The sequence below is a fragment of the Eubalaena glacialis genome, chromosome 5, assembly GCF_028564815.1.
Source record: "Eubalaena glacialis isolate mEubGla1 chromosome 5, mEubGla1.1.hap2.+ XY, whole genome shotgun sequence".
Lineage (NCBI taxonomy): Eukaryota > Metazoa > Chordata > Mammalia > Artiodactyla > Balaenidae > Eubalaena > Eubalaena glacialis.
In genome coordinates this window covers 88,628,782-88,700,870 of record NC_083720.1, presented here as the reverse complement: position 1 = coordinate 88,700,870, position 72,089 = coordinate 88,628,782, and the positions used below count along the sequence as shown (strand labels likewise).

Here is a 72,089-nt window from a genome sequence, read left to right as displayed (position 1 = left end):
TTCAGATGGGTTTGAGTACAAGATGTTGTTTTTAAAAATATATTGATGTAACTAAATGTTACTCAAGAGCATTTGAAACAACTAATCTTGGGTTTGGTCCATGATTCATTAGAAGCTACTTTTTTTCTATGAGAACAATTATCATTTACTGGATATAGTTAAATAGAACTAACCATGATAAATACATATGGGGTTCTGGTTTCAGTCTCCACTTATTCCAAGTTACTGGTAATAACCCTTAACTAGTAGCTCTGAGAGAATAGTTCACTAAATTTCTAGATTCTCTATTCTATCATTCCTACTAACTTATTTCATCTAGTTTGTGCTGAAATGTCTTTCTTGCTTTAGACCCTTAACTAATACATTTTTACTTAACTTGTACATTTCTTTTTTCTTTCTTCAACCCCATTTTTCATTGTACCTCCTTTCTTGCCTCCCTGCCCCACCCGCCCCAAGTAAACAATGTTAAAAATCTGGTATATATCTCTCTATACAAATTAAACAGGATTGTCTCCTTGGCAATTGTTAGAATTTTTTAATATTTGGGTCTATATATAACAATCAGATCAAATATTAGAAGATGAACACAGTTGGGGCAAAAAATGCTGCCTTGTGCTTCTCCAGAGTGTGATGTACCAAATTTCTCACCTCATTGGGACACACTTTGTAGAAACAATAAAACAGGAAATATCCTGATACTTTCAATTTAGTATTACAAATCAGGTCACAATGAGCTAGGAGTAAGGGCCCCCAAATACTTCACCCATTTATTTTCTATAGAAAGCAAATATGTATCTAGTTTTATTTTGACAAAGCACTAAGTTAAGGTTTGGGACATTTCATAATGACCTTATAGCAGAAAAGGACTGTCTCCATACTTGGACTTTAGGAAACAGAGAAGAAACTAGGATGTCTTCAGTAGAAATCACTCTGTTCTGTCTTGGAGCTACTCTGATCTAAATGTATCCAAAACCCTTGTTACACAAAGTGTGGTACTGGGACCAATAGCATCAGCATCACCTGGGAGCTTGTTGGAAATGCAGAATCTTGGGACCAACCCCAGATTCACTAAGTTTAAGTTTACATAATAGGCAATTGATACATACATTAAAATATAAGAAGTACTAAACAAAACAACTTAAACTAAACTAAACAGCTACAAGGTAGTCTCCCAAGTATTCAAAATGGAGAGACAGGTACAGCAAGAAGTATCTTTGAGTGTTTAAATATGAATGAGCATGCCCTCTACCCTGGGTGTGCAATAGATTTCCCATTCCTCTCCTGCAGAAACACTTTAGTGCCTTGGGCAAGTCACAACTCACAGAGCAGCATTTTCCTAACTGAGTTCCAGGAATACTGTGCTCCTCAAAATGTTAGGTATTTTGGAAATAAATGTTTCTGAGCTCAAATAAGTTTGGGAGACACTGCTATCTAGGCAGTTCAGGCCGCTTAAGAAAGGAAGAAATTGGGGAATTGGGAATTCCCCAGGAGAACTGCGGAATGCACAGAAAATGAATGGCTTTTTTGTCATTTAGCAGCTGAAATTTAAATATAAGTTTTTCTCTAGGACTTCTTAGTTCTTTTTTTCCACCCTGACAAGTAACAGTAATATGTGTGACATACCCTGCTGGATCTAACCAGACTTATAAGCAATTCCTAATGCACTCCTTGTAACTCCACTCAAAAAAAAAAAAAAAAAGGAAGAAAGAAAATACAAATGAGTGAGAGGAATGTTATGCTAGAATTATCTGCTCTAAATTGTGTAAGAAGTAAATCATTTCAAAACTCTGATGCTTTAACTATTATTTGTAACAAGTTGTTTGCTATTGTTGTTGTTACTAACAATAACACACCGCTGTATTCCAATACCTAGATGAGAATTGCTTTCAAGGAAATGGCACTGAAACTTGAACTGAATGGGTTGAGTCCTTTTCTGTCTCTGTGAGTTCAAGTCCACCCTCACTGTCAATTACTCTTTGAAAGTTTGGTAATTTTGTTATTGCAATAAGTTAAGAATCATTAAAAGATAAACAATTTTAACAGCTTTATTGAAATGTAACTATGTATCATAAAGTTCACCTGTTTAAGTGTACAGTTCAGTGGTTTCTAGTATATTTACAGATTCGTACATCACCAAACCTAATTTCAGAACATTTTCATCATCCCAATAGATACATTTAATTTTAAAAATTAATTTCAAATACACATTTTTAAAAGAGCATTTTGACAATAAACTTTCACATGCTTATCATGTCAAGAATATGTCTTTGTAATTTGCAGAAAGATGGCAAAATAATGTTGGCGCCCATAAAGGTTAAATACCATCTTTAGTTTAAAAAAAATTTTTAAAGAAAAGAGGAAGAAAATCTCTTTAGTTTTTGAAAAAAACTAAACAAAAAAATTTAGTTTTTGAAAACTAAATCTATATAGGAAAAATATACTATTTGGAGGAAAACAGACAAAAATATACTATTTGGAGGAAGCAAATCTTCAACTAAATAGTTATTTCTTGCTCTGAAACTAGTATGGGCTCAATGGTTCTGTCAAGAGCTAGCTACACTTTCTAGAACTCAGGTGGAAAACTAACATAGAAGAGCAGTGCCCTCTAGAACAGCGGTCCCCAACCTTTTTTGCACCAGGGACCGGTTTCGTGGAAGACAATTTTTCCATCAACAGTGTGGAGGGGAGGGGAAGGTTCAGGCGGTAATGCGAGCAATGGGGAGCGATGGGGCGCAGCAGATGAAGCTTCGCTTGCCCACTGCTCACCTCCTGCTGTGTGGCCCAGTTCCCAACAGGCCTCAGACTGGTACTGGTCCTCAGCCGAGGGGTTGGGGACCCCTGTTCTAGAGTACATGCTAAGCTCTCCCTAACATTAATCAGCAAGGAGATAGGTAACCTCTGTCAGGACTCTCTCTGTTACAGTTGTTGTTATTGAAACACCAGGTACATGTTTTTTGACAGTGGTAGAGTCAAGAGAGCGTTGCTCCCATGACTTTGTGGACTTGGTGATTCCTAGAGAAATATTCTTAAAATATCAGCATTGTCAAGTTCCAGAAGTATTTCATCTGTTCTGTAGTTTTCAGATCACCTACACAGGTTCACCTTTGCAGACAGTGCCACCGTGTACCATAGTGCCACTGTGCCTATTTGCACATGGAAAAGGCTCCATAATCTCAGTTACAGAATCAGAATCCACCTTTAGGCAGCTGTATAGTTCCAGCAAAGTTGGTTTTCCTTATAAAAGCAAGTGTATATTAAGTTTAGCAGAGCAGTAACCAGAATAGGCCTTTAAGTCTTTAACTGACTCTATGTCAGTTAGGAGTCTTCAAATATCCTCTATTAATAATTATGCAAGGCTAACCCTTTTATTGAATTTGGAGGTATATACTGAGTAAACGAAACCTGGCAAGCTTTACTGATCTATGTCCAGCAGCATTCCTCAAACCCTCCTCAGCAGTACATTCCATTCTCTTAACCAGACCATCTGCTTGAGGAAAATGAGCATGAGTGGGACAATTCAGATACACCATCTCCTGCCTTAGTCTAAAATAAGATAAATATCAAAGAAAGATCAGAAACAAGTATCTGGAAATGCTTACTTTAAAACAATGGGTGCAAGGCTGTATTAGGGCTATGATTTGAAAAGGAAGAACTTTGATTTTCTTTGGATAAGTCTTCCACAGTCAAGAATTTCTTCCCCTGAAAAGGCCTATGAAATCAGCCTGACTCACGAACAAAGACTCTTGTTTTTGGTATATGTCACATTCCTTTACAGTCTTTTCAATATCAGAATTAATTCCTGCTTCTAGTAAATGCCTTTCTTGGAACAGTTCTTGAATATGTTGAATATAGAGAAACCAGAGTGATGGGACCAGTCTTCTTAAAATAAATACATTATTCATGAGAAGGAAGGAGAGAAGGAAGGGAAAATCCCCACCCGCCTGGAGCTTCTAAATCAATGGGGGGAGACAGACAACTAACTAAATAAGTAATATGGTGTATCAGAAGGCTCTAAGTGCTCTGCAAAATAATAAAGCAGGAAAAGAGGGTAGAGAGTACTAGGGAAGGAGGAGCAATTTTAAGTAGGGAAGCCTCACTGAGAAGGTGTCAATTTAGCAAAGACTTGAAGGAAGGAAGGGAGGGAGGGAGCCCTGGGGAAACCTAAGAAAAGTGTTCCAAGGAGAGGGAACAGCAAGCACAAAACCCCTGAGACAGAGAGTGCCAGGATGTTTGGAGCACAACACGGAGGTAGAAAGAAGTAAGAGATAAGGTCAAAAATATAAAGAAACATGGAATCACATTAGAAATACATGGAAGTAGCATCACCATGCAGCACCAAGAAATTGAGACAAAATATTACAAGATAAATATCCAGGGTTATCTTGGATGTCTGATAAACATTTCAGCATCAGCATTCTTAATCTTGAAGATGTAAGAAAGTATTAAAATATACAAAAACAATATTGCCCACACAAGAAAAGCACATAGCATTCAGCATGAAGCCCTTATTGGGGTGATAAATGTGCCACCTTGGTGGTATAGCTTGTGCCAAGACCATTTTGTTTAATTAGATGCTCCAATTCCTTACTCTTTATGGGGTGAGGGGGCCAGGTCTGTACTACAAAAGGAACACACCAGCAAAATAGCAAATAAGAACAAAAGCTCAGCCTATAGCTCTGAACTGGTTGGGAAAATCTATCTGCGATGAAACCTTTGACCTTGGTCTCATTATATCATGCCATAAGTACACAAAATAATCAGCTACTGAAGGACAATTCCGACTCCATTAAACCATCAATCAACTGTTTAAATAACCATACACCCAAGCACCCAGCATGAGTAGTCATTTATGTTGTTTCATTCATCTGACTATTCGTGCCTCTTTAAAGTGTAGACTAGCTAGGACTTCCCTGGCAGTCCAGTGGTTAAGACTCCATGCTTCCACTGCAGGCGGTGCGGGTTCGATCCCTGGTTGGGGAACTAAGATCCCATATGCCATGCGGCGCAGCCAAAAAAAAAAAATCTAAATAAATAAAGTGTAGGCTAGTTAAAGAAGTACGGACAAAATTTTGTATTTCTTTCTTTTCTATTTGTAAGCCACAATAAAAGTTCATTTTCCCTGGGTCATGGTTCATTGCATTTTTAGTCTCATATGTAAAAATTATTTCACTTTGGACAATGGTGTAATTATATGTGTTTAGTAAATATTAATTGATGTCTGCCTAAATTATATACACATACTGATTTTCATAATGCCAAATGCTTTCACTTATTACTAGATACCTAAGGTTGTAATAATGGGAAGTTCTTTATGAAATCAAATTCATGTGTGTCTGCGTATCTGCCTAGACATTTACATTGTATTTTTTTTTAATCCAAATTTAGTGAAATGAGTTGGTTTCACACTCTCTTTTTCAGAGCTTTAAATTACTCTCTCTCAGATAATGGCTTCAGAAAGGATACCTCCAGTCCCAAGATCTTTTCTTAGGTTAGACGTACCTTTCCAGCTAACTGCTGGGAAATATCATACAAGTACTGCTAGTTACTAAAATTAAATATTATTAAAATACCTGAAAAAACTCAAATTGTCTATTCATATAACTAGTATAACTAATTCCTAAGTTACTCAGGCTGAGCCTTCATTCTCATCTTGGGCTGCTTCTCTTGCCTCTGGCACTGAATTCTCTATCAGGGACTGATCCTAGTTTTCCATCTTCCATGTTTCCCTCCATCCCTCCCTTTCCATCCCACAGTCTCTACAAGGCCCTAGGCCCATCCTATCCCATTCACGGACTAATGAGTTAGTCTCCCCAGTAAGACCTCCTGCCTCCCAACTCCCTCCCATTGTGGCCCAATCAGGCCACCAGATTAGCCTTTCTACAACACTACTGTTTTTCTGTAACTACTCATTTCAAAAACCTCAGTGATGTCCTAAAGCAAGCAAAGACTCCAAATCCATCACACTTAGTGTCTTCTATAATCTTGACTGATCTTAGTTTTCCAGATTATTTTCCATTTACTAATCTATAAGTACAATACAGGGCCAATTACTATTCCCCAAGCATACTTTGCACTTTCTATCTCTTTTGTTCTTGTTTCTTCATCTACTCAGAAGTCCTGCCCATCCTGCAAAGCATAGCTCACATGCCACATCTTCCATGAAGACTGGAAACAATTTATCTTTCCTTTAACCAAAAGTTACTTCTCTGACCTCTCAATTTCTATAGCATTTGGAGTGCTTATGTGCCACTTTTGACCTATCACTCTAAAGTTATTTAAGGAATTTTATTTATTTTTACATGTCTGGCAAAACAACAGGCATGTAAAACCAATAAATATTTCTGAATAAAGGAATTAATGACTATATAAGAAGAGTAGAAAACTAATATTAAATTTCTTCTACTACAAAAAGGACTTCAGTAGAGGCAGCTGTGGACATGTTCCTTTCCTTTGGTCTAAGGTATATATGTGATAACACCCAGGTGTCAGTTGGAAGAAACTGGAGCTCATGAAAAACATTACAACTAAAGATATAAATTAGAAGTCATCTCTGAAAAAGAATGTGTATAAAGTAAGCTTGAAAAAAGTGGAGATAGAGTAGAATAGGTAAATAGGTAAAATTGAATATTTTAAATGAAATACACTTTCTTCTCTTGATAGTATAAATTAAATATGAACAGAGGGTAATAAATAAGATTAAATTGATTAATGAAAACAATTTCTTCTTACTCCAAAGGTGCCTTGTGCTTCTTTAGCACTTTATAGTTTATATAGCATGCATATTATCTGCTTTAATTCTCACAAAATACTGTGCAGTGGGTATTGTTATCACCATGGTACAGCTGGGGCAACTGAGACTCCACCATGTTAGAAGGACTCATTCAAGATCACTCAACAGTTACTGGAATAACAATCTTCAGTTCTTGAGATCTTTCTAGTATACTTCAGTTGTCCCTATAATAATGCCTTATATTCTGAAAAACTTTTTCAGAATTTTACAAATAATTGTCACATATTTTTTATTTTGTTCTCTTTGGATAGGGAAGGTATTGTTTTATCAATTTTTAAAATAAGACAGCTGGAGTTTGAAAAAATTATGATTTACATGAGACCTCATAGCTTAGATTTGACAGAGAGAGAACCTGAATCCACATCTCCTAACTCCAGTTCTCTTTCTACATCTCCTTAGAAGTCTTTTACAATGCAGGAATTAAACACTATGCTCAGAAATTTAAAGTCAATGAAAGGAATCTTTTATATCTCAGGTCTTTCATTTCAAAAACATGACTGGTATTAGAATGAAGGAAATCTCAAAAAGAAGAAATAATTTTTAATTTCCTTACTTATTGCAGAAATATAAAGTGAACATTATTAACAAAGAATGTATTACAAAACTGGAACTATTTTTCAATGTAGCTGGGTCCAAGTAAATTAAAACTTGATATACTATGCTGAAGTATAATCTATAATTTTTCCCTTCTCCAATAATTGTTTAATGCAGCCCAAGATCTATCCTCAAACACTAGAACTCAGTGAATTTTTTTAATCAAGTAACAATTGCTGTAAAACATCTTAAAATATATTTCAATGATATAATAATAATAAACTGGAGAAAGAATGTCCATGGGAGTTCTGGGCTTTTGAACATGAGCTGCCCATTTTCCTTGCTTGGCCCTGAAATAAACCTTTTTTTGCTCCAAAAAAAAAGAATGTCCATGAACTTCCAGTATATGAAAATGATTCCTTCAAGTTTAGAACCAATTAGACAAAGTATGAATAGAGCATTATAAGGAAGGAATTAATTTTTCCCCCAGCAATAAGGATGGATTTGTCTTATTATGGCCACACTCTCTCATGGGGTTGATTCTGTGGCCTGGATCTGTTAAAAAGAGCCTGAGTTCCAGGATACAGCCTGAGTCCTAAGAAAGGAAGAACTTAACTAGCCTGTGAAGCTATTGAGCCCACACTCTTGGCTTCATTGGCAGCAGGTTCTCCTGAACCATCATCAACCCCCCAACTCAACTACTACATACATGCAAACATAGGCACATGCTTACATAATACCTATTAGTCATTTGTCCATATCAATTTGCAAACTTTATGAGAAAAAAATGAATCCTAGATTGGCTTTTCCCACTAGCAGCAGATTCCAAAGCTTTGACACATCATTTCATGTCTGTTGTACACAGCTGTGCAGTTTGTGCAATGCACAGAAATGCTGGTTCAGGGAGAGACTGGAAGCCTAGATGGTGGCTATGCTCCCTGCCAAGCTGTCTACCCCAGAGTAGAGCTGCATGCAGACCAAGGAACACCACTGTCTCTGTTTCCCAGAGAAGTTGCCTTTTCCTAATTCTCACAGAAGCATTGTATAGGCTTGCTCAGGTCCCTTACCACTTGCCCAGTCTCTGTATCCTCAACTGGTATAAAGTGCTGTATATCCTCAAGGAATATAAGCTTATTTAAATGTTACCCAAGATAAAGTTAAGTTAGAAGGTAAACCATTGAATTAAAAGAAAGTAATGTAGTGCATTCCAAAGGTACACGCACATAAAATGTTGTGGATTTGTGATTCAAGGATAGGAATCTTATCTTCCATATGAACCCAGAGTTTTCAGAATGCATCATGTTTTAATAAAACAAACATATTCAAGAAGTCTTAAAACTATGGCACTTACTCTACCATCATCCAGTTGTGCAATCCTGAATAATCCTGTGTCTCTCTTTTCTTTCGGAGCACACCTAAGGTTATCAAGAACAACCAAAAAAAAAAAAAAAAAAAAAGTTAAGAAAGAAATAAATAAAAGTGTTGGACTAGATCAGTGATTTGCTGGAAATAGGAAGGGGTCCTTTTCCCACAACTCAAAATCAAACAGAGAAGCTACTCCATTTTTATCTGTTTTAATCATTAAGCTTCCAAGCCTTTCAAGACCTTGTTTGAACAAAGTATTTCTCAACTTAAAAAATTAAATCATTGAATTGGATAGTCTCTATTGCCTGCCTCATGACACCATCCAAAGTTAATGAAAGGGACTAAAGCAGAGTAAGTTCCTCTACTTTGGAACCATTTCTCATATTCTTCATAACTCCAACATAAAATGTAAATAAACACACTCAAATATATGTGTTTGTATATCCTGTAATACAAGGGCTATAGAAATATTTTTGAACTTTCCATTTCTTAGTATCAACAATAAGGTAGTAAGTGTGACAGAAATTAATAACAACAACGTGATGATTAACAGAAAACTTCCTCCCATTTGAAGTGGCCATTTGTAGTTTGAGCTTGACAGACCTGTATTTGCATTCCAGCTCTCTTACTAGCTGAGTAAGCTTCTGTTTCTTACCTGTAAACAAGGGTTTTTAATAGGGATTAAATTAAATGATGTAGAAAAGTTCAGCCAGTACATGGTAAGCACTCAATAGATGGCAGAGATCATTCTCTGATCTATATTTTTGTCAGTATTTAAAATAAGAATGCACAGCATACAATCTTACATAAAGTCCCTCCAAACTATAGTAAAATTATTTTTTAAAACCCTCTTTGCAGAGTCATTCATAAATTTTTCCATAGTAATGCCTGATGTGGACTCTGTAATGGGTATTACGTAGGAATGGGGCATATCCTGGCAGACAAGATGCATCGCTACCTTTCATGAGTTACAGCCTAGATATGGATGCAGGCTCATGAGGGGATAAGGGACTGTAACAGAGAAATTCATTGAGCATTATGAGATCAGATGAGGAGAAAAAGGTAACTACCTGGAGGGAAATGAAAGACGTTTAAATTATTTTAAGGATAAAATGAGAATTAACCAGGTATGACATTTTCCACACAAAAGACATCACATACAGAAGGGGCTGTGACATTTGATCTGGCTGGGGTCAAGTGGGCAGGTGAGGATGTGGCAGACGATGAAGCTGCAGGGGTGATATGATTGGCCTTAAATGCCATGGAAGATTTGAATGCCATCTGAGGATTTTGATGAGCTATAGAAAAATTTCAAATGAGGTATTGGAAGGGGAGGATGTCAGACCCTAAGATCTACATTTTAAAAAATCCCTTTAAGGATTTTAAAGTGTTGATTGGAAAGAGGCAAAAATCTTGAATTCATTGGAAAGAGGCAAAAATCTTGAATTTGATCTGGATTTCTCTTTTTCCCACATCTCATAAGTGAATCATCAGCAAATCCTCTAGGGTCTAAATTCAAAATATATCCACACTCTGACTACTTCTTACCACCTCCACTGCTACCACCCTTGTCTAAACTACCATCGTCTCTCACTTCGATTATTTAATGACCTCCTAAGTGGTCCCCCACACCATCCAGGCCCACTATTCCCCGCAAAGTACCCAGAGTGATCCTACTGAAGAAATAGATCTGAGGTCAGTCTTTGCTCAAAACCCTCAAAGACTTTGTCTCACTGAGAATAAAGACCAAAGTCCTTACTTTCAAAGCCTTAAGTGATCTTCCCCAAACCATTGACTCCCTGATCATTATCTTTCTGACTTTATTTTCCTCCAGTATCCGCCACCCTTAACTTTCTCACTCCACTCCAGTTCAGCTGCCTCTCTTGCTCGTCCTCAAATTTACCACATGAGCTCCTTGCTCAGGGCCTTCAAATTGCTGTTTATCCGCCTAGATAATTCTCCCCCTGGTATCTTCATGGCTTGCTCACTTACCTCCTTCTGATCTTTACTCAAATGTCAACTCCTCAGCAAAGCCTTTCCTGGTCACTCTATCTAAATTTTCAGCACCCCGTACTTATACTTCTTCCTACTCCTTTGCTTTTTTTTCCTTTATTTTATTTATTTATCTTACTCATTTCTCTCCCCCCATTATTAGGAGTGCTATGATTGTTTCTTTTCATTGTATTCCCAGAAATTAAATTTTGCCTAGAACATTGCAGGCACTCACCAAATGTCTCTTGATAATGGAAGAAGGGAGAACATTTAAGAGGTATTTCACATAATACAAAATAATAGCAGCCAGAATAAAGAAAGAGATAGAGGTGATGGAGAGAAAGATTTAGGCAGTAGGTATAAGCACCAATGACCTCTCGAATGTGGGAACTTACCAAGAGGGAGCAGGTACAGCTAACTCCTGGATCTTTAACTGTACCAGATAGATGGTAGTGACATTCACCAATATTAGAAATAGTGGGGCATGAGTGCAGGCTGGAGAAAAAGATAGCAAGTTCAGTTCTTAACTGAACTGTTACATTTAAGGAGGTTCTAAAACATCCATAAGATGTCCAATGCATAACTGAAAATAATGATGTGGAGCTCAAAGACAGAAGTCTGGGCTGAAGATCTATCTTAGAAAATATTACCTTATTATATGCTTGCTGAAACCAGGGCATAGGATGGGATCATTGAGGAAGAATACACATCAGGAGAAAACAACCGTGGACCAAATCTTTACTATCATACCTGAAATCTTATTTAAATGGACACAAAATTGTCTAAAAGTCCTCTACAGACATACTATGTATATCTGAATTTGCAATTACCTTGTCGTTGTTTTCCTCTATTCTTACAAATAATGGAAAGTTATTGCCAAGTGACTCTATTAATCCACAATCATATATTGCTTCTAACTATGTGTCAATGGCAGAAGTTAACTAGTATTCCTACATAAATCTGATATATTAATGTAAGGTATACTTTCAAATTAAAATTAGATCAACAATTATTTTATTGCACATTTACTATGTGTAAGAACAAAATCCTAGCACTCAATTTAATAAGCACTCAATAGATGTTGATTCCCTTTGCTTCCTCCAAGTGATGTCACAAGGGATAGGAGTCCCAAAATTTTTTCCATCTCTTATAGTGTGAGGGAGGAAGTCTACATCAGAGGAAGTCCATGTTCTTTTATTCTAACCACCCTGGTTTCCATTTCAAGCTCTGTCACTCCTGAGTTATTATTCTGTGAACCTCAGTTTTCCTATCTTCCAAATAGGGATCATAATACCCATCTTACAAGACTATTATGAAGACTGGCAATAAGCATGTATAAAGTCTGACACTTCGGTTCTCATAATAAAAGCATAGAATAAGTTTTCTAAAATTCATGTAATTTTCCAAGTCAATGAGAGAGAGAAAGAAGGAGACGGAAGCTGGTTAAATATGTCACAACTGCACATTTGTTTTGCTGTTTAAACACAACCACTAAAAATTTTACTGATCAGGATCATGCTTTAAAAGCAAACTATTTGCTTGAAGATTTCCACTGAATATGAGTCAAAATTCAGACAGTGTTAGCAAATATATTTTCTCTAATAGTTTGCAAAGCAAATATTGTACACAATTTAGTGTGTGTTGGCATAAGCTTTATAATCAGCGACATACAGAAGTTCAATGACAAGTTGCACTGCTAACAAGAGAGCAGGTATTTCTTCAGCAGTTTCTACAAGGTGGAACAACCTATTCTTATGTAATTAATTATGGCTTGTGAGATTAAGGTCATTTGAGCTCCACACCCTTTGTTTATTGAGTCACATGTCTCATAGTGCTTTTTAGCCATTGGGTTTAATATGTTTTCCATGAACTGAAGCAAAGATGGTTCTAAAGCCATTCCCATGGGAGGCTCATCCAAGCTAAAGCATATGCTGACTCTAGCCTATGGTTTTCTTTTTTGGTATTTTGGCTTCCAACTTAAGCCTTGTTTTTTAGTAACTTCTCATTCTACACTCATAAATCTTGATACTTCTATTCACCTCTGGAAATACAGTCAGTTTTTTGTTTTTTGGGTTTTTTTAAACATCTTTATTGGAGTATAATTGCTTTACAATGGTGTGTTAGTTTCTGTTTTATAACAAAGTGAATCAGCTATACATATACATATATCCCCATATCTCCTTCCTCTTGGGTCTCCCTCTCACCCTCCCTCTCCCATCCCTCTAGGTAGTCACAAAGCACCGAGCTGATCTCCCTGTGCTATGCAGCTGCTTGCCACTAGCTATCTATTTTACATTTGGTAGTATATATTAGTCCATGCCACTCTCTCACTTCGTCCCAGCCTACCCTTCCCCCCACCCCATGTCCTCAAGTCCATTCTCTACATCTGCGTCTTTATTCCTGTACTGCCCTTAGGTTCTTCAGAACCACTTTTTTTTTTTTTTTTTAGATTCCATATATATGTGTTAGCATACGGTATTTGTTTTTCTCTTTCTGACTTACTTCACTCTGTCACCTTATTTTTGATAAAGAAGGCAAGAATATACAGTGGAGAAAAGACAGCCTCTTCAATAAGTGGTGCTGGGAAAACTGGACAGCTCCATGTAAAAGAATGAAATTAGAACACTTCCTAACACCATACACAAAAATAAACTCAAAATGGATTAAAGACCTAAATGTAAGGCCAGACACTATAAAACTCTTTGAGGAAAACATAGGCAGAACACTCTATGACATAAATCACAGCAAGGTCCTTTTTGACCCACGTCCTAGAGGAATGGAAATAAAAACAAAAATAAACAAATGGGACCTAATCAAACTTAAAAGCTTTTGCACAGCAAAGGAAACCATAAACAAGATGAAAAGACAACCCTCAGAATGGGAGAAAATATTTGCAAATGAAGCAACTGACAAAGGATTAATGTCCAAAATTTACAAGCAGCTCATGCAGCTGAATATCAAAAAAACAAACAACCCAATCCAAAAATGGGCAGAAAACCTAAATAGACATTTCTCCAAAGAAGATATACAGATAGCCAACAAACACATGAAAGAATGCTCAGTATCACTAATCATTAGAGAAATGAAAATCAAAACTACAATGAGGTATCACCTCACACTGGTCAGAATGGCCATCATCAAAAAATCTAGAAACAATAAATGCTGGAGAGGGTGTGGAGAAAAGGGAACCCTCTTGCACTGTTGGTGGGAATGTAAATTGACACAGTCCCTTGTTGTTGAGGTAGGGGGTCAATCAGTATGAAACTTATTTGGGTTGGCTTGCTTCCAGCTCTTCTTTTGACTCTCCCCTGCTGAGTACCCACTGATATTTACTGAACTTACAAATGCCAAACACTGTGCAACTGTGACCACATATCATTGGCACAACAAACCCAGTAGGAAACAGAAGAGTAAACTGAGGCTCAAAAAGTCAGCAAGTGTCAATGGGCCAATTTTATCCTACTAGAAAATTACTACAGTTAGTCATTCCCAAATGTTGGACTCTGGACCAGTGTCACTGAAAGTCAGTTTTGATTAGCATAGCAAAATGAACAAATAAGAACAATGTAGTAAAAAGACATCATTAATCTAGAGCTAAATTATTCATCTAATTTTTTATTATGAGATTATGTCCTTCCTACTTTTATCAATTTAAATGCCCTTTTATTAAAAAATAATATTTGAGCATGGTCAATTTTTGTAATGTTTAATGTGTTTATTCAACAAAATTGAAAGTTGGCAAGTCTATGTCCACCTCCAAAAATCTTCTGAAATGATACTGGTGCCATAGCATACAATGTGCAGGTGGTACAATGTAAAATACCAGGAGATGCCCTTTCATCAGTATGTGAGTTGGGTAGAGCCCAAACAATACCAGGCAACCCTGCTGCGAAAACTAAAGTCTGGGAATCACTGACTCTCAGAGCATTCCCTTCCCACTTACACCAGAATGTTAGCAAAACAAATAGAAAAAATGGAAATCTGACTATATTCTAGCTAAATGTAAGTGCTTTTCAGTTCTGTTAAGGCTTTTAAATCTAAAACACACCCAGGAGTTAACACATACAACAAATATTTATAAATATCATAAATCTATGGACCACCTATATATGCCAGGTACCCTACAAACTGTCAGAAACATATGCATGAATACCATCTTTATCCTCAAGGTTCTCACAGTCTAGTGGATAACCTATTTAATAGAAATATATACTTTATACACTTAACATAACCTCACTGATCTTCAAATTAGCCTTGTGAGGCAAGTATTATTCCCATTTTTTCAGATGAAGAAAATCTCAGATAAATGACAATATGATCTCCAAGCAAACAAGGGATAAAACAGGAATTCACACTCAGCTCTTCTGGTGACCTCCCCAGTGTGAGTGTGTGTGTGGTAGGGAGAGAGGCCATGAGGAAGTACTTGGATTATATGCCTAATATAATACCAGATACTGTTAGTACAAATCTATTGGCTTACACTGTTGTTGATGATTTCATGGGTGAAAAAAATTACGCAAATCCTCTGCTGCTGGTACAGTTCTAATTAATTACAGGTGTTTATTACTCTCCTGGATCTCAGCTCTCAGCCTCTAGACATACCCCCATTTTAATAACCCGGAGAATATTACAGTGAGAAATGTTACTGTTCTGACTCCCTCCACCCCTCTCCCACCTAAAATGATCTCTCTTCGGCACATCCCTGAGGATGGTGCCCAGGTAAGGGAGCTTACTAAAGTAGTGTCCAACATAGGGTCTTAGAAGGAGTTGTAGTAAAACAGAAATAGTTGTTATTCTTGAGAACTTCATCAACTGGCAGAAGAAGGAAAAGTAATTGCAAACTAGAGGTCAGATTTCCTTATTCTTCTATCAAACTATCTAAATGTCAACATTTTAGTGCTGAAAAAAAATTGAAAGAAAAACCATTAAGGAGAGTGTTGTTCAGTTAGATTTCATTTCCAGAACTATATTCCTATCAAGAAACAATCAGTTTTCTATAATAGAGCCATGTGCAAACTAAGAGACTTCTTACACATGGAAGGCAGAAAATGATCATGAGAGCTGAAATGATTGCTTCTCTGAGTGAAATGAGTGGCCTTTGATCTTTTCCCTTGTTCTAAGGCCAACACGGGTGCCATCGGCCTCAAGATCTCTGAATCCATACATAGTATGTTTTGTTGTCGTCGCCGTTGTGGTGATCCTGGCAGTGACCACAGCTCTACTTGTCTACTTTTTAGCTTTTGGTAAGTACCAGAAGATTGGAAATACCACTCTTCACATGAATTAACTAAATATACTTTCAGATTAAAAGTTTGGCATTCTCACTTTTATTGCCACTTCTATTTCTTAATACAACATAATTATATATTTTATTCATATACCCCTGAATATATGTTCATGTCTATATTTTCTCTAATTCAGTATTTTTTCTCTTCTTTTTCTTTTGGCCTTTTTTAGTATACTAAACAACATTAAACCCAGACAAGAATTATTCTAGCCAAGGGAAAAAACTCAATATTTTTCTGATGCTAGAGTTCACTTGTTTTGTTTTTTCATTAATACCATGATTTCCTTCTTCATTTAAAATTTGCAAAGGACCTTAAGTTTCAACATCTAAAAGTTGGATGTATCTAAATATTTGTTAATTCACGACCTGTCTCCTGAAAATAATCTTAGGGGCAGAACAATTATGATAAGAGATGAATTTGAAGTTAAGAAGTAGAAAGAGGTTAAAAACAAACTTTAAAAAGGATTCTGTTCCTTTTTGTTTCTCTTAGTTTCTTTAATTTTTCATTGCATCATAAAAATAGGAAACAAAGAAATAATATAAAGAATGCATATACCCTGCTCATTCACAAACAACTTAATATCTCAGTGAATATTCTTTCAGATGTTTTAATGTAGATAAAACCTAGATAATAATGTAGATAAAACTAGATATTCACTAGATAATATATGTTATAATCCGTTTTCTTCACTTGAAAAAACACTTTGTTTTTTTTTGAATTTTGCTATAATCCTGTTAAATTATTTAAATCATTGGGGCAGGGCGGGGCAGAGTGTGAAGGCATATGGGTATGTGTGAGTGTGGAGACTGAGCAAGAACAAATTTATTTATTCCAGTAACTAGGAATAATCTTTTCAGTCAATCTAATTATAAAGTTGTGGCTAAATTTTGCTTCTGACTACATTTTGCTATCAAATCACCTAGAGACAAATATGTCCAAAGTGAATTACGGAAGAAGGAAAAACAAACATCAAGTTTCAGATTAAACTAATGAATTTTCGCTCTTAACGGCACTGTATTGTCACACTTAAACACAAAGGGCAAAGCCTAAGTAAGTCCTCTTCAAAGTGTATACCAGTGACCACTTATGGCCCTAGAAAGACTTGTCCTTCTGCCACAAAGGACCACACAACCCTATCCCCAGGATCTCAAATGCTTTCCCTGACTGAGGTATTTCTCTGCATAAATTATGTATATGAATGATCAAATGGAAGCAGGGAATTTTTTCCTGAGACAGGTTAGGTTATGTCCATGTTCATAATGTTTCTAAGGTAAGGACAAGTATGTTTTAGGAATTTTTATTTCCTTCACATAGCTTAATATATCCATTGGAAGACCCTTTTTGATGGAAATAGTTCACATTGAACAACCAGATTAGCTTTCTTGTCAGAACAGTTATTTTCTAACTTAATCCAGAGAACCAATAAGTCACTAATTCCTCTAAAAAGAATAGTATTTGAAATAATTTTTAAAACTATTCAGAATTACTTTATTCCTTAATGATAAATGAATAATAGTGTATTAGAGACATTAATATTTCCTGAATGAATAAATCTGTAATCACAAATCTCCCTAAAATACAGTAAGAATGAAAATTATGATACTACTGAACAATTTAATTTCTCAAATAATGCTGCTCTGATTTTCATGCATTTTTAACAGTTCCAGCATTGCCAATCTTTTTAAAAACTGAAAGAAAAATAATTTCATTATAGTTACATTATATTAAGTTTAGAGTTTTCTTTCAAGGGAATCAAATTTTTTTTAATTGTATAACATAGCCTCCCATAATCCTGTATAATATACAGATTAAAGTACTTAGTAATGTGAGATTGATTCTGCCTTTTCTTTGTTTTACAGGTCAAAAACATTACTTTTACCGTAGCAGCTTTCAAATCCTAAATGTTCAATATAGTGATGAGCTAAGTTCATCAGTTACACAGAAATATAGGAGTTTGAGTGGAAATATTGAGTCTATGGTAAGTTAATATTTGCATTTCCTCTTTATTATATCATAAAACAATTATGATAATAAACCTAATATTTTGTGATATATTTGCAACTTCTAGATGCTCCGCATATTCTCCTCCCTGAATGGTGAAAGATGTGTTTCGTTGTGCTTTTTCCAAGTCAATTTGCTTGTACACTTGTTCTTGTTCATATTTTCTTACATCATGAAAGTTTTAGGTCATGAGTAAACATATTTTTTATGATTATGACTTCAGATTGGAAGTCTATTGTTTATGCAATTTGAGCATTTTTCCTACCCTTGAGATTGTCTTTTCAAATCCTTTTCATTTTGCCTTCTTTCCTTTTTTCTTATCCAACTAAACATACAGGTAGTAGGTGTTAAAATACATATTAACATAGTTTGGAGAACGTCATACTTTGGTTCAATGATCGACATAGAAAATATACAAAGAAAGCCTGCGCTCTCACTTGAAAAGGCCCCCAGGCTGTTTACCGGGAAACCTCACAAGCAGACCCTTAGCACTGGTTTATCATCACAGACCAGGGTTTGGCCTTCAGCCCTGCAGAGTCAGAGCTGAACAATCTCAGGGTTGCTCACTTACCCTTACGTTTTCTAAGATTCCTAAGGTTATAAATTAGTCCAATGGTTCTAAAACTTTAGCAAAATCACCTGGAAAGCTTATTAAAAACAGAGTTCTAGGCCCCAGTGTCAGAGTTTCTGATTCAGTAGTTAGAATTTGCATTTCTAACAAGTTCCCAGGTGATGCTGATGCTATGGTCCAGGGACCACACTTTGGGAACCACTGAGTTAATCTATAATGAGAATTATCATGGCTGGGGGACTGAATCATCTGCTTGTCTAACACCCTTTTCCCCTAGGGGCAAACTACACTAGGAGCCAAGTATTGAGAAAAGTGCTTGGTGAGCATTAAATTAGAGCAAGGGAAGTTAGTATATTATTTAAATGTTTAATCAGAATAAACAGCTGAATCATTAAACTAGAGCAAGGGAAGTTAGTATATTTAAATGTTTAATCAGAATAAACAGCTGAATCAGAATAATCTGGGAACAGAATCTAGGCCAGGAGGCAGAGGTAGGTTAATATTGGGGAACATCAGTTTATTACGTCAGAAGTGGGAGCCTCCTGTTCCTTCAATAAACTTTTATTAAACATCAATCCTGTCAAATGCTGTGGACATACAAAAAGTGGAGTAGATATTGGATCTGCCCTCATGGAGCTTAGTCTAACATGGGAGATTAAACAAGCTTACAAATATTTACAATATAAGGTATGCAGTGAGTATGTGACATGAGAGCAATGCAGATGTAAGTTTGTGGTAAGAGGATAAATGATATCCAATTATGGAGATCAGAGACAGTGTCTTATAAAAGATGACTTTTCAGGTTGGCTTTTAGAACGAGTAGGGCACACCACAGCTAAAATATGAGCCAAGGCATAGAGAGGAGAATGTGCTTAGCTAAAAAGTTTGGGTTTTATCTTGCAGAGAGAAAGTCTTGAGCTAGAGGCAGAATGATGCAAACAGGATCTGATAGATTCATGTTCCAAATGTAAAAATTAGACTATAAAGAGAAGAGTCTGCACACAGTAAGGCTAGTTAGAAGCTCATTACGGTGGTCCAGAAGAAAGCCAAGGGGTTAAAACTTGAATTAAGGCATATTCCAGAAAATGTGGAAATGCAGATAAAACCTCCATTTTAGGCTTACCAAAGCAATCCACCTCCCCAACTTCCTACTTTCTCTTCCCAACCTGCTCTTAAAAAATCAATAGGAATATTTAGTTATATCATTTGCATCATGAGAGCCCATTGTTTAGACTTCAAACCAAGAGACTTTTTTTTTTTTTTAGTATTTAAAGAATATCCTTAAATTTATTCACATTTATTTAAAAATGCCAGTTTTTAAAAACTTTGGTACTTTGTCATTAGTACCACTGACTGCCCACACAGTTTAGATGTTGAAAGGTGCTGATTTATGCAATAATCGGTGCTTGGGTTAGTAATACTACTCTGAGGCTGGACCCCACAAATACACACACAAATGCAAACTACGCAGACAAATACAAAGAGCCTGTGAGTACCTTTGTCTCAGGCAGAGGGCAACCTGCAAATCTGAACAGATTTTCTTGTGATTAACACTGCAAGAGACATTCTTAAATTTCTTGAAGAAGATACTAGAGACAAACATCTCAGGAGGCCAGTCTGAGGACAGTTATTCATAATGAAGTCCTCACATCCACACAGACATCATGTAATGTTTCAGCTATTTACCCAGTCTAATAAAAAGGAGCAAACTCAAAGTGTGTATATCGAGAATCCCAGCTTCATTATAGGGAATTAGAACCCAGCTATTTGTCATTAAAGCAGGATGCCAGAGACATCCTCAGCCCTAAAGAGGTCACTCAGTTCCTGCCAGACAGATCAGATATGTTAGGTCAGCGCATCCTTCATAGAGCATATGTAAAATTGCAAAAGACTGATATGGAGAGAAACGGCATAAGGCATAAAGCACAACGTACATATTCAGCAATGTGAAAAACATAAACTAAGTTTCTTTTCAAAAGCACTACCAGCACATTTGAAAGATATTCAGTAAGTCTTTAAAACCCAATCCCAATGACAAAAAAATTATACAATCTAATTTGTTATTCTTAAATTACTCTCAAAAGTGGTCTATAAATTGTAATGTATAAAGTGTTATCAAAATGAAAATAATTTTAGTTTTGTCTTTTGTTGTAAAGATAATATAAAAAAGTAGAAAAGTCAGGGCATTCAAGAAATATAAAGAGAAAGAAATATGCACAAAATCTCAATACTCATATATCCACTATTAATATTTTGATGTTCCAAGTACTTTTCATGAAAACTGCATAATCGTCCATGCACAAACACATACAATTTTCTGTCAATGGAATAAACTATACATGCTTGTTTACTACTACTTTTTTCTCAAAAAATGTCATAGAGGTATTTTAATATCAATGAAGAAATACGCCATTTTAAATAACTAAATAGTATTATAGTGCATAAAGGTACAATATTTTATTTAACCAGTCCTCTGTTGACAGATGTTCAAATTGTTTCCAGTTTTTCACTATTATACCCAATATTCTGATGACCAGTCTTGTTGATACATCCTTGCACACCTGAGTGATTATATTCTTGGGACATATTCCCAGAAGTAGAATTATCAGAATATAGGTTTTATGCATTTTTTTATTTCTCTCTAGAGATTTTTAAATTTCTTCTTCAATTTTAATAAAGATTTTATTTTAGAAGCATTTTAGATTTATAGAAAAGTTGCGAAGACAATATAGAGTTCTCATATACATCACACCCAGTTTCCTCTATGATTACTGTTTTATATTACAATAGTATATTTATTGCAATTAATGATCCAATATTAATACATTGTTATTAACCAAATTCTGTATTTTATTCAGATTTCCTTTGTTTTTACTTAATGTTCTTTTCCATTTCCTGATCCCATCCAGGATAGCAAATTACAGAGTTGCCATGTCTCCTTAGGCTCTTGTAGACTATGACAGTTCCTCAGATTTTCCTTGTTTTTGATAACCTTGACAGTTTTGAGGAATACTAGTCAGGTATTTTGTAGAAATGTCCCACAATTGGAGGCCTTCTGATGTTTTTTCCTACGGTTAGACTGGGGTTTGGGGTTTTAAGGAGGAAGACTATAGAGGAAAAGGGTCATTTTCATTACATCATATGAAGTGGGGTACATAATATCAACATGACTTACCACTGTTGACCTTGATCACCTGGCTGAAGTAGTGTTGGCCAGATTTCTACACTGTAAAGTTACTCCCTCCCTTTTCCATATTATACTCTTTGGAAGAAAGACACTATGTACAGGCCACACATAAGAAGTGGAGGAGTAACGAGTTATGCTTTGAATATTTAAAGAATATTTGAAATTCTTCTGTTTGTCTAGTTTCTCCACGTACTAATTCAACCATTTGTTTATATCAATATAGTGATCTATGCATTTTTAACATTTATTTTAATTTCTAGATTGCACTCCAGAAGTGCCCCAGTTTACATTACCACCAGTATATAAGTATGCATAGGTATGCTTATTTCCCCCACAGCATTAACACTATGCATGGTAAATCTTATTAATTGTTGCTAATTCAATAGGTAAGAAGTGATATCTCACTATTATTTTGGTTTGCATTTCTTTGATTACTAGTAAGATTTAATCTGTCTCCCTATAGTAATAGGTCATTTTTATAATTTCATATGTGAATTGCCTGGTCATGACCTTGCCCATTTTCTTACTGGAGCCTTTGTGCTTTTATATAAATCTGGGGGAAAAAATTCTTTCCTTGTTAAAATATTAAAATTTGCCTGTCATTCATTTTCATATATTTCTCTAACGAGATTTGACTTTCAACCTTGTTTATAATCTAGGGTTTTTTTTTACTGCCATATAGATTTAATTTTTTAGGTAGCCAAAATTATCAATTTTATCTTTGATTCACCTGTAATTTATTTTTTAATAAGATAGAGATCCAGCTTTTTCCCCTAAAAGAGCTAGGTGGTGGTACCAAAACAGTATATTAAATAGTGCAATGGATTTATTTGTTGTGCCATCTTTATCATACACTAAATTCCTCCTTTTCTTTTTTCTGTACTCTCCTCTCTTTCACGGATTAGTCTTTGCCTGTACCAGTACCAAGCTATTTACTGTGGCTTTATAATTAAACATCTGGCAGAGAAAGATTCCCCTTGAAATTCGTCTGATGTACGATTTCTACAGTTAATCTCATTTATTCATACTTCTGTAGAAACACTTTGAATAATACTCTAATATAGTACTTTATAGTTCATAAAGCACTTTTACATATATCATCTAACCTTCAACTCACAAAGGGCATGTAATTTTTATAGATGGGTAAGTGAATACTGTGAGAGATTAAGAAACATGACAAAGGCCATTCAACTGGAAAGTGATAGAACAAAAATTCAAACCAAGGTCTCCTGATTTCAAGTTCAAGAATCATACCACTTACCAGTGGTAACATGAGTACCATCATTATCCTTGTTCCATAGTCAGCAGTGTTATACTTAATGAGCAGTGGAATAATTCCAGAATTTCTATTATATTAAGCAATTCACTTTTCTGGTTCACAGTTTATTCATTAGTAAAATAAAATCATTGATCTAGATGATTTTTATAGTACATTCTACCTCAAAAAGTCTATGATTATGAGATTTTCACACAAGATATCCATGCCACCCAGTCACCTGTTTTTCTCATCCTGCTTCTCTGGCCACTCCTTCTCCTCTGTATCTTTTATAGATTCACCCTCCTCTACACTGACATTAAATGTTGAAATTCCCCAACTCTTTGACCTATGCACTCCTCTCCTCTCACATTATTTTCTATCTCTAGATGATCTCATCCATGACCATTACTTCTACCAACACTTACATACTAATGACTCATGCTGTCGTCAGCCCAGACTTTTCTTCTGTACTTCAGACCTTTTCCCCCAACTGCCAGCTTAATATCTCTACTTGTCTGTTGTAAAAACATCTCAAATATATTATGTCCCTAAATCAAACTCATGTTCCCTCCATGCCATACTAGCCTTCTTCCCATAATCCTAACCCCATTGATGATAATACCATTTATTCAGTTTTCCAAACCAGAAACCTAGGATTCATCCTTGACATACTGCTCTCTATCATTCCAAATATCCAATCTATTACCAACCCCTGTAGGTTTTATCCCCTGTATTTCCCTCAGATCCATTCATTTCTCTCCATATCTGCTACCACCATAACCATCCAAGCCATCACCTCTACACTGAAGTGCCAAAATAGCACCATAACTAATTTACGTTATTTTGTACCTAAAATTGTTTATCCACATGCAACCAGAGAGATTGTTCTCAAATTGCAAATCTGATTTTATTATCCTCTCATTTAAAACACTTCAGTGACTTCCCATTATTATGATAAAGACCAAATGCTTCACACACTAACAAGACTTTCATGGTCTGGCCTTTCTATATAACTCTAGCCTCCTTGTTTTCTAGGCTACAACTGTCCTGGCCTTTGATTCCTTAAACACAATCTGCTTGTTCCTACCTCAGGACTTTGGATGTGCCATTCACTACACCTGTGAGGCTTTTCCTTTCTCTTCAACCAGCTAACTCTGATTCTTCCTGAAGATCTCAGTTTCATAAGCATTCCTCTGAGAAGCCTCTCTAATCTCACTGACTGGATCAAATCCCTCTACTATATTGATGCACTTATCACAGTTATAATTCTGCTTAAATGTGGATGATAATCTGATTAGTGCCTATCTCCCCCATTAGATGTAAGCTCCATGATGGCAAGGACTGTCTATTTTCTCCACCAGTGTAACCCAGTGCTTGATAGAGGAAGCGTGACGCATAAGAGGTGCTCAAAAGCTGTTGAATGAGTGAAAAAATGAACAAGGTGATTTTGAAATAATGAGAGCATCTGTTTGCAAAAAATGTGTGTCAAAACTATGAGTGCATTCTGATTGAATGGGCCTCTCCAAATAAAACAAGGGACTTCAATCAGGATTCATACCTAGGATCAATTGAACCATTGAAACTCCCCTTTGGCATCAGGGGTGGTATTGCAACAGATTCTGCAAACAACAATTGCCATTTTTTCCAAAATATACCTAATGACTGTACCATGAAAAAAAGTAGGGCACAGGAGGAGAAAGACAGCAGTATCAATTTGCAATTAATCATATCACATCCCTTATACCATCAGGGCTTTTAGTACAGCCATTTAATAAGCACTGATTGTTGCCTAATGCCTAAAAGAGAATTTGGTACATAGTTGGCATTCAAATATTTGTTGAATGAATGAATAAATGATACATTCTATCTGTTGGTTCCTGTGCTAAGTGCTAGGGATGCAAAATAAAGATGTCATTGCAGTCAGGATGAAGCCCACAATGGTCTCCAAGATGGAGTTGTCATACCAGGGAGGGATTCACAATAATTTTATTGGAGTCATGGAAGAAAATACTCAAATGTCACTCTACATGTGTTTTTCTCTTTTACGAAAAAATTTTTAAACAAGAAGAAAAAGAAAATAGGGAGAGAAGGAGTGAAGGAACAAATGAACAAACTTAGCTTTGTTACTATTTAACAAATGGATTGACACTGGCACCTTTGTTTGGTTTTATGTCAAGTAGTTCCACACAATGTGTGTGAAAATATCTTGAGGGATGGAGTGGGCAGTAACACAGTAGAACTGACTGGGCATCAGCACACTTTTACCGGCTCTCAGTAGATTTAAATGATACACAGTTTCCACTGGATTTTAAAATTATATTATCTAGCTCTAAAAGTAAACTAAACCTCCCCAAAAATTAATATGAGGACTGAGAAGAATCCTGCAAAACACAAATAAATTTAAAAACCTGCAATTTGAAGATAACCCTCATATGCAGTAATGAATATGCGATATACAATAATGAATAAGTAAATGAACAGTTAGTAACATAAGAACTGACAATCTTCTATTCCTGGCTAGAGCCATACTGCCAGGTTAAGCAATGCTTCTTAGAAGATGTTTAAACACACACACACACACACACACACACACACACACACACATCCTGTCCCTTGAAGGTATAATTGTGAGAAATTAACTGCTTTTAAAATAAATAAGAGAAAACTTTGGAAATACATGTTTAACAATGTGTCCAGCATTAGGTGATTGAGTTCAGTTGTTTTGTTTTACTGAAAATTAAGGGCTTAGACATGCACACATAAAAATTTGGGAGACAAAAATTACCTACCATGTTTGGTTGATTTTGAACACATTTCTTAAAATATGTATATAAATGTAATGAAACTCCTTTGATTTGATTTGAAAGGGTAGCCAATTGAAATCAGGGAAGATGGAAAGTCACTTGCTGAACTTCAACAAAACCCTTGCATGATTGGTGGGACTGACAACTTAGTGTCATGATTTATTAAGTTCTGCCAATGAACTTCATGCATCTGGAGCCACATAATTGTGTGGAAACTTCTTCAGTGCTTCAGACCAAGTGTTTAGATTAAACTTAGAATCATACCTTTGGGTCATTTTATCACAGTGTTTCAAAAATTATAAATTCTATCCAGTCATATTGTTAACACTGAATATATTGCTATTAAAAAATAAATGGAATAAAATACCTAAATGTTCTGTAACTCAGCCTTTTTAATTTTTAACTTTGGCAATATTTTATAATTCATATTGTTAGTAGAACAGTATTATTACATGTGTATAATTTATAAACGTGGTTTGGCCACACATGCACAAAATGTATTACCCATAAGAGTGCATAATCAAAAATATTTGAAGAGTATTGTAGTAATAGATAGATTATATTGCCATGTATTTTATCTTTTTCTTGAAAACTGAGTTTCCAGATCTTCTGATTAAACAGAAAAGAAAGTTTGTAACTGAAGGGTGACTGAAATCACAAAAACAACATTATTACTATTATTCAGCTCGTGAATATTATGAACAAAACTGTAACTATTGAGAAATGTTATGAGGTAGGTATGTGAGAGATGCTTCCACCTCATCAGCTGTTCATGTAATTTCATCATTAAATACTAAAATACAAGACAAAACAAAAAATATACCTACCAAGTAAGAAGGTACTGAAAATAAGAAGGTGATTTACTTTCATGGGGTAGCTAATAAGATCTTTTCCCCCTCAAGATGAAAAATATGTGACAATTATAGACATTCTATGTGTAATGTCTTACCCTTCATATGACCTCATCTATTAACCGGTTTAATGATGGTTACTTTGTTAGAATTTACCTAAATAATCCATATCTCACTTCAATTCTTACCGATTATGAATATTATTGAGGTTTGAGGATTCTAGGCCATTCTAGAATTCAAAGATAGTATTGTCAAGAGACCTTCAAGATGGCAGAGGAGTAAGACATAGAGATCACCTTCCTCCTCACAAATACATCAAAAATACGTGTTCATGTGGAACAACTCCTACAGCACACCTACTGAACGCTGGCAGAAGACCTCAGACCTCCCAAAAGGCAAGAAACTCCCCATGTACCTGGGTAGGGCAAAAGAAAAAAGAAAAAACAGAGACAAAGAATAGGGACGGGACCTGCACCAGTGGGAGGGAGCTGTGAAGGAGGAAAAGTTTCCACACACTAGGAAGCCCCTTCACTGGTGGAAAAGGGGGGGTGGGTGGTGGGGGAAGATTCGGAGCTACAGAGGAGAGTGCAGCAACAGGGGTGCATAGGGCAAAGTGGACAGATTCCCGCACAGAGGATCGGTGTCAACCAGCACTCACCAGTCTGAGAGGCTTGTCTTCTCACCCGCCGGGGTGGGTGAGGGCTGAGAGCTGAGGCTCAAGCTTCGGAGGTCAGATCCCAGGGAGAGGACGGGAGTTGGATGCGTGAACATAGCCTGAAGGGGGCTAGTGTGACACAACTAACTGGGAGGGAGTCCAGGAAAAAGTCTGGAACTGCCTAAGACTCAACAGACCATTGCTTTGGGTCACGTGAGGAGAGAAGATTCACAACACTGCCTAAACGAGCTTCAGAGACGGGCACGAGCTGCGGCTATCAGCGCAGACACCAGAGACAGGCATGAAACGCTAAGGCTGCTGCTGCAACTACCAAGAAGCCTGCGTGCAAGCACAGTCCACACCTCCCCTCCCGGGAGCCTGTGCACCTCGCCACTGCCAGGGTCCCGTAATCCAGGGGCAACTTCCCTGGAAGAACACACAGCGGGCCTCAGGCTGTTGCAACGTTATGCGGGCCTCTGCAGCCACAGGCCCGCCCTGCATTCCGTACCCCTCCCTCCCCCCAGCCTGAGTGAGGCAGAACCCTCTAATCAGCCGCTCTTTAACCCGCTCCTATCTGGGCAAAGAACAGATGCCAGAGGGTAACCTACATGCAGAGGCAGGGCCAAATCCAAACCTGAACCCCAGGAGCTGTGCAAACAAAGAAGAGAAAGGGAAATTTCTCTGTGCAGCCTCAGGAGCAGCAGATTAAATCTCCACAATCAGCTCAATGTACCCTGCATCTGTGGAACACTGGAATAGACAACAAATCATCCCAAAATTGAGGTGGTGGATTTTGGGAGCACCTGTGGACTTGGAGTTTGCTGCATGAGACTGATTAGTTTCTGATTTTTATGTTTATCTTAGTATAGTTTCTAGCATCTGTTATCATTGGTGCATTTGTTTATTGGTTTGGTTGCTCTCTTCTTTATTTTTAAATTACTTTTTTTTTACTTTAATAATTTTTTTAATTTTTATTTTCATAACTTTTTTATTTTATTTTATTTTTTTCTTTCTTTCTTTTTTTTCTCCCTTATCTTCTGAGCCCCATGGCTGACAGCATCTTGGTGCTTCAGCTGGGTGTCAGGCCTGAGGCTCTGAGGTGGGAGAGCCAGGCTCAGGACATTGGACCAGCACAGACCTCCCGGCCCCATATAATATCAACTGGTGAGAGCTCTCCCAGATATCTCTGCCTCAATGCTAAGACCCAGCTTCACTCAACGACCACCAAGCTCCAGTGCTGGACACCCCATGCCAAACAACTAGCAAGACAGGAACACAACTCCACCCATAAGCAGAGAGGCTGCCTAAAAATCATAATAAGTTCACAGACAACCCAAAACACACCACTGGACGAGGTCCTGACCACCAGAAAGACAAGATCCAGCCTCATCCACCAGAACACAGGCACCACTCCCCTCCACCAGGAAGCCTACAAAACCAACTGAACCAACCTTACCCACTGGGGGCAGACACCAAAAACAACAGGGACTACGAACATGCAGGCTGCGAGAAGGAGACCACAAACACAGTAAGTTAAGCAAAATGAGAAGACAGAGAAATATGCAGCAGATGAAGGAGCAAGGTAAAAACCGACCTAACCAAATGAATGAAGAGGAAATAGGCAGTCTACCTGAAAAAGAATTCAGAATAATGATAGTAAAGATGATCCAAAATCTTGGAAATAGAATGGAGAAAATACAAGAAATGTTTAACAAGGACCTAGAAGAACTAAAGAGCAAACAAACAGTGATGAACAACACAAAAAAGGATATTAAAAATTCTCTGGAAGGAATCAATAGCAGAATACATGAGGCAGAATAATGGATAAGTGACCCGGAAGATAAAATAGTGGAAATAATTACAGCAGAGAAGAATAAAGTAAAAAGAGTGAAAAGAATCGAGGATAGTCTCAGAGACCTCTGGGACAACATCAAATGCACCAACATTCGAATTATAAGGGTCCCAAAGGAAGAAGAGAAAAAGAAAGGGACTCAGAAAATATCTTAAGAGATTAGAGTTGAAAACTTCCCTAATATAGGAAAGGAAATAGTCAGTCAAGCCCAAGAAGTGCAGAGAGTCCCATACGGGATAAATCCAAGGAGAAACACACCAAGACACATATTAATCAAACTTTCAAACATTAAATACAAAGAAAAAATGTTAAAAGCAGCAAGGGGAAAGCAACAAATGACATACAAGGGAATCTCCATAAGGTTAACAGCTGATCTTTCAGCAGAAACTCTGCAAGCCAGAAGGGAGTGGCAGGACATATTTAAAGTGATGAAAGGGAAAAACCTACAACCAAGATTACTCTCCCCAGCAAGGATCACATTCAGTTTCGAAGGAAAAATTAAAACCTTTACAAAGAAGCAAAAGCTAAGAGAATTCAGCACCACCAAACCAGCTTTACAACAAATGCTGAAGGAACTTCTCTAGGCAGGAAACACAAGAGAAGGAAAAGACCTATAAAAACAAGCCCAAAACAATTAAGAAAATGGTAATAGGAACATACATATCGATAATTACCTTAAATGCAAATGGATTAAATGCTCCAACCAAAAGACGTAGACTGGCTGAATGGATACAAAAACAAGACACATATATATGCTGACTACAAGAGACCCACTTCAGACCTAGGGACACATACAGACTGAAAGTGAGGGGATGGAAAAAGATATTCCGTGAAAATGGAAATCAAAAGAAAGCTGGAGCAGCAATTCTCACATCAGACAAAATAGACTTTAAAATAAAGACTATTACAAGAGACAGAGAAGGACACTGCATAATGATCAAGGGATCAATCCAAGAAGAAGATATAACAATTGTAAATATTTATGCACCCAACATAGGGGCACCTCAATACATAAGGCAAATGCTAACAGCCATAAAAGGGGAAATCGACAGTAACACAATCATAGTAGGGGACTTCAACACCCCACTTTCACCAATAGACAGATCATCCAAAATGAAAATAAATAAGGAAACACAAGCTTTAAATGATACATTAAACAAGACGGACTTAATTGACATTTAGAGGACATTCCATCCAAAAACAACAGAATACACTTTTTTCTCAAGTGTTCATGGAACATTCTCCAGGATAGATCATATCTTGGGTCACAAATCAAGCCTTGGTAAATTTAAGAAAATTGAAATCATATCAAGTATCTTTTCCGACCACAATGCTATGAGACTATATATCAATTACAGGAAAAAAACTGTAAAAAATACAAACACATGGAGGCTAAACAATACACTACTAAATAACCAAGAGATCACTAAAGAAATCAAACAGGAAATCAAAAAATACCTAGAAACAAATGACAATGAAAACGCAATGGCCCAAAACCTATGGGATGCAGCAAAAGCAGTTCTAAGAGGGAAGTTTATAGCAATACAACCCTACCTCGAGAAACAAGAAAAATCTCAAAAAAAAAAAAACAACCTAAACTTACACCTAAAGCAATTAGAGAAAGAAGAACAAAATAACCCAAAATTAACAGAAGGGAAGAAATCATAAAGATCAGATCAGAAATAAATAAAAAAGAAATGAAGGAAACGATAGCAAAGATCAATAAAACTAAAAGCTGGTTCTTTGAGAAGATAAACAAAATTGGTAAACCATTAGCCAGACTCATCAAGAAAAAAAGGGAGTAGACTCAGATCAACAGAATTAGAAATGAAAAAGGAGAAGTAACAACTGACACTGCAGAAATACAAAGGATCATGAGAGATTAATACAGGCAACTATATGCCAATAAAATGGACAACCTGGAAGAAATGGACAAATTCTTAGAAAAGCACAACCGTCCAAGACTGAACTAGGAAGAAATAGAAAATATAAACAAACCAATCACAAGCAATGAAATTGAAACTGTATTAAAAATCTTCCAGCAAACAAAAGCCCAGGAACGGATGGCTTCACAGGTGAATTCTATCAAACATTTAGAGAAGAGCTAACACCTAACCTTCTCAAACTCTTCCAAAATATAGCAGAGGGAGGAACACTACCAAACTCATTCTATGAGGCCACCATCACCCTGATACCAAAACCAGACAAAAATTTCACAGAAAAAGAAAACTCCAGGCTAATATCTCTGATGAACATAGATGCAAATATCCTCAACAAAATACTAGCAAACAGAATCCAACAGCACATTAAAAGGATCATACACCATGATCAAGTGGGGTTTATCCCAGGAATGCAAGGATTCTTCAATATACGCAAATCAATCAATGTGATATGCCACATTAACAAATTAAAGGATATAAACCATATGATAATCTCAATAGATGCAGAAAAACCTTTTGAAAAATTCAACATCTATTTATGATAAAAGCTCCCCAGAAAGTAGGCATACAGGGAACCTCTATGCACATGCACATATGGTCACCCTATCTTTGAGGAAAGAGGCAAGAATATACAATGGAGAAAAGACAGTCTCTTCAATAAGTGGTGCTGGGAAAACCAGACAGCTACACGTAAAATAATTAAATTAGAACACTTCTTAACACCATACCCAAAAATAAACTCAAAATGGATTAAAGACCTAAATGTAAGGCCAGACTCTACTAAACTCTTTGAGGAAAACATAGGCAGAACACTCTTTGACATAAATCACAGCAAGATCCTTTTTGACCCACCTCCTAGAGAAATGGAAATAAAAACAAAAATAAGACCTAGTGAAACTTAAAAGCTTTTGCACAGCAAAGGAACCCCTAAAGAAGATGACAAGACAACCCTCAGAATGGGAGAAAATATTTGCAAACGAAGCAGCTGAGAAAGGATTAATCTCCAAAATATACAAGCAGCTCATGCACCTCAATATCAAAAAAACAACCCAATCCAAAAATGGGCAGAAGACCTAAATAGACATTTCTCCAAAGAAGATATACAGATTGCCAACAAACACATGAAAAGATGCTCAACATCATTAATCATTAGAGAAATGCAAATCAAAACAGCAGTGAGGTATCACCTCACACCAGTCAGAATGGCCATCACCGAAAACTCTACACACAATAAATGCTAGAGAGGGTGTGCAGAAAAGGGAACCCTCTTGCACTGTTGGTGGGAATGTAAATTGATACAGCCACTATGGAGAACAGTATGGAGGTTCCTTAAAAAGCTAAAAATAGAACTACCATACGACCCAGCAATCCCACTACTGGGCATATACTCTGAGAAAACCATAATTCAAAAAGAGTCATGTACCACAATGTTCATTGCAACACTACTTACAATAGCCAGGACATGGAAGCAACCTAAGTGTTCATCAACAGATGAATGGATAAAGAAGATGTGGCACATATGTACAATGGAATATTACTCAGCCATAAAAAGAAACGAAATTGAGTTATTTGTAGTGAGGTGGATGGACCCAGAGTCTGTTATACAGAGTGAAGTAAGTCAGAAAGAGAAAAACAATTACCGTATGCTAACACATATATATGGAATCTAAAAAAAAAAAAAAAAAAAAAATGGTTCAGAAGAACTTAGGGGCAGGACAGGAATAAAGACGCAGATGTAGAGAATGGCCTTGAGGACACGGAGAGGGGGAAGGGTAAGCTGGGACGAAGTGAGAGAGTGGCATGGACATATATACACTACCAAATGTAAAACAGGTAGCTAGTGGGAAGCAGCTGCACAACACAGGGAGATCAGCTCCGTGTTTGTGACCACATAGAGGGGTGGGATAAGGAGGGTGGGATGGAGACGCAAGAGGGAGGAGATATGGGGATATACGTATATGTATAGCTGATTCACAGAAGAAACTAACACAACACTGTAAAGCAATTATACTCCAATAAAGACGTTAAAAAAAAACCACAAAGATAGTATTGTCACCCTCAATCAGGAGGGAAACTTAAAATAGTTCCTTTTTCATTGTTTACTTGATTTTTTGTCCATTGTAATAAAAGGGTCAATAATACAGGTTACAAAATCAAATAAGTATGAAAGCAAACTCATCTGACCCATTAAACAAGTATCAATAATAAGTTTGAAGGGAGTGAAAAAGCCCAAAGGTTACATGTAAAGCTCACTGAAAGTAGATTCATAGCCTCTGGGAGTTGCAGTAGTCAACTGTGTACAGAACAATTTTTTAAACACACTTTGGACTGTTTTCCTTTTACAGATGAAGAAACTGAGAGGAAGAAAGTTCAAAAGATTCGTTCAAGTTCTCATAGCAAGCTAACTTTTCTCTGTGTCCCTTATGTACCACACTTTCCACTCTCCTATTGGCTTCCTCTTCAAGCATCTGCTCACTGATTTTCTCCCAAGTATTTGATAAGTTCTAATGAAAGAGACTACAAAATTTTCACCCACTCTATGAAATACGGATTCTTATCCATAGGCCTCTTCTTTTATCCTTGTATATGGATATCAACCAATTAATCAACTTGCTTTCTTTATGTTGCTTATTACCTTAGTCCTCACTAAATTACATCAATATTTTCCACATAATAAAAATGTCATAATTAAATTAGATTTTTAACATTTTGGTCCAGTGTAGCCCATGCTGATCTAAATTTTAGCAATTCCTTCAGTTTTAGGTCAGTTCCTTTCACTTCTGTTAAAGTCAAGTAAAATTAAACATAACTCAGTTTATTAAACTCCCTCCTACAATATACCATATTAATAAACACATTAAAATCTATCCTTCTACATAGTTAACTAGAATATGACTCACCAAATGATTGCATTCTATAATTCTAGATCATAGAATTTTGAGTGACTTTTGGCTTTCTTCTTAACACTTACTAGTACTTCTTGAATTTTTTAAAAAGGAAATTATTTTGAAAAACTAACAGCCTCATAACTCTTAAAAATGTTCAAGGCCTCTAGAAAGAAAAAAAGTTATTTTGTCTCACAACTGGTTGGTCTGATATCAGCCTAAAGAATGGATACTGAAAAAATAAGATATAATGCAGTGTAATAGAGATTGCATAAACTTTACAGTCTCAAGAAGAATTGGCTTCAAATCCTGGCTTAATATAATATTCAACATGCTACTTAATTTCCCCATCTTCACCTTTTCATGTTCACCCCCACCTTGGTCCAACCTCACAGTACAAGCCAACAGAATCCACTCTCCATTATGAAAGCTCAGTGCATCTCACCCTGCATCTTGGCAGAACTGTTCCAGTCACAGAATCACTCACTACTAGTTTACTAGTTTACTAGTTTACTGCAAAGCTAAACCTTATATCTCAAGAGGACCATCCTTGCTGGCATTGAGCAATGATTCAGGGGGAAAGTTAAAGTTAGGTCAGGAAATACCAACTGATGCTAAAAATAACTTATGTTGCTTAGGCATTAATCAGAAACAATAAGGAAAAGACTGCCCTTTACTTCTTTTCCTCTTTCTCATCAAGCTCTCCATTGCTACTCATTTTAATCTGGTTTTACCCATTTAAGAACAGTTGTCGCAGGATCACACACTGTAAATTGTATCAGTGGACTCATCTAGTGTTGGGTTGGCTCATGCGCCCACCTCTTTGGGAACAGCCACCAAATCACATAACGTGGGCTCTCACTGAGCAAAACATCTGCTATGTTTAGAATGGCTTCTAGTGAAGACGCATCCTGTCCATTATCATCTTTGTGTAATAGATGAAGAAACAGGCACTGCATCAGAAGGTTATTAACCTGCCTAAATCGCTCCCATGTGTTCTGAGATGGAACTGAACTAAACTGAACTCTCTATTCTTCATTAACATAGTCAACTCCCCATTAACAACCATGTTGCAAGGTTGGGCAGAAAGAGGAAGCAGAGAAAGAACAGTAATTACAGAGAGGTTGTTTTTTCCTTTCTTTCTACAGATTACTAGAACATTCAAAGAGTCAAATTTAAGAAAACAGTTCATCAGAGCTCATGTTATCAAACTGAGGTGAGTGGAACTACAACAAAAAATATCTGTAAGCATAGACACAACTTGGTGCATTTGATTTTGTTCACAGCATAGATAATGAATGAGACGTTCACACAATGTGTTGCAATATTATGAAAATAGTATCATGGGCAGTTTAAAAACCAATGCCAAAAAACAAAACATGTCACATACGGTCTACTTACTAATGTAAATAACCATATTACTTCAGTTCTTGGTGGGAAAAGGAGGAAAGGGTAGAGAGAGAGTTGGGTGAAGGTACAGCAACAGGGTTATTCTATTATATAACTCCAGGGGATACTATTCACGATACAGTCTATATAGCAAACAATGCCTTGTGGAGATGTGCAATGTTGTGGTCCTGGGCACGATTGGAACACTAAACCAACACCAAAAGTGGGTTTTTGGGTTTTGTCTGCCTGGAATGCTATAATATAAAGGATGCTGTGGCCAAATACAGACATGTCTGCTATGAATTAATAATTCATATGAATAATGCTAGGAGAAGTAGCAGCACACAAGCTAGTTATTTGCCATTCTTACCTTAGTTGAATATGGACTTATCCTTGTGATGTGATGTGATATCCCTACCAACTAAAATAGCCACCCTTACTGACCCTACCATAAATGTCTCAAATGTCCATATTGCTCAATCCTTCAAATAATATACAAAAGCTCTTCAGAAGGGAGAGAAATTATACTAATTCTTTCTCAAATACTAATACCACAAGAAAATTAATTTTTCTTATTCTCGGAAGAGTCACCTAGTTAAGTACCCAGGAGCATAGAGCTCTGGTCAGTTAAGTTTTGCTGAGGAGTTCAAGAAGTAAGAAGAATCCATAGGAAGAGCATTTTCCAAAATGCATTTCAGTCAGTTCAGTGCATATTCACCTTAGTACTTTCTTGAGAAATTCTCTGTACCAGCCACTAGCTTGCAATACTTGTAGGACTGAATCTGCATTATTTTTCTCGTTTTGTTCACTTCCCACTTACTTCTCATTTCACTGCAGTCTGGCTTCTGACCTCACCACAAAATAGTAATTGCTCTTGCCAAGTTCAGCAATGACATCTGAATCACAAACTCCAAAGAAATTATATCAGTCCTCTTCTTGGACCTCTCAACAGTATTTAACACTGTTGAGTTTTCAATCCTTTTTGAAATAGTACCATCCCTTGGTTTCTATGACCCTATACACCCCTGATTTTCCTTTTATCTCTCAAGTTATTCCTTCTCAATTTTCTTTGTTAGTTCTTATTCCTTCTTTTTCTCAAATGTTGTCAGACTGTGCTGTAAGCCTCTCATCTTCTCAGTTCAAACTGAAGCTCCTTTTAGGGGCTTCATTGCCCCTATATGCTAATTATTATCAAAGTTGTATCTCTGGGCCAGTCCTCTCTTCTCATCTCGCGATGTGAATATACACAGCCATCTACTTGATATCATCATATGGCTATCTTGGACAACTCAACTTTAATAAGTCCAGACCAGAACCTATCATTTCTCCCCCACCAAATATGTTACTCTTCTAGTATTCCCTACCTCTGTCAATGGTGTCACCTTCAACCCAGATGCTCAAGAAAGAGTTATGAGTTATCTCTAAATTCCTCTCTCCCTCAACCGACACATCCAACCTTCACAATTCTATTTCTTAATTATGTTTAAGATCCATAACTTCAAACACACTGCCCTCAACCATCTCTCTCCTTGTCTATGAACAGCCTCCTAATGAGTCTCCTTTCCTGCAGTCTTGCTCCACTGCACATTCTACATAGCAACCAGAAAGATTTTTTGAAATGAAACGCTAAACATAGTATTTGCTTAAAGTTCTTCTAACTGCCATTCCTTACTCTTATATGTCAAATATCATATATAAACATGTATAATATATGTGCATCAAAGATATATGTATTCTTGATATATATATATATGTCTCCTTTTATATATATATATATATAAAACAAGGTTTACTAAACCTTCCTATATAGGGTTTTCTCCTACCATCTCTATTGCTGGGGTAGTCTTTTACTACTCTCTACTTTGTTCTTTACTCACAAGTCCCACTAGACTGTTTTCAGTTCTTCACTCTCTCTAACCTCAAGATCTTCTTATATAAGCTATTCCCTCTGTCTGAAATACACATCCACACACACACACCACTTTTTTTCCCTTCCCCTTCTGTTTTAAAATATACTGCATCAATAGAAAATTTGAGGTACAGTAAGGCCAACAAATCAGGAGATGATGACTTTTGAAAAGAGAGTTTGTTACTCACAGTTCCCAAGAGGAAGGTACATGACTCTTTGATAGAGTTGTTACGAAGATCAAATAAATGAAGTATAAAACACCGTCCTGTTTGAGTATCTATTTACATGTTTATCATTCACTAAAGATACCTCTTCTTTGAATTGCATATTCATCTTTTCTGGTTTTTTTCTATGATTTGTCTTTTCCTTATAGATTTGTAGGAGTTCTTTGTCTATAGGAGGTACCAAACATTTGTTACTTTGAGTTGCAAATATATTCTCCCTGTCTATAGCATTATCTTAACACTTTGTATATGCATCTTTTGTTGTAGAAAATCAGTTGCAAAATGTCTTAAGAAATCCTTTCTCCTCTTGTATATAAAGAAAATCTCCCATATTTGACTATAAATTTTAAATTTTTTGCTGTTCCTATTCAAGTGCTTTGTGTGTGACATGAGGAAGATTTTTAATTTTTTACATGAGCTATTTTCCTTCAGATTTGTGATACCACTTCTATAGTATATTGCTTACATATGTCTATGAGTCTGTTTCTGGATTCCTATTAGACTTAATAATAGGAATTCTGTTCCTTCCAATTAAGCTTAGTAATTGTCATTCAAATAAAACCTACCACTATGGATTTGCCTATTTCTCCTTGTTCAATATATTTTGAGCACATATTATCAAGCACCTATATGTTTAGAATTATTATATCTGCCTCATGAACTATTTCTTTTAGCAAGGTATTAATTCTTTTTATCACTAATTAATGTCTTTCGATCTTAAAATCTCTTATATCTAATACTATTATGCTACACTGATTTTCTTATGGTTCTTTTTTCAACATACCTTATCTTCATTTTCAACATTCATATATCCTTACAGGTTAGATTTTTCTCCTAAAACAAGAAGACACCTAGATTACATTTTCAAATGCATTCTGACCATCTTTGCCTTTAACTAGAGAGTTTAGTTAGTTTCAATTTATTGTGATGACAGTTACATTTGTATTTATTTCCTCCATATTATCTTATGTTCTTCATCCTGGTTTTTCTAATGCTTTTTCCTACTATCTTGCCTTCTCTTGTATGATTGTATTTTCTTCATTTTCTTTTTTCCGTTTACTAATTTACAAGTTCTACATTCCATTTATCTTATTTTAGTGATTATTCTTAAAAATTCTTACAAACAAGTAGAGTTGGTTTAATCCACTACCCTTCTTCCAAATAATACAGGAAACTTGGAACTGTTATACACATATTACTGATGTTTTAGTTCCATCTTATTTGTAACACCTGCAAATAAGTCACTGTAATTATACTGTCAATGTCATTTTATTTATTTTTTTAAGTAAACATTTTATTTTGGAATAAGTTTAAGTTTACAGAAAGGTTCCAAAGACAGTACAGAACGTTTCTACATACACTTCACCTAGCTTCCCCTAATGTTAACATCTTACATAACTATGGTACATTTGTCAAAACTAAGAGATTAACATTGGTACATTATTAGACTCTGATTTACTTGGTTTTCACCAGTTCTTCCACTAATGTCCTTTTTTTCCATTTCAGGATCCAACCCAATATACCACATTACATTTAGGGTGTTTTTTTTTTTTAACATCTTTATTGCAGTATAATTGCTTTACAATGGTGTGTTAGTTTCTGCTGCATAACAAAGTGAATCAGCTATAGGCATACATATATCCCCATATCTCCTCCCTCTTACGTCTCCCTCCCACCCTCCCTATCCCACCCCTCTAGATGGTCACAAAGCACAAAGCTGATCTCCCTGTGCTATGCAGCTGCTTCCCACTAGCTATTTTACATTTGGTAGCGTATATAGGTCAATGTTACTCTCTCACTTCGTCCCAGCTTACCCTTCCCCCTCCCCGTGTCCTCAAGTCCATTCTGTATGTCTGTGTCTTTATTCCTGTACTGCCCGTAGGTTCTTCAGAACCTTTGTGTTTTTTTTTTTTTTTTTAGATTCCATATATATGTGTTAGCATATGGTATTTGTTTTCCTCTTTCTGACTTACTTCACTCTGTATGACAGACTGGGTCCATCCACCTCACTACAAATAACCCAATTTTGTTTCTTTTTATGGCTGAGTAATATTCCATTGTACATATGTGCCACATCTTCTTTATCCATTCATCTGTCGATAGACACTTAGGTTGCTTCCATGTCCTGGCTACTGTAAGTAGTGTTGCAATGAACACTGTGGTACATGACTCTTTTTGAATTATGGTTTTCTCAGGGTATATGCCCAGTAGTGGGATTACTGGGTCACATGGTAGTTCTATTTTTACTTTTTTAAGGAACTTCCATACTGTTCTCCACAGTGGCTGTATCAATTTACATTACCACCAACAGAGCAAGAGTTTTCCCTTTCCTCCACACCCTCTCCACCATTTATTGTTTATAAACTTTTTGATGATGCCATTCTGACCAGTGTGAGGTGATACCTCACTGTAGTTTTGATTTGCATTTATCTAATGATTAGTGATGTTGAGCATCTTTTCATGTCTTTGTTGGTAATCTATATATCTTCTTTGGAGAAATGTCTATTTAGGTCTTCTGCCCATTTTTGGATTGGGTTGTCTGTTTTTCTGACATTGAGCTGCATGCACTGCTTGTATATTTTGGAGATTAATCCTTTGTCAGTTGCTTCATTTTCAAATATCTTCTCCCATTCTGAGGGTTGTCTTTTCATCTCCTTTATGGTTTCCTTTGCTGTGCAAAAGCTTTTAAGTTTCATTAGGTCCCATTTTTTACTTTTGTTTTTATTTCCATTTCTCTAGGAGTGGGGTCAAAAAGGATCTTGCTGTGATTTATGTCAAAGAGTGTTCTGCCTATGTTTTCCTCTAAGAGTTTAATAGAGTCTGGCCTTACATTTAGGTCTTTAATCCATTTTGAGTTTATTTTTGTGTATGGTGTTAGGAAGTGTTCTAATTTCATTCCTTTACATGTAGCTGTCCAGTTTTCCCAGCAAAACTTATTGAAGAGGCTGTCTTTTCTCCATTGCATATTTTTGCCTCCTTTATCAAAATAAGGTGACCATATATGCACAGGTTTATCTCTGGACTTTCTATCCTGCTCCACTCATCTATGTTTTTGTTGCAGTACCATACTGTAGTATTGTATGATTGATTACTGTAGCTTTGTAGTATAGTATGAAGTCCAGGAGACTCATTCCTCCAGCTCCATTTTTCTTTCTAAAGATTGCTTTGGCTATTCAGGGTCTTTTGTGTTTCCATACAAATTGTGAAATTTTTTGTTCTAGTTCTGTGAAGAATGCCATTGGTAGTTTGATAGGAATTGCATTGAATCTGTAGATTGCTTTGGGTAGTATAGTCATTTTCACAATGTTGATTCTTCCAATCCAAGAACATGGTATATCTCTCCATCTGTTGGTATCATCCTTCTTTCATCAGTGTCTTACAGTTTTCTGCATACAGATCTTTTGTCTCCTTGGGTAGGTTTATTCCTATATATTTTATTCTTTTTGTTGCAATGGTAAATGGGAGTGTTTCCTTAATTTCACTTTCAGATTTTTCATCATTAGTGTATAGGAATGCAAGAGATTTCTGTGCATTAATTTTGTATCCTGCTACTCTACCAAATTCATTGATTAGCTCTAGTAGTTTTCTGGTAGCATCTTTAGGATTCTCTATGTATAGTATCACATCATCTGCAAACAGCGACAATTTTACTTCTTTTCCGATTTGGATTCCTTTTCTTTTTCTTCTCTGATTGCTGTGGCTAAAACTTCCAAAACTATGTTGAATAATAGTGGTGAGAGTGGGCAACCTTGTTTTGTTCCTGATCTTACTGGAAATGGTTGCAGTTTTTCACCATTGAGAACGATGTTGGCTGTGGGTTTGTCATATATGGCCTTTATTATGTTGAGGTAAGTTCCCTCTATGCCCACTTTCTGGAGAGTTTTTATCATAAATAGGTGTTGAATTTTGCCAAAAGCTTTATCTGCATCTATTGAGATTATCATATGGTTTATACCCTTCAATGTGTTAATATGGTGTATCACATTGATTGATTTGCATATATTGAAGAACCCTTGCATCTCTGGGATAAACCCCACTTGATCATGGTGTATGATCCATTTAATGTGCTGTTGGATTCTGTTTGCTAGTATTTTGTTGAGGATTTTTGCATATAATGTTCATCAGAGATACTGGCCTGGAATTTTCTTTTTTTGTGACATCTTTCTGGTTTTGGTATCAGGGTGATGGTGGCCTCGTAGAATGAGTTTGGGAGTGTTCCTACCTCTGCTATAGTTTGAAGAGTTTGAGAAGGATAGGTGTTAGCTCTTCTCTAAATGTTTGATAGAATTTGCCTGTGAAGCCATCTGGTCCTGGGCTTTTGTTTGTTGGAAGATTTTTAATCAGAGTTTCAATTTCAGTGCTTGTGATTGGTCTGTTTATATTTTCTATTTCTACCTGGTTCAGTCTTGGCAGGTTGTGCTTTTCTAAGAATTTGTCCATTTCTTCCTGGTTGTCCATTTTATTAGCATATAGTTGCTTGTAGTAATCTCTCATGATCCTTTGTATTTCTGCAGTGTCAGTTGTTACTTCTCCTTTTTCATTTCTAATTCTGTTGATTTGAGTCTTCTCCCTTTTCTTCTTGATGAGTCTGGCTAATGGTTTAACAATATTCTTTATCTTCTCAAAGAACCAGCTTTTTGTTTTACTGATCTTTGCTATCGTTTCCTTTATTTCTTTTTCATTTTTTTCTGATTTGATCTTTATGATTTCTTTCCTTCTGCTAACTTTGGGGTTTTTTTGTTCTTCTTTCTCTAATTGCTTTAGGTGTAAGGTTAGGTTGTTTATTTGAGATGTTTCTTGTTTCTTGAGGTACGACTGTATTGCTATAAACTTCTATCTTTGAACTACTTTGCTGCATCCCATAGGTTTTGAGCAGTCATGTTTTCATTGTCATTTGTTTCTAGGTATTTTTTGATTTCCTCTTTGATTTCTTCAGTGTTCTCTAGGTTATTTAGTAGCATATGGTTTAGCCTCCATGTGTTTGCATGTTTTTACAGTTTTTTTCCTGTAATTGATATCTAGTCTCATAGCGTTGTGGTCGGAAAAGATACTTGATACAATTTCAATTTTCTTAAATTGAACAAGGCTTGATTTGTGACCCAATATATGATCTATCCTGGAAAATGTTCCATGAGCACTTGAGAAAAATGTGTATTCTGTTGTTTTTGGATGGAATGTCCTCTAAATGTCAATTAAGCCCATCTTGTTTAATGTATCATCTAAAGCTTGTGTTTCCTTATTTATTTTCATTTTGGATGATCTTTCCATTGGTGAAAGTGGGGTGTTAAAGTCCCCTATTATGATTGTGTTACTGTCGATTTCCCCTTTTATGGCTGTTAGCATTTACCTTATGTACTGAGGTGCTCCTATGTTAGGTGCATAAATATTTACAATTGTTATATCTTCTTCTTGGATTGATCCCTTGATCATTATGTAGTGTTCTTCTTTGTCTCTTGTAATAGTCTTTATTTTAAAGTCTATTTTGTCTGATATGAGAATTGCTACTCCAGCTTTCTTTTCATTTCCATTTGCATGTAATATCTTTTTCCATCCCCTCACACTCAGTGTGTATGTGTCCGTAGGTTAAGTGTGTCTCTTGTAGACAGCATATATACAGGTCTTGTTTTTGTATCCATTCAGCCAGTCTACGTCTTTTGGTTGGAGCATTTAATCCATTTGCATTTAAGGTAATTATCGATATGTATGTTCCTATTACCATTTTCTTAATTGTTTTGGGTGTGTTTTTGAAGGTCTTTTCCTTCTCTTGTGTTTCCTGCCTAGAGAAGTTCCTTTAGCATTTGTTGTAAAGCTGGTTTGGTGGTGCTGAATTCTCTTAGCTTTTGCTTGCCTGTAAAGGTTTTAATTTCTCCGTCGGATCTGAATGATTCCTTTCTGGGTAGAGTAATCTTGGTTGTTTTTCCCTTTCATCACTTTAAATATGTCCTGCCACTCCCTTTTGGCTTGCAGAGTTTCTGCTGAAAGATCAGCTGTTAACCTTATGAGGATTCCCTTGTATGTTATTTGTTGCTTTTCCCTTGCTGCTTTTAATATTTTTTCTTTGTATTTAATTTTTGAAAGTTTGATTAATATGTGTTTCATGGTGTTTCTCCTTGGATTTATCCTGTATTGGACTCTCTGCACTTCCTGGACTTGATTGACTATTTCCTTTCCCATGTTAGGGAAGTTTTTGTCTATAATCTCTTCAAATATTTTCTCAGACCCTTTCTTTTTCTCTTCTTCTTCTGTGACTCCTATAATTTGAATGTTAGTGTGTTTAATGTTGTCCCAGAGGTCTCTGAGACTGTCCTCAATTCTTTTTATTCTTTTTTTTTTTTATTTTGCTCTGCAGCAGTTATTTCCACTATTTCATCTTCCAGGTCACTTATCCATTCTTCTGCTTCAGTTATTGTGCTATTGATTCCTTCTAGAGTATTTTTAATTTCAGTAATTGTGTTGTTCATCACTGCTTGTTTGCCCCTTAGTTCTTCTAGATCCTTATTAAATGTTTCTTGTATTTTCTCCATTCTGTTTCCAAGATTTTGGATCATCTTTACTATCATTACTCTGAATTCTTTTTCAGGTAGGTTGCGTATTTCATCTTCATTTATTTGTTCTACAGGTTTTTACCTTGCTCCTTCATCTGTAACATATTTTTTTGTCATTTCTTTTTTTTTTTGATGGGTGGTGCTGTTTTCCTGTTTTTCTAGTTGTTTGGCCTCAGACCTCCAGCACTGGAGTTTGCAGGCAGTTGGATACAGCTGGGTCTTGGTGCTGAGATGAGGAACTCTGGGAGACCTCACTCCGATTAATATTCCTTGTGGTCTGAGGTTCTCTGTTAGTCCAGCGGTTTTGACTCAGAGCTACCACCACAGGAGCTTGGGCCTGACCTCTGGCCTGGGAACCAAGTTCCCACAAGCTTTGTGGCACAGTAAAAAAAAAAAAAAAAAAAAAAAGAGTGAGAAAAAAGAAAAAAAGGAGCAGTACAATATCAAAGAATAAAAAACAAAATAAAATTAGAAAGATAAAAAATATATTAGGAAAAATAAAACTATAATGGAAACAACTGCAACAAGGTAAAATAAGACCACAACAGAAAAAAGGAAACAAAAAGTGGGCGGGGGAAGCAAGCCAGAAGGAGAGAACAATAACAAAGTATAAAGAATAAGATAAAGTTTGAAAAATAAAAGATTTACTAGGAAAAATAAAAATATGAAAGAATCAACAACAATGAATCAACAAGGTAAAACAGAACCCCAATCTAAAAGAGGAAAAAAAAAAAAAAAAAAACAGAAAAAAGCCTTGGCTATGGGGGCGGAGTTTAGGTGGGTGGAACTTAGGCAGGGGCGGGTTCAGTGTGGGGCAGGACCTAGGCGGGTGGGGGGGTGACGTTTGTGTGTGGGGCGGGGCCTAGGCTCAGGACCCATGTAGCTGGAAAAAGTCCTGGGGGCGGGGCCTAGGCAGGGCAAAATTCAAGCATGGGGGCACAGTGGGTCTCTGCTTAGGACCTGTGTGGAAGGGAAGAAGCAGCACATGGAAAGGAGGGCCGCCAGAGTGTGGGGTTCTGGAGTTTAGAGGTAGGCCCCTGGGTGAGGGTGTGTGGGTGGGGTTTAGGCCCAGTGCGTTGGAGGGGGTCTCAGAGGGGGTCTCCGAGTGTAGAGGTGGGGCCCTGGGTAGGTGTGTAGGAGCAGGGCTTGGGCTCTGCGCAGCAGGAGGGAGGCTCTGAGGGCAGAGGATTAGGCCCGGGAGCCCAACAGGCTCCCCAGCTGCTAAGCAGACAGGGAAAGCACTGGCTGTGTTCCCTTCTGTTCCTTCACACCCCTCCCCTACCATCTCCCCCAGGGTCTCCCCTGTCGCCGCTGGACCCCTAACCATGGGTGGGTCCCGCTGGGTGTAGGAACTCCTCTCCTCCCCCAGCCACCCCTCAGGGTTTCCAGTCCCATAGGTCTGGTCTTTACTTTTGCTCTCCCTTCCCTCCCTCCCACTCCCTCAGGACCACATGGCTAAAGGGGGCCTCGGTGGGCAGAGGATCAGGCTTGGGATCTCAGCAGGTTCCTGGGGGCCCAAGTGGGCAGGGGAAACCTGGCCATGCTCCCTTTTGATCCTCTGCCCTCCCAATGGTTCCCCAATTTCCCCCTTCGGGCGTAGGATCCCTTCCCCTTCCCCAGCCACCCCTCAGGGGTGCCAGTACCGTCCCGCCTCCACTTCTCCTCCCCCTTCACTCCACCCAGGCCCCACGTCCTACCCGGTCCCTGGGGGTTCCTACTGTCCCCTTAGGTGTCCACAGTCCCCCACCAGTGCCTGGTAGGTGCCCCAGTTGTACAAGACGCGAATTCCACGTCCTCCTGGTACGCCATCTTGACTCCGCCCCCGTCAATGTCTTCTTAGATTACCAGTTTACCATTTCCTTTATTTCCTATGTCTTCCTGTACCTAACAAACACCCTTCTTCTGGGTTCAATTTCCTTCTTACTGAAGTACTTCTTTCATAAATTCTTTAACAAGAGTACAGGAACAATAAACTACACATTTGTTTAGTTTTGTTTTTGTTGTGATACATGAAAGGTCCTTATTTTAGCATCATTCTTGAATAATACTTTAGTGTGGATATAAAATTCCAAGTTGATAGCAATTTTCTCTCAGCATTTTGAAGATACAATTATATACTGCCTTTTATCGCCGCTATTAAGAAATTGTCCTTTAGTCAAAACTTTCTTTGGTAGCTAGTTTTTTCTCTATTGTTTGAAAATCTTCCATTTGCCTTTGGAGTTCAGAGTTTTATTATGCTGTATCTGTGTGTGTGTTTTGTTTTATTGAGTATGCTTCAGACTCATCTCGATCTGAGGCTTCGTGTCTTTATTAATTCCGGATAATTCTCATTATCTCTTGTAATAATGCTGCTCCTTTATTTTTCTGTGCTCTTTAGCATTTCACTAGGTAAACTTTGAGATGTCTCCTGTCTCTTAGCCTCTATTTGATCTTTTTCATACCTTTATCTATGTTACATTCTGTGTGATTTCTTCATCTCTTTCAGTTAACCAGTTTCTCTTCAACTTTGTCTACTATTCTGTGTAACTCATCCATCAAGTTTTCATTTCAATTAAAAAGTATGTTTGACTATGTTTACCTGTTTTGAAAAAGTACTATACTTTTCTTATATTTATAACTCCCCTTTTATGTCATTAGTCATTTCAAATTTACTTACCTGAATATCTGTTAATTTTATTATGTGGACTTTTTGAGGATGCTCTTCTTATTCTGATTTTAGCTCATGATGTATTGTTTACCATTGAGGTTGTATGCTTATCTTTAATCCCACTTTGTAATTGGGATCCTATGCAGTCTGGATTTAACATACATACCTCCAAAGCATTTGCTTCTATCAGATACTCTAGGAAGATTGGCATCACATGGACCATTTTTTGGTTAATTTCTTAAAGTGTCTGGGACCATGCAGGTGGTATTAATGTAAATCCAAAACTTTCATGAAGTCAGGTTCATGATTATGAATTCTCAGGAAAACCTTTTTTCCATCCAGACCTGGACCTCTGAGACAACTAAACTTCTTTTTCTTTTATGATGTGAGTAGTTCTTCTTTCTAATCTATGCTTTCACTGAATGCCTAGTTCTTTGAGAAACCTAGCCTTATTCTGAAACCTCATGTCCGTCTCCCTATTTTGTACTAGCCCAAGACCTCATCTCCAGTATCTATTAATGCTGAAACACAAAACTATTGGAATTCTAATGCTTAACATGTAATATTCATATTCTTTATTTTTAGTCTTCTAAGATTCCCCTTATTTTCACAGGAGCCCAATTTTGCATTTCAAATAGAATTTATTATATTTTAGCTAGCATTTCTGGTTGTTTTATATGAAAAGCATTTTTAAATTATTTAGGTTTTCATGTTGCTAGAAATGTAAGATGTAATTATTTATTCAGTGTCTGCTTCTTCATCTAAACTGCCCTATTCATGAGAATGGCAACTGTGAATCTTGGTTATAGCTAATTTCTGAAACTAAGAACAATGCCCAGCACAAAAAAGATGCTTATTTAGTATTTACCTAGTAAATATTAAATTAATATCTGGGGTGAATATTATGGCAAAATCAGCAATTGAGATGAGAGGAGGCAACCTAGAGTGAGCATGAGAGCATCAAAACCAAATGTGCCTAATGCACATTCATTTTCAGAAAAGGAGAGCACCAAAATTAGGTGGAGGAAGTGATTTACATGGTAATTTACATGGGAGGAAATGGATATTATCTCGATTTTAGAGAATTATAACCTTTAGCCAAATTATCAAGGTTCTTGTGAGAAATATCAACAGTTAATCGAAACAGAGATAAAAATCTTAACGTATGACTACAGAAGTTAAAATTTGCTTTTGTAGCCAGATAAGGGGGTGTAGGTACCAGAAAATTAACTTGAGCTTTTAAGTCACATAAACTTGGAAGTTCATCCCTTTATAAGTTTGTTTAATGAGATGAGTGGGGTTTTTTGAAGATTTGTGAAGTCTAACCATAGCTAATACTTACAGCGTACTTACTGTATGCTATGTACTCTTCCCAAAAGTCTTACATATGTTAATTCATATAATCTTCATAATAACCCATTTTAATGTGAGGATACAGGTACAGAAAGATTAAGAAACAAAAAACTTACCTAAAGTCCAACAGTAAATGGCAGAGCTGGTGTTCAAACTCTGGCATTCTGACTTTAAAACAAGCTATCCTGAATGGTGGGTACAGTGTACTATGCACTGAAATCTAGTGTTTGTGGGATAGCATTGTGATATATCATTACATACAGAAACACTGTTATGTGAATCTGTTCTAACGTTATATTTCTTAAGGAATGTTTTTAATGCTTAATCAAGAAGAGTATATAAAGAGAACGACAGAAAATTATCATAATTATACATTTTTTAAAATATCTTTATGGTTTTTCAGGCAAAGCGGTAGTGATGTGATAGCAGATATTGTCATGAAATTTAAATTCACCAGGAATAACAATGGACCATCAGTGAAAAGCAGAATTGAGTCTGTTTTACGCCAAATGCTGAATAACTCTGGAAACTTGGCAATGAGCCCTTCAACTGACTTAACACGCAAGTATCATTTTTTTTTAGCCATTTCATTTCAATATATCTCTCTACCAGTTCTAATTCATGTTTTGATTTAATGAGAGACTGACTTTTTTCCCTTGGAATTAAACTTTATGAAAACAATGTATTATGAAGCTAACTATAATATATAGCTCTCCAATATAAAATATTCTAAAGTTTTAAAGAATCATTTAGCATTCATGTAGTAAGTTTTATTTGCTAAAAATTCTTTATTGTTTTTCCCTCTCAACCCTCCTTGTAAGGGATGTTGCTGTCAGATGTTCAATTTGTAGGTATGTTATAAGAATGGTAAATAGCTGTTCGAGGTCAGAGAACAATTTAATTAAGGATCTATCTCCCTGAGAACAGAGCATGCAATTGGAAGGTGTCTGGTAAATACTTGTAGAATTAAGAAGGAAATTAGAAGATTTAACAATATCCCTACCTCCTCTCTGAAAATCCTCTCTACTTCTGCCTAGAATGGAATCTATTTCCATTGTTTTTCATCCCTATTGCTATCACTCTGGTCTAAGCCAACATCATTTCTTACTTGAACTACAGCACTAGCCTCCAAGCTACTCTGCTTCTATACTTTCTTGGCCCTTTCCAATGTGTTGTCCACATACTGATCAAGGAAATATTTTAAAATATAAATACAATCTTGCTTAAAAGCCTCCCATGGCTTCCCACAAAACAAAACAAAAATAAAAACAAAACATAAATACCACATGTGAGAAGAATACCATATTTCCTGGTTTACCCAGGACAGTCCTGGGTTCATGCCAATCGTCCAAGAACCATTATTAATATTAGCCTTTACATCTTCTGGTTTGGACAATAAATGATATGGTGATCTCATCTAAAGCACTGTATGATCTGGTTCATACTTACCCCTCTAGCCATTTATTATACCATTCTCTTCCTCATTCACCACAATCTGGCCACACCTTCACTTTCTCTGTTTGCAAAAATTCTCTCCTTCTTGCCTCAGGGCCTTTGCATACATTATTCCAGTTTCTTATAACACAGGTTATATCACCCCCTTGCATCTGTCAAGTATCATCTGAATCATTTCTTTCTAATGTAAGTCTTTTCTAACTTCCAGTACTAAATTATTTACCTCTGTCATACACGCCTTCATTTTCCTTTACAGCGTTTATCACAATTGAAACTACAATATTATTTCTGTGTCTTCATCCTACTCTGTAAGTTTTCTAAAGGCAAGGACCAGTCTGCCTTGTTCATCCTACTGTCCTTCTACTGCCCAGTGTCTAGCACATAATAAGTACTCCATTAATATTTTTGCATGACTTTAAAAAAAAGGAATTACTTAATATATGCATAGAATTTAAGGACACTCCTTCAACTTTGTCATGCACTGCTAGCTTAAGAAACCATGATTCCCCTCATAATAAGCTCACAATTAAGGGATTTTGGTGGTTCCCACATTGGACTGGTAGTTAATCAGCAAATACCTGTTATAGTTTTACTAGTTGTTAAAATATTGAAATTCTTTCCTATCTGTTGGTAAATAACCACTGCACCAGGCCTACAAAGGTGCCTCTCCAACCCCTCCAAATTCTCCCATCCCTACCTTGGACTCCCAGCTCCTCCCCTTGCAACTACAGCATTAATGCTTAGCACAGCAAGGACCTCCAAGACACTGATCCAGCTCCATAGGTGGCTGTGTCCTTCCTGACTGGCTGATGCTCATGCATTACAGTTTGTTTAATCCTCACAACAACCACATGTTATAGATCCTTCTGTTGCCCCACTCAGAAAAGATAGATAATTGCCCAGGGCATACAGACAGCATGTAGGGGAGCCAGTATTGAAATAAAGTCTTTTTGCTCAAAGAATGAAAAGGAATGGTCAGCTCTTTTTATTTCCTTTCTCCAAAAGGATGTTTTGCCTCCTCTAACACTTACAAAGCAGGTGTGATGTCCAAGCCCTGTGAAACTTCTGGCAGCAAAAAAGTTTGTATAAGTTGACTTTAGAGAACATGAACACCTGTCTGAGAGGTTTAGATTTATCTTATAGGAAATAAGAAGCTGATTTCTCATTAAAAGATTTCAAGCAGAGAAGAATATACTCTGATATGATCTACATTTTTAGAAATGTCAGTCTGGTAAAGTAGAGGTGGATACATTAAAAAGGGCAAAAGTGGAGGCAGGGAATAGGTGTCAAATGATGAAAGCATGAACTAAAGTAGTAGCCAAAGGGAGGGGGAAGATGGTGCTAATGCAAAGGATGGTTAGAGGCTAGAAGGTACAAAATCTGGAAAGCAATAAGATGTGGGAAATGATGAGAAAGGAGGAGTCAGAGACCATTTCAGATTTCTAGCTATTGGTGGAAATGGTGTCATTTACTAAAGAAGAAAATATAAGTAGCAAATTTGGAGTAAAATTTGGTGACATTGAGTTTGAGATGGCTGTAGGACATGCAGAGAAAACTGTTCTATAAGCAGACATTAAACTGGAATATACAAACTGTCACTATCTGGTACCAAGATATTTTCCTTTCTGTGCTCTCCCACCACTTCCCTACACGCAACACTTGTATTAGCTCTACTGACTTTATTGTTCCACAAACATCTTACACCTCCATGCATTTGTGCCCACTATATTTCTCATCTGGAATGCCTTTTCACTTCTTGCCTGCCTGAAAAACTCCTTTTAGGTATTCAAAATACAACTCAAATGTTATTTTCATCATGATAACATCTGTGAACCAGAATCATTAGTAACTCTCTCCTTTATCCTCTCTACTTCACACTTAAATTTATTTCAATGATTTCTTGATCAATTTCTACCTATAAATTATGTGATGGCAGACCCCCTATATTTTGTTATACCTGCAGTACTACAAATAGTATCAGTAAAGTAATACAGATATAGTTATATGTACATACATATATATTAGAAAAAAATGAAAAATTAACTTCTCTTATAGCATTTACTACAGTGTATCTCCATGATTATGTTTCTGTTTTCCCAAGTAAACTGAGTGCCTTGAGAGCAGAAATATCTTTTAAATAAATTTTAAGTATCTTTTAAGCGTTTGATGAGAAATTAAAGCACAAACTTTAGTGTGCAAACAACAAATTGAGGGAATATTATAAACAGTTTTCTGAAGGCCATGACTCAGATTCTTTCAGCAGGTCTGGGATGTAGCCAAGGAGTCTGTATTTTAGCAGTCCTCTAAATGATTCTGATTATGGTTGTCTGAGGACTACACGTTAAGAAATTAAGGTCAAATGGTATACAGTCCTTTTTGTATTGATCTTACTCTCTCTCTCTTTTTTAACACCAGCAATAAGTGACCAGGATACAGAAGATATTTTAACTCAAGGTAAGCTTTTAAATTACTTTGTAAATGTGGTTTACCAAAATAAAATGTTCAAGTGATTTGTAGTCTTTGCCAAGGCAGTGTCTATTGAGATGGTATCTTTATTCTTAGTTCATTCATGTGGGTTGTTGTTGAGATAAGATATTGCTGATTCTGTTGGCCTATGAAGTGATGTTTAAGTTTTCCCCTCCTTTTAGAAGGAAGAAGTAGCAATGCCATTCCACCACTCTGTAAAAGTTTGGTCTCATTAAGGTTTTCTTGGCAGCTTTGGGAAGTTTTTCCTGCCCTGGTTCCATGGCAGCATTTCAGTAGACTTGTAAATTATGTTTAGTTGCATCATTTATATGCCTTCTCCTAACCACCAGAAAAGCTTGCTTTGTTGTGGATTTCAGTTAATCATAAAGTATAATAAAAAAATTACAAAAAGCAATATCAGTTTTATGTCTATAACATATTAGAAAAGTCACTGCTTTCCAATGTCCTTATGTATACTCTCAGGCTAGGATAGCAGAAATATAGCCCCTAGAAAACAGCAGTTTACTTCTCTGGCTAATAAAAGGTAGTTAGAAATTAGTTCAATATATCTTGATGGCTGGCCTATCTCCCATACTTAAGTGATGTTATAAGTTAATGCTTCCTCTGTGGGTGTTTTTCAACTTCATTATATATTTAATTCATGCTTCTTTTTCATTAAAATGTGCTTAAATAATTTACTAGAGAATTTGGTTGGAGAATGTAGCAAAGGAACCTATATTCCATGTATATGCTTAATGGAAGTCTAGTCCTCCTCTATCTGGGAGATCTGTTAGAAAAAATGCCTTTGGATGGTGTCCTATTGAAGCAATGTCACTACTTCAGAGCTGGTCCAGCAATAGAAACTGTTGGTGGTGATTTACCTCTAATTTCTCAGTAATAGACTAAACAAGAGGAAATAAACCATGGGAGTGGGAGTTAAGAGGAGTTGAGTGATCCAGCCCACTCCAGCCCGTTTCAGCTTTGACCATTGGAGAGTCATGGGCTCTCTTAAAATGTTTAAATAAACCTCATCTAGATACTTAGAAACCTTCAGGTATCCTCGAGAATATTCTGTGGACCTAAAGTAACTCCTTTTCCAGGGCACATTTGGTAAGATAGAGTCAGTTACGGATGTGGACTGAACTGTCCACAATGAACTGAATTACCACTATAGAGTCTTCATGATGAGAGCAGTTTCCCTCCAACTTCACTGTGCACATGAATCACTTGTTAAAAATGCAGCTTCTAATAAGTTCTGAGAACCTAATGCCCAGCTTGGTGACTATAGTTAGTAATATGGTATTGTACACTTGAAAGTTGCTGAGAGTAGAGCCTAAGTATTCTCATCACACTTACACACACACACACAAAAAAGAGAACTATGTGAGGTGTTAGATGTGTTAATTATCTTGAACTTGGTAATCATTCTACAATGTATATGTATATCAAATCATCGCACTATATACTTTAAATATATATACATTGTATCAATATTTGTCAATTATTCCTTAATAAAGTTGGAGGAAAAAAAAAAACGCAGCTTTTGATTTGTTCCCTGATGTGGGTCTGAGAGTCAACATTTTTTTTTTGTCATTGTTGTTCATCTTTACTGTGGGACAACTGACAAATAAAATTACAAGATATTTAAAGTGTACAATGTCATGATTTGATACATGTATACATTATGAAAAGATTCCCCTCATCCAGCTAATTAACACATTCATCACCTCATGTATTCATCACCTCCCTCCCTTTGTTTTTTTAGCGAGAACTCCGCAAATTTGCTACTCTCTCAGCAAATTTCAATTATACAATACACTGTTGTCAACTATAGTCACTATGTTATACATTAGATTCTCAGACCTTATTCATCTTACAGCTGTAAAAAAAGTTTACACCCTTTTACCAAACTCTCCCTATTTCTCCGACCCGCTGGCCACCACTTTCTACTGTTTCTAGGAGTTCAACTTTAATTTCCACATATAGGTGATACCATGCAGTATTTGTCTTTGTCTGGCAAATTCCCTTAGCACAATACCCTACAGTTTCATCCATGTTGTTGCAAGTGACAGGATTTCCTTCTTTTTTAAGGCTGAATAACATTCCTGTGTGTGTGTGCATGCTTGTGTGCATGCTTATGTGCACATATATACCACTATTTCTTGATCCACTTATCTACTGACAGACACTTAGGCTGTTTCTACACAGAGCCAACATTTCTAACAAGTTCCTAGGGGAGGCCCGTGCTGCAGATCCACAGACCACACTTTGAGTAGCAAGGCTACTGAGAAGATGGAAATTTCCCAGGGAACCTGTGGCCTGAACTGGTCCCTCCAGCACTGACCTATCTTAACCCCCACTCATGAGGAATTCCAGAGAACTCTGAAGCTGCTCCGGAATTTGAAACCTCCATGCCAATTAAGTTCAGCAATGTTCTCTAAAATGCAGTCTATAGGCAACAGTCACATAAGTACTCTAAAAATATAACATATTGATCATGCTTTTGGAAAGCCTAGCATGTCCTGGGAAAGAATACATAAGAGACATAAAAGTCATAAATGATGATGAAATTCTTAAAGCATCTGCCAAGTGTAAGAATCATGATCTTCTCAGCACATTAATTCCCTTTTCCCATTAGAATGTGGGCTCCGTCCAGACCTAATAACATTGTCTGCCGAGAGAATCATAGGAGGCACTAGAGCTAAGGAAGGAGACTGGCCATGGCAAGTCAGTTTACAGTGGAGTGGTGTTCACCACTGTGGAGGTGTCTTGATCAGTAACAGGTGGATCCTGACAGCAGCTCACTGCTTCAGAAGGTAAGACCACAGTTACCTACCCATCTTGGCATACCTTAGTTGTCTCAATTAATACTTACATCTGTGTTAGAGGGTATCAATCAATCACATTTTATGCATAAAAAATTGATCATTAGCGATATTAAATAACTTGCCCTGAATAACACTGCCAATATGCGACACAGCCAAGATTCAAATCTAAATTCAACTGGTTCCAAAACCATGCTCTTATTCATTTGCTGAAAGAAAGGAAAGGAAGGGAGGGAGGGAGGGAGGCAGACAGGGAAGAAAGAAAGAAGAGTATCTTTTAAAATCTTCACAATAAAGACCCTGAGGCAAAAGAAGTTTAATATAAAAATTTCATGTATTTTCTTGTTGTCAGATATTTTTTCTTTAGAATTTTTAACTAGCATTTACTCTTTTGCAAGCTACTGTACCTCATGAAAGTATCTCCTGGATATATAATTTCTATTTTCCGCATAACTCCATCTAACTAAACTCTATCTAAACTCCACAAAACCCTCAAATTATTTGGTTACATTTTGCTTTTATTCAACCTTAAAAGCATGTTGCATTAATCAACCTTCCAATTCATAGATCCTTATTTTCATCAGTTTGTACAAGACCTTTCTCTCCTTTTATTTTTCTCCTGTCATACCTGTATTCCACTTCTACTACCTTCCCTGCCCCCCATAGGCCTCACACAAATATTTGACATATGTCTTTAAATATGCAATTACCTGCAAAACCTTTGGGGTGTGTGTGTGTGTGTGTGTGTGTGTGTGTGTGTGTGTGTGTGTTTAAATTATATGAGTAGCATTGTGTATAAGCCTCATATTTCCTTACTGTTTTTGCTCAATCCTGGGAATTTTAATCTGGTCCACCACTGCATCCACCATATCCCTTCATCCAGCTAGGTTGCTCCAACTTCCCACTGCCACAAAGAGCAGCACATATACACTTTCTCTCATGCCTTCATATGTGCCTCTCTATAAACCTTCAAGAATTTCTCTGACATACATACCCAGAAGTATATATACAGTGTGCTAAATACACTACAATGCTTTCCAGAATTTTACGTCTTCACATGTAATGCAAAAGAGTTCGAACTTCTTTCTCACCAACACAATACTATTCTTTTTCAATTTTTTGTCATTCTTATGAATATACATTAGATGCTCATTATTGTTATAATTTCCATTTCTCTGCTTATTAGTGAGTTTGAGTATCTTTTCATATGTCTACTGGCTGTTTGGGCTTCTCCCATGAAATGCCTATTAATATTTTTTGCTCATTGTATAATGGTTTTTCCCTCCATTTATTGCTGGTTTACAGACTTCTGTATATTCTACAAAAATTTTAGATATTAAACATTGCAAGTCTTTTCTCATTCATCTGATAAATATGTCTATGGTAGAGTTAATTTTGTTTTCAGTTTTTTATGTCTTTTAATTGATTTTCTTTTTTATGCTACATACTTTTTATTGAAGTATAGTTGATACACAATATTATATATTATAGGTGTACAGTATAGTAATTCACAATTTTTAAAGGTTATACTGCATTTATTATAAAACGTTGGCTATATTCCCTGCATTGTACCATATCCTTGTAGCTTATTTATTTTATATATAATAGTTTGTACCTCTTAATCCCCTATACCTGTCTTGCCCTTACCCCCTTTCTCTCCCCCTAGTAACCATTAGTTTGTTCTCTATATATGATACACTTAATTCTGATCTCATGAAATTCATCCATTCTTAACTGTATGGTTTGTATTTTGGGAGTTTGGCTAAAAAGTTCCTATTCCTAGGTCAGCAAGATAATGCCTTATATTTTTTTATATTAGTGCACTCTCTTTCTCTCTCTCTCTCTCCCTCTCGTGCGCGTTCTCTCTCTCTCTCTCTCTCTCTCTCTGTGTGTGTGTGTATGCATACACACACACACACACACACACACACCCAAAATCTTCAAGAAGCATCACACTTAGTACAGAAAAATCATTCATCAATTAATAAGACAAGGAGTCCCTTATCATCACTACTATTTAAATGGAACTTCTGGCTAAAGGAAAGGAAAAAAATAACAGTTGGAAGGAAAGAGTTAAAACTAAAGTGAACATTATTTCAGACTTCTTAGTTGCTTGAACAGAAGGATGTAGAAAAGGGAGAAATTAAAGAAAAGTTTTGTGTTATACCAGTGTTCATCAAAGTATCAGTATATCCTTATTGGAATAACGGAACACCAGGACGTTCATCACCCCAAGATATGTTTTCTAAAATATTTCTACGTTTCTTTAGACAAATGATCACTCATTGTGCCAGTAAGAATTACAGAAATAGATCACAAAGAAATGTTAGTCAAATACTTCCTAGATTGGGGGTGGAGGGGACAAACACAAAAACCAAATATTTGAAATTCTCACAAGTTCTCTATTCAAATAACGTGTTTTCATATTTTTAGCCACTCTGATACTCTTCAATGGACTGTCACCTTTGGTATCTCCACAACATTTCCTAAAGAGAGAAGAGGAGTAAGGACTATTATAATCCATAACAATTATAAACCTGAAACTCATGAAAATGATATTGCACTTTTACAACTTGATAGAGAAGTCACCTTTACCAGAAATATCCATACGGTGTGCCTCCCAGAGGCTAGCCAGAATATTCCACCTGGTTCCACTGCTTATGTAACAGGATGGGGATCTCAAAAATACACCGGTGAGTATCTCAGGAAAAATAAAACAAAAACAACAGTACCAATATCTCCTGGTACTTGCTAGTACGCATTTTTTTTTCATTAAGGAACACCTGAAGGGTAGGTTCTATGGACAGAACCATCCTACAGTCTGGTCATCCTAAGATCTAACTAGAGTTCCTTCAGCAAATCAAAGCAATGTCCCTAGAAACTATATAGAATTCTCACACACAGTAGTAGGAAAATGTAAAAGCAAGTGATACAGAAACATGAGTTCTTCCATGATCCAGAGACTCTACAGACTTGAATGGCTCCCCTATAAAGAAAATTTTAAAAATTTATAAGAGGATTTAGATAGGTATTCTCTAAGGGTTTTAAGGTATTCTGAACTGAAAGAAATCCTGCCTTCAGAACAAGAAACTCTGTGTGTACATAAGTATTGTTCACACTTATTTATGAAGCAAATAAAATGAGAAAAAGAAATAAGGGTGACATGAAAGAGCAAATATAGCCAAGGGGAAAATGAGTATCAGCTAGAGAGTGGAAGGATAGCATTAACAATATCCATGGGTTTCTAACTATGTTGTAGATCATGTCTCCAAGAAACAAAACAAAGGCTGAATTGTCCTAGAAAATATTTCACTGTGTTTTCATGGCCCAAAGTAATCTGATGTAGTAAATAAAATTTGTGCCAATCACAAAAACGGCAGTGCCATATTGAAGGAATATCAATATAAAATAAATTCATTCTTTAGCCATGAAACAAGATTTGTTTCTCTTTTGTTACTATATTAAAGGTTAATCAATATGTAATTTTCTAATTCAAAGTTAATCAGTGGATATTTCAAAATCTACTAGTCAATTTTAAGTAAGCAGATTTTTTCCCCCTCTTAAGGTCTAAGGGGCACTGTATCACAAACCTAAAGCAAAAAAAGAAAAACACAGATCTATGTAAAGGGGTAATCCATCTCTACTATGGAAATCTTTGCTGAGAAAAAGCTACTAGTACATTTTCAATAGCCTTCTTTGCTGAATAAGAGATAATGTTTGGAGTACAATTATTCCTTCCTATATTCACCATAGAATCATTAATTTATCTACCCTGAAGTCCATTTTCATTCTGCTTTTATACTTAACAGGCAGCACAGTTCCAGATCTAGAACAAGCACGGGTCAAAATAATAAGTAATAATGTATGTAATGCACCATATAGTTATAATGGAGCCATCTTGCCTGGAATGCTATGTGCTGGACTACCTCAAGGTGGAGCGGATGCATGCCAGGTAAGTTCAAGACAATGTTATCCACGTCATCAGCCAAGTTTATAAGCACTTACTAGCATGTCATATTGTGATAGACATAGAGGTATCATTATAATACACAGCCCTGATCCTCTAAAAATGTATTGTCTAGATTTTACAGATTCTTATATGAAGTTGATCTATCATGAAACACTGATTCTGAGAAGCCAAGTTGCAAAGTGGTTAACTATCAAGCTCAAGAACCAGACAGACCCGGGTTTGAATTCCTTAACCTCTATTACCAATGCTTTTATCTTTAAAATCGGGATAAGAATAGTATCTAACTTTTTAGGTACCACTAAAGATTAGATGGAGATTAAATATGTCAGGCGCGCACTAAGCAAGAAAGAAATCTCAGCTATCTCAGCTATTTTTACTGTTGTTGTCAACCTAGACCACCATCACTGACATCAATAACTTTCATCTCAACCTTCTACTATGAAGACTTAAATAAATCACTCATCTAAGAGTTGTAGATAATTGATTTTAAAAATATAAATAACACCTGAATATCAGCACCTTGAAGATAAAAAATTTATACAAAGAGCTTAGTTACTTGAGTCACCATAGCTCCCACAATTGTAAAATAGCACTAATGAAGGAAAAAAAAAAAAACTATTTAGATCTACTTTGTAATTTTCAACCAAATATAAAAACACTAACAATAAATATGAATTCTTACTCTAATGTAATTAGAATAAGATTTTTTTTTTGGAAGGTATGTTGCTATTTATTTTTCACAGATCTTTACTGTAGTATAATTGCTTCACAATACCGTGTTAGTTTCTGTTGCACAACAAAGCAAATCAGCCATATGCACACACGTGTCCCCATATCCCTTCCCTCTTGAGTCTCCCTCCCATCTTCCCTATCCCACCCTTCTAGGTCATCGCAAAGCACCGAGCCGATCTCCCTGTGCTATGCTGCTGCTTCCCACCAGCCAACTATTTTACATCTGGTAGTGTACATATGTCGATGCTACTCTCACTTCGGCCCAGCTTCATCCTCCCACCCCATGTCATCAAGTCCATTCTCTATGCCTACCTCTTTATTCCTGCCCTGCAACTAGGTTCACCGGTACCTTTTTTTTTTTTTTTTTTAGATTCCATATATATGCGTTAGCATACGGGATTTGTTTTTCTCTTAGAATAAGATTTTAATACTAAATTTTTAATTAAACTATCTAAACAACTGATGTGGTTATATTTTTTAATAGATTTTATTCCTATGTCTGAAACCCAACCCCATATAGTAAAAGCAACAACTACTTAGTATCCAAAATTACATTTTTGGAATTAAGAAAAATCAATCTGTTTTCTTGATGAATCTGCTACTGCTTTCCTGACTGAATCATAAGCAGAAAAATGAGGTTTATTCTTTCCTCAAATATTGCTGACTTTTATATTTAGTGCTTACGTTCTTGAAAAAGAGGATAAGTAGTAGTTCTTACATAGTTTTGGCAAAGACCCCAATCCATGAGCACTTTTCCCAAAATGAAACATTTTTCTTAACTACAAGCTGTGTGGGGCTGGAGGGGAATGGTTTATCAATTTTCAAGACACTGTTAATTACCCACTGGTTTTTATTCACTTTAAGTGGAGATGTCTTGATGGTAGGGAATGCTTCTTGTTCCCCTTCCCATTTTCTTCTTTTCTATTGTTAGCCCTGTAACAACAAATTCTCAACTTTCATAGTAGTTTTACAAAGAATTCACCAATCAAATAAGCAACAAACCTCTACACGATAATTTCAGATCTACTAAGAGCATTAATTAGAACTGACTTAAGGATATACATGAGATATAAAAGGGTGTTTATTCATGCTTTACTCATGATACACTTTACCTTCTGCATATACAGATTCTGCTCTTCCTCCAAGCTCAGTTCAGGCCATAACTCACCATGAAACTTTCCTGTGTGTTCCACTCTGGGCCTCACTGATTTTCAGCTGAAATACTATATACAATGCATAGAGTTTATGCCTCAAAAAAATAGCACTTTACATAAGAGCTTATGAGATCCTATTTGTTTTTGTTTATTCATTTTTTTAATTGCATTATTTACTTTTTATGTGCCAGACTCTGTGCTTACACAGTATCACCTGAACTCAGCAAGTCTATGGTCTAGAAGAGAGACCACAGGCTCAGATATCTGCCCAATCAGGCAGTGAAGCTGCCCAGATACAGGAAAAATTACATGTCCCACTTAGTTTAATATTTGCTTGCCCACTCTTGGTAAGACATTATGCAAAGAAATCTCTTACTATAGAAGAAGTAGAAGAAAAACACAATGATGGGAGAGTGCTGAGAACTGGTAAACTGGAGCACATGTGCAAGATCTAAAGGAGGCAGATGCCAATCACTTCCATGCAGTGCTTGCCATCAAGCTGGTAATTCAGACACTAACCCTTCTCCCCATCTAAACCAGTAATTAAGTAGGCATGGAAGAACTAGCTACTATTAAGAGCAGTCAAATGAATAGCAAACTATTCTAGAAGCACACTTGGTAATAACAGCTGAGTTTTATTAGTACTATTTACCAGGCTATACTCAGATTGCTACGCATGTTAAACTCATTTAAACACATAAAAATATTATTTACAGATGAGGAAGCTGAGGTACAAAGGGCTATTAAGTAGCTTACTGAAAATCATATAGCTAGTAAGTAGAGGATTCAAACCTAGGCTAACTCCAGAACCCACAGACTTAACCCATTATACAGCATGGAAGATATCCTAATTTTTCTCCCCAAATAGATTATTACATGCACAAATATTTAGTTGGTTGGCTTACTATTATAATTTGCTGGTAAATATTTCATAAGGAGTGTTTTACTCATTGCCATATAAATTTCTATTATTCACCAAAAGAATACTTTTTGATACACTGTATATCAAACATCATGCATTGTGCTATGAATAGGAAGATAAGTGAGATTTCTAAAAACTTATTCATTCAACAGACATTTTCTTAGCATTTCCTTTGGTCTAGAAGCTTAGCATATAGCAGGGTCCAGAATATGTATGCCCCCCCCCTTCCCTTATGGACCTTACAGTAGAGCCTGAAAAACAGACACTGAACAAGTATCATAAATGCAATGAGAGTTGCAGAGATGTGCAGCTGCTACAACGAGGGGAGCTGATCCAGTGGGAGTAAGTTCAAACAGGCACACAAATGTGCATGTACAAAATAATGAAGCAGCAGTGAAAGTACCCACAGGATGTGAGAATGCAGGCAGTGAAAAACTAATCTAGCCCAAAGCTGGAAGTGGTGACAGTGGGGAGGAAAGGTGCAGGTGAGGGATGGCCCCCTGAAGGAGGTGAGCCTGGGATGGGTAGCAGACTGGTGGAGTCTGGAAAATATGCTTCTCATCTTCTCACAGTTGCTGAAGGAACAACACGTGTACTTGGAAGATTTTGTTAATTTTCGCATGACTTGGTATTTAGTATTTCAACAGGAAATGTCAGACTAACTTTATTGTCATACTGGATGTGACTTCTACTGCCATAGAAGTAAACTCAATACTTTTGCATTGTTTTCACACTTAAATAATCAATCATTCTGTTTCCTTCAGGGGGACTCTGGTGGCCCACTAGTACAAGAAGACGAACGGCACCTCTGGTTCCTCGTGGGGATAGTAAGCTGGGGGTATAAGTGTGGTCTGCCAGATAAGCCAGGAGTGTATACTCTAGTGACAGCCTACCGTGACTGGATAAAACAACACACTGAGATCTAGTGCAATAAATAACATCTCTGTTGCAGAGTCTGAATGCAGATGTGCCTGTCTAAAATTCTAAAACTTTTCAGCTGCAAAAAGAAACAAAGTGTCCTATTTTAACATTCTGTTACATAAATACTAAAGATTAAATACTATTTAACTTTTAGCTGTTACTATGGGTTTTATATTTTCTCAAGAAAATTATATGAATGTTGCATAGTACTGTGCCAGGGGAAACACTGTAAACTAGTTACAGAGGTAACAATTATACTATACTTGTGATAACATAAATGCTAGTAGTGAGAGAAACAGATACCCTGAGAGTGGAAACTAAAGGAAACTGCACAAGTCTGCAAGGTCAGAGGAGTTTCCTCTGTGGACGTCTCATCAAAGCTGATAAATGGGCAAAGTATACAAACTTGCAAAGGAAGAAGTTGTAGATAACATTTAAGACAGAACAGTATGAGGCAAGAAAAATACTATATTTTGAGAAACGAAATTGAGTTATTTGTAGTGAGGTGGATGGATCTAGAGTCTGTCATACAGAGTGAAGTAAGTCAGAAAGAGAAAAACAAATGCCGTATGCTAACACATATATACGGAATCTAAAAAAAAATGGTTCTGCAGAACCTAGGGGCAGGACAGGAATAAAGATGCAGACGTAGAGAATGGACTTGAGGACACGGGGAGGGTGAAGGGTAAGCTGGGACGAAGTGAGAGAGTGGCATGGACATATATGCACTACCAAATGTAAAATAGATAGCTAGTGGGAAGCAGCCACAAAGCACAGGGAGATCAGCTCGTTACCTTGTGTCTACCTAGAAGGGTGGGATAGAGAGGGTGGGAGGGAGACTCAAGAGGGAAGGGATATGGGGATATATGTATACGTATAGCTGATTCACTTTGTTATACAGCAGCAACTAACACAACAATGTAAAAAGCAATTATACTCCAATAAAGATGTAAAAAAAAAAAAGAAAAGAAAAATACTATTTTTTAAAATTTCTGGTTACTTAATATTTTATAGGAGGCGTTACGTCCTAAAAGTACAAGTACGAAGTCACTGTACAGTCCTACAGCGATGTTAATTACCCTGTAAGAACATGCTCCCATAGGAACTAACCAATGAATTTCAGGCATTTACGATCAAAGCTAGAATATTCACTCCTCACCAGAGACCCAAAGAATTATAATTTTCATGATAACTTTTATTTAAAATATTCTTTATCTATGTGAATGAGAGAATTTATCACCTCCATGGGGGGGGTGGGGCGGGGGGAATGGGAAGAGTTGGTTTGCAAAAACAAAAACAAAAAGTTAAATAGCTTAATTTCAATAAAATTATCTTAATGAAGAAACTTTTCTCTCTCTCCTTCTTTCTCTTTCTTTCTCTCTCTTCTGCCCTCCCTCCCATAAACACACACACACACACATGCACACACACACCAAAAGAACACAAATAAAATTTATTAACATTTAATGGCACAGCAATTTATACAGTCTGAATTATGATTGTTACTGAATTTTTACGGGACTCTAGCAGAGCTAAAGTTTGCTTATGCATGATCATCTATGTGTCAGAGCTTCCTCATTCTAAAAGCTAACTTATGACACCTGGGTATCAGAACAACTACATGCATTGTGATGAAAACGTCTTGTATTTCCTCATGTAAAACTGTGAAGAGACCTACACTGAAGTCACTTACTTTACAGAAGTTGAAAATTTAACCAACTCTGTGAAATGTACAAATAAATCATTGGTATACCTTCAAATAACTAATACTTCAAATAAACTATTTTAAAATCATTTCTCTAAGTATTTATGGAAGTTATGACTTATGAAGGAAAATCCAAAACAATTTATTTAACTGGTTCTCAAACAAAAGAATGGCCAACTAGATTCTGAAGGCTTGGCACTTTCTGCTGCCTTATAATCAAGCTCTGTAACTAAGGCAAGCGTCCAGCTTGAAACTCCCTGGCTGCACCCTGTGAGGACAATATTAAACTGGCCATTTAGAGTAAGCCTCAGGGGAGTGTGTTTGTGCATTGGTGTGTTGGTGTGTTTGTATGTGTGTGCATGTGCCTTCACATAATCATAAACATACTAGTTCATTTCTACACATTGAAAGCTATATAAAGGAAAGTACTTATTTAGCAGAAAATAGAGCAAATTCAATTATTTATTGAAAATAAAATAGTAAATATTCATAGTTTTATGAAAAGATATTTGAACACCAGAAGAACACCTATTTTAAGAGATTTTTTTAATGTTCTGATGAGATCTATCTTCTTGATAGCTAAGTAACTCCATGAAAGCAATTTTGAATATTTATGGAAGGGGTGGTGATTCATAAATCTTTTCAGTTCTTAAAAAATCATTCTGGAAACTCTGGGAGAAACATTCTAGAACCTTAATTCAGCACCAGGAAGAGTTATTAATACCAGGGAGAATCCTTTTCATCATAGAGAAAACACACAGATGAACCAATGTTTTAAAAATGGCAAACAAAGTGAATATTTGATGTTCAAACTGAATACTCCTGAGTTTAAAATAGTCAACAGAACTAATAAAAGAATTATTCAAGAAAGTTTACAGCAAGCAATTGACTATTTCACTCCTGGGAAGTCTTAATTAAAGAGTGTAGATCATTCATTTGGCAAATTTATTGAGCCCTATATATCTCAGGCTCTCTACTATACTACTCTCTACTATACACTAATGAAACTAAGATAAACAAGACATAGTCCCTGTCTTTAAGACACTCAATATATTGTATGACAAACAGAAATATAATATAATGGAGGCAATGATAAAGAGTAGGATATTTATTACAGGATAACAAAAAAAGGGGGTAGTTCTAGAAGACTCGGGGAAAATATCTTATAATAATATCAAAAGTGAGTCTTCCAGACCATCAATTTGCCATGAACGATACTAATTACTGTGTGGTTAGAGAGAAGGGAGCTAAGAACTCCTCAGGTTATTTATTTAAATATGTCACAAGCTCTAATTTATACAATTCAATTCCTATTTTCCTATTTGCTAAACATTAATCTTCAAACAGATCCAAAATACAATTTTTTATATTTTTTATGTCCACATAATCCAAATCTCAAAATCCAGTCCATTCTGCTTCTAATCAGTTTAATTAATCTCCTTTGGGGAAAACAGATCATCCCCACTCCCCTACATTTCTAGTGATTCATTTCTGTAAGAATCAGCTGTCTTTTGAAGGAACAGTTTTCTTATCATGAGAGATATTTAAGCAGAAGCTGGATAATAACCTGAAGAAATGTTTTAGAAGGTTTCTGCAATGGGTCAGGCTTAAAAGCAGATTATTTCCATGGTGATTTCCAGACTAAGATTCTACCCATGATAAGCAAATAGTTTTGAGGGAGCATAACATCTGAGAAAAAGAAGAATTTCAGCATATTAGGATATCTGTTTGTTTCATCTGGTGCACAACCATGACACAAATCATCCAGAGCAAAGAAATCAAACTGATCAGAATTCAAATTAAGTAGAAAACCATTCTGGAGAAAAAGAGAACTGAATGAAATGAGAAATTAATTCAAAAAGCATACAGAGCTCAGGCATTTTCCTACCTCCAATCATACAACTTAGACTGAAATTACTTATGCAATAAAAATCTGTTGATATAGTATTAATAAAGGGTTTTTCCCTGCAAAATTCATCCATCTAACCCTTCATTTTTTTACCCATTCATTTGTTTATCAATAGCTTTTGAGCACTGACAATTTGCCAGGCACTACTGTAGGCTAGCCAAGTCAACTTCAAGGAAAGAACAAGAAAGGCAGAGGAAGAAGCAAGTGTAAAAGTCCTGAGGTGACTACAAGTTTGTGGGTTTGAGGAACAGTAAGAAGTCAATGTGGCTAGAGCAAAACTAATAAAAGAGAGACTAGTGTTAGAAGAGGTTGAAGAAATAAGCGTGGGGGCCATCTAAAGAAGTTTTGATTTTATTCTAAATGCGAAGGCAAAATTCTGAAGGGAAATTATATGATCAATTTTCTATTTTCTAAAGATAAAACTGGTGAAACCAAGGTTAATCATCAGTTAGATCCGTTAAACCTGTAACCTGCCTTCACTAATCAAGCTCCCTTTAATTGTTACTACAAAAACGTGCATGCCCTCCAAGTGTCATGTAACCTAAACAATAAGATGTTTGCCCAAGTTGTGTCCAGTTCAAGCTCCAGCCAATTAAGACTGGTTGGGACCACTGACCCTCCAACTGCGCATGCCTGAATGACCACTTGGTGACCTTTTAATGTCAGAGGGCTAGGTGTTCTGGCACCCTCAGAACATGCCAACACCACCATTTTCTGACCATGAGTTCTGTGAAGAAGCCTGTAGCTTAGTTACACTTGTGCAGCACCACGATTACCTCACCTTTTTCTTATTTCCAATCATCTTTCCCCATGCTCCCCACACCTCAGACCACCTTGCTTCTTTATCCCATAAATATCCCAAGCCTCTCCCTCCTCCCTTTGGGGAGGCCGATTTGAGATTTTGTTCTCCCATCTCCTCACTTGGCTGTCTCATGAATATGAAACAGTCCCCCTAAAGCTGAGTTCCTCTGCTGAGTTTATGATTAACCTCTCTATCCAAAACTTGTTCCCTTTTTTGCCCCATACTTATTCCCCCTCAAGATTGAGAAGTATCAAAGAAAACGGGGGATTGACACTGAGAAGGACCCTATGGGGTCCTCCTAGGCACAAAAGTCTTACCATGTCTCCTCTGTTTCTTGCTCATAGGCCTTCCCTGATTTCCAAACAGCAGATTCAAACAGTTACTAATTAGGGAGGTGAGGGAATACAGAAACAAAGGAAAAGCAGTGAAGAGAAAACTGTGCAGTGATAAAGCAGAATACTAGTTCCTCCTCAAAGTATATACACAACAATCTGATACTTTTCTTTGAGTTCTTTGACAGGAACTAAAGCCCTCACCCAGGTGGAGGGTGGTAACTTCAGGCTGAGCATAAGCACATTGACCCCAGACCAGTTAGAACCAGAAGGCTGATGACTGAGATTCCTGGACCACCACCCTGTTACCTCACCACCAACCAGTCATGCATCTTGCAGCCCTCCCCCTAAATTTGTCTTTAAAAATTCTTCCCAGAAGACTATTGGGGAATTTGGGTGTTTTGAGCATGAGCCTCCCATACTCCTTGCTTGGCCCTTGCAATAAACCTTTCTCTGCCTCAAATTCCAATGTGTCAGCTTGTTTGGTCTCACTGTGCATCAGGCACACAAACTTGAGTTCAACAACAAATACACCCTTTCTCTGCTGCAACCCTCTGCAATCTCGACATTTGACTTGCTGTGCATCAGGCAAATGCACTTGGTTTGGTAACACTGGCTACCCTAAAGAGAAAGAGCTACAAGAGGACAAAAGAAGGGAGATGAGTCAGAAGACTAATGCAGCAATCCAGGGAAAAGATGGGACTGACTTGGATTAAGGAGCTAACAGTGAAGATGGTGACAAACAGTGGAAGTCAGAAAATATTTGTAGGGAGAAACAATAGGAATTTCTAAAGTCTAGACTAATAGACTAGACTAATAGACTAATAGACTAGATTTAGGGACTGAGGGAAAGGAAGAGATCTAGGTTGACTCAAATTTTGGGCCTGAACCACTGAGATAGGAAATTTGGGAGGAGCAAGTTTGGGGTGTGGGGAAACTATAACAGTTTCTTTCTGAATCTGTTACGTTTGAAATTTGCAAGCAATAAGGTGAGGTAAGCAACTATAAACACACATCTGTAGCTCAGGGGAGGGATTGAGACCTGAAATATCTATCTGATGGCATTTACAATTTCAGGGAAGTAGGAGACAAAAGCCATATTGGATGACTAGAAGAGGGAGTGGGAAATGTAGCTTTTAGAAAATATAAGGAAATATCTTAATGATCAAGAAATATTTTGATATCTAAAGAAGATGAAAGAGTGATTTTAGTATCAGAACAAAAAGGGATTTAAAGGAAAGTTAAATTTGATTTTATTAAAATTAAGAACTTTCTATTCAAAAGACACTATTAAGGAATAAAAAGGTAAAATGACAGAGTGAGAAGATATTTGCAATACACATAACAAATACCTTGTATCTAGAATGTGTAGGGAATGACTACAGATCAAAAGGAAAAAGATAACTCAATAGAAAAATGGACAAATGATTGGAACAGGCATATCAGAACAAAAGGGAAATTTAAATGGCCAATAAATGTAAGACAAGGGGCTCAAGCTTATTAGAAATAAGGAAATGTAAAATAAAGCCACTGTAATGTATCACAACTACACACTTACCAATGGATAAAAATGGAAAGTCTGAGGATGTCAAGCACTGGTAAGGATGGAGGAGTGTAAATTGCTTTAACTTGGAAAAAAAATTGGCATTATCAAATAAAGGATATCATATGCATATCCTATGATCTAGCAAGTCTACTCCAAAGTGAATACTCTAGAAATGGGTGCACATGTGCAGGAATATTCAAAGCAGCATTATTCTTCATAGCCAAACAGTGGAACAACCAAGTGTCCATCAACACTAAAATGGATAAATAAATCTTGTTATAATCATACAATGCAATACAATACAGCAACAAAAATGAATGGACTAGAGTCACACCTAACAACAAGGCCGAACTTTAAAAAAACACAAAGTTAAACAAAAGAAGCCAGTCACTAAAGAATGCATACTATACTATTTGTTTAAAGGTCTACATTGTTTAGGAATTCATTCTTACTCATTAAAAGCTTTTTTTTTTAAAAAGCAAGTAATTTATCACCAAAAAATACAAGACTATATTTACCTTTAGAGGAGCAGGGTAGAATTGTAATCACGAAGGGAAAGGCTGGCTTGTTAGCAAACTTCAATGGCTGTATGCTTTATAGCAAGCCATTAAGTTGTACGTTTATGTTTTACATGCTTTCCTAAATGTGTATTGTTTCTCACATCTCTGATGCAGAACATCTGTGGGCATTCCAAACATGGTGAGGGGAAGCAATCTATAATTCTCAGGTCATTCAGGAAAGAATCTTTGAAGGAAATATATGAAACTCTTTTTTTAAGGTATATATCATGATAGACAGCAGAAAAAAAGCATTTTCTTTCTGTTCATGATCCACACTAATCTTTTAAAACTTGTTTTTATTTGAATTTTAAAGATCTAGCAGGATCACCTATTAGTGTTAACATTGTTACTATACTTAAACATTTCTAATGTGCATGGTACTATTCAAATATCTGATTCTATTTCTTCCACAATTAGTTAATTTTCCTAAACTATAAGTTTTTGAGGGTAAAATAAAAAGATACATAAAATCCCATTTTGTAACAAGAGGCCAGATCAAATGATTCAGAGTTAAATTATTCATGTTAAATGATTCCGGTTAAATAATTGTACTTGAAATAATAAAAATGGTTTAGTAAAAGGTTGTGTGTTTTGTTTGTTTGTAAACAGAAGATTTCTTGAACATTTCATTCAGCTTGTACTAATACACCCCTTCCTTAAAATCTCACTGAACTCCTTATTATAATAAAATTGTTCTTCCGTTTTGGGCTTTAACTCTTATAAGAGTGGACAACCCCAGGGACTTGATACATCCTCTGAACTCCCCCTAGCCACTGCCTCCAATAAAACTCCCTTGATGGAAGGAAAGAAAACTAAAGCTTCCATACATATCAATGCAATGAAAGCAGATGCTGAGAGGGAAGGTACAATAGGTATTGGTAAAATCTTCTGGGTTTCAAGTGAGTCAGCCAGAAGTAGTGTTCTGTTACAGTTTTTAAACTACTGTAGCTTTTTCTGAATTTTTAAACTTCCTTTCTAGTTCTAATGCTGTCCTAACTCAATACCTCTCATACTCGTATGGGCCACTTGAAAAAAACCCTGCCTTTTGCTCCTTTTGTGATGATTTTATGCATCCTCACAGGGTAATTTCACTGACATTTTGTCGTCCTGAACAGGTTTAGGATGCAACCTTGTTTCTTTTCAACCTTAAATATATCACCTTCTCTCTACTTTTGACAGAGCAATTTTATGAGAAAGACATAAATTTGAATGAACTGTCAAAATCATAAGCAATAAAAACAGGATTATAAAGAACTCATCAACACTAGCTCCAAAGATGTTTATACCACATACTTGGACGAATTAAAAAAAAAAAAAAAAAACTTTAAAATTATCCTACAGATGTTAAGGTCTATATAATTATATTATTCTGGTTAAAAAAAAAGAAATCTCCATTTGGTTTGTAGCACTTATCAGAACAAGAAAACTTTTTTCTTCTAAAACTGAAGATTTTTACAATCCCTTCTCTAAAACTTTTCTCTGTAGAAGACCTGTCAAGCATGTCTTATATAAATCTACTGTAACGTCATTATTTTTCCAAACCTGGCTCAGGAAACATCAATTGCAAAATGAAATGCCCTTAACTTTAGGGCAACACTTACCCATGGTGTTGCCGGCAAAGCCTACTGGGGTCCCTGGGAAAAATTCGATGGAACCTAGGTGATAAGGTCTACCTTCTTTTGCGCTTAGTCTAGTTTCACTTGTCTATAGAAGCTGCGTGCAGAAGTCTTGCACCTAACACGCTGGGTTAGCACTCCCAGCATAAAAACGCTGTGCCGGACACTTTGGCGGCTGTATGCAGAAGCACGGCACACGTCACCCCAATCCAAGATGGCGGCGGAGGTCCGTGTGCAGAGAGGCTGCGCCCGCCCAGCACTGTGATGGCGTGAGCAGCACAGCTGCGCCCACCTCGCGAGAACTGCGCCCACCTGAGAGAACTCTGCCAGCCTATGAGAATCCTATAAAGCAGCCCTGATGCCGGCCTGTCAGGGAGAGTGGTATACTCTAGAGCTGGAGCTCGAAGCTCTCCGTTCTTGGCTCTTAGAATAACGCTTTCCTTTGCTTCTGAACCAAACTCGGTCTCATTATATTGGTGACTAAGACAACGGTCAGGAGGACCCTTGTTGGGGCCTGACTCCAAAGGGTCAGTAGCAATGGCATGAGATTGAAATGAAGACTTCCTTTCTAGATACCCAGATGTAAGTGTGACTTTCATTTCTCTGTAGGTTCATATGATCTGTTAGATAAATGCCAGCTTAGAGATATAATTGTAGGACTCAACTCAAGGCAAACATTAAGAAAATTAGAATAACTCTTTCAGAGAAGGACCCCTCTAATTAGAGGGATTCTTCTACCCTGACTCAAAAATAAGATTTTTTTTTATTATACTCCTCTAAAATACGTTCTTAGATTTTAAAACTAAAATTGAAAATTTTAAAATAATAATTTAAAATTGGACCAAATAAACAGGCTCATAAATGAGACAAAGAAAAAGGAGGAATAAGAACTAGAGGACCTATAGTCTATGAGAATATTCTCCAGGATAATGTTTGCCTCAAGCAGACTTGATATCCAACACTTAAAAGAAAATATTTACTAATATGTGAGTATATATTTCAAATTACATACATATGGAAAAGTTTAATAGGATCCTACATTTTGACATATTGGATTTTAATTGTTCAAGTAAGTTTTTAACATTTAAGAAAGCAAGATGTGTGTATGTATATTTACAGTTTCTTATGGAACTC

At 36.5% G+C, this 72,089-nt stretch overlaps 1 protein-coding gene across 1 annotated transcript; it reads left to right on the top strand.

Moving 5' to 3' along the window:
• The first annotated feature begins 15,361 nt into the window (after positions 1-15,361).
• TMPRSS11D (transmembrane serine protease 11D) lies at positions 15,362-62,490 on the top strand. The gene is made up of 10 exons (XM_061191009.1): positions 15,362-15,400; positions 15,774-15,924; positions 17,829-17,947; positions 35,122-35,189; positions 48,444-48,601; positions 51,911-51,949; positions 54,600-54,777; positions 57,220-57,479; positions 58,596-58,738; positions 62,329-62,490. The coding sequence occupies exons 1-10, from the start codon at positions 15,362-15,364 to the stop codon at positions 62,488-62,490; spliced, it is 1,317 nt and encodes a 438-aa protein (XP_061046992.1).
• The last annotated feature ends 9,599 nt before the right edge of the window (positions 62,491-72,089 follow it).

What these genes read in the sequence shown, in the direction of transcription:
- TMPRSS11D (XM_061191009.1), top strand. Translation starts at nt 15,362, where the DNA reads ATGATCTCTCTTCGGCACATCCCTGAGGATGGTGCCCAG. An exon ending in CCCTTCAACTGACTTAACAC is followed by an intron (nt 48,602 to 51,910) that starts GCAAGTATCATT and finishes TTTTAACACCAG; the next exon opens with CAATAAGTGACCAGGATACA. An exon ending in GGGATCTCAAAAATACACCG is followed by an intron (nt 57,480 to 58,595) that starts GTGAGTATCTCA and finishes TATACTTAACAG; the next exon opens with GCAGCACAGTTCCAGATCTA.